Source organism: Microchirus variegatus, assembly GCF_963457635.1.
Source record: "Microchirus variegatus genome assembly, chromosome: 8".
Lineage (NCBI taxonomy): Eukaryota > Metazoa > Chordata > Actinopteri > Pleuronectiformes > Soleidae > Microchirus > Microchirus variegatus.
This window is the reverse complement of record NC_139809.1, coordinates 17,100,227-17,163,057: the sequence shown is the minus strand read 5'-3', so window position 1 is coordinate 17,163,057 and position 62,831 is coordinate 17,100,227. Positions and strand designations below refer to the sequence as shown.

The window sequence follows — 62,831 nt, the reverse complement described above, 5'->3', positions numbered from 1 at the left end:
TACACTGGTACGCCGGTTATTTGTAGCGCTGCTCTTTTTGTTTAATAAACAGACCGCTCCAGTTCCACAGTTGGCACGCTAACCGCCCTAAAGGAGCTAATGCAGCTAACGGAGCTAACTGGAAAACCGTGCCTGGACTCTGGTGCCGCGGCACCTAATCATGAGGCCATGTGCGTCTTTTTCCGATCAGTCGTCATGGAAACACATCACACGTTAATGTGCGTCAACGTTGATGCCATTAGCGCCGTGAACTGCCATTAACGCATTAACATGCCCAGCACTACTTAAAAGGCTACATGGGTTCAGGTCATGAATGTTATGTGACACATTTTATTTGTCCTTTCTGTCCCGCATTTTTCCTTTCATCCCAACCTGTCTAGGCAGATGGGCGCACATCTTTGAGTCTGGTTGTGTCAGAGATTTCTTCTTCTGTTAAAGGGGAGTTTTGTTTGGTTTCTCTGCTCTCGCTGATGTCGTCCACGTACACGGCCTTGAGATAGCGTGTTGAATTGAACATTTTTGTTGTCGCTGTGCCTCGCCTCGTCCTCTGCTGCACTCGGCTGGAGCTAACGGCTAAGCTCGAGCTTCTCCCGTGACCGGCTGAAGCCTTTCCAAGGTCACGCTCACTCTATAATCCTATCAGACATCCAGTGGAGCTGCAGGAGCAAAAACTGCAAGAATCTGTGTGAGCGGCTTAATTGGTGACTTTGTTATTGTTGTTGCTGTAAAGTGCATGTTATGGTCAGAGCGGTGTGTAACCCCTGGTTACCTCGTATAGCAGCGAGGAAGGTCACGACGACTTTCAGCGACTTTCGTGAGGAAACACGTCGACCTCTGCAGTTTATTTTCAGTTTGAGCTGCAAACATTCCTCCACGCTGGAATGTGACCTCTCCTTTGTATGATTTCAGATTCTTGCAGCGAGCTCTGTTTGTCCTCATCGCTGCTGCTGTTACTTACAGTCAACAAAAGGCTGAGGAAAGTGAAATGTGAAATATTTGAAATGGGTTTTTTTTGTGTCTCAGTCCTCTGTGGATGGTGTTTTTGTCAGGTGTGATTCAAAGTAAGAAAATACTGGATTTTCTTTATGATCGACTGTTGACGTGTTAGAAATTGAGTCGTTATGAAATGTTATTAGATTTCGACGGGTAGATGTTAATTAAAATAGGTTGTTGGAACTAAAACTTAATATTTACATACGTCAAACAGGTTAGCAAAAAACTAAAAAAGAAATAAACTTTTGGATGAGAAAAATAACGTTTTTGCAAAGAAAAATGTGTCCTTTGTAAAAATGGACAATTGCCGGTTTTTGAAAAATGTCAAATATCGGCCCGATTTATCGGCCCACATATTTATCGGTCTACCTCCTAAATGTTATATGAAATGTTGAACAGTTTCAAAAATGTCTGTGTATTTTAAATCATAAGAAATATAAAAAATCTACTCGTTTAATAGCTTTAATAAAAAGGTTTTACGACTGATCTCTCCTCTAAAAACTCTATTTGGTATTAGTTTATGAGACATCTGATAAACTGCGTTAAAATTACGTAAAAAAAAAAATATATATATATAATTTTTAAACTTAATATTAAATACATGAAACGGGTAATCAAAAAAACAAAAAAATTAACTTTTTATGAAAAAGTCAAGTTTTAGTGACATCATGTTTTTGGAACAACTGGCTGATTCATGAATAAGTGAATGCTAGTTATTCAAAAATGGCAAATATCAATTTATCGGTCTACCTCCAAATGTAACACGAAACATTGGTAAATATCGATGAATTTTTATGGTCAAAGCAGTTTTAATGAAAAGTTTGAGATTGATGTGTTTGGCTCAATATGTTTAAACGACATAAAACACAAAGAAATATAACTTTTAAACTTCATTTATCCAACTTTTGGATAAAGATGTAAAGTAGTGACTTGGCAACATTTATCAAAGTTTAATGACACAAAAATGTCTCATTTCTATATTAATCCGCCAATGTCAAATATCGGCCTGATTTATCGGCCCAACCAATTTATCGGTCTACCTCTAAATGTGATATGAATGTTGACCAATTTCAAAAATGTTCAGTGTATTTTAACACTAAGAAATATGTAAATCTCTTCATTTAGCAGCTTTAATATAAAGGCTGATCTCTAAAAACACTGTTTGCTGTTTCTTCCAGAACCAGGTGATCATGGAGACTCAGTCGTCATAAATCACAGTCTAGCTCGACAGAAGAAAAGTGTCAACAGAAACCGGAAGTCGTCATTGGAGGAGGAGGAGGAGGAGGAGGACACCAGGACACTGGTCACCACCGGTGCAGATGGGTGAGACGGAGGATGAGCGGACGGCTCAGGCCAGCCAGCTCTTTGAGAACTTTGTCAAGACGTCCACCTGCAAAGGAACGCTGCAGGCCTTCAGCATCCTCTGCAGGCAGCTGGAGCTGGACCCGCTGGACTACAGCAACTTCTACAGCTCGCTGAAGGCGGCGGTCAGCTCGTGGAAGGTCAAGGCTCTGTGGACCAAACTGGACAAGAGGGCCCAGCACAAGGCCTACAGCCAGAATAAAGCCTGCCAGGGCACCAGGGTAAGAGGGCGAGGAGATTAACAATTTTTGGTTTGGTTTTGGTGTTTTTCTACTAAACGGTTCTAGCACGACTCGGCTCTACACTACTCGGTTTGGTTTTGGGGACGTAATTTACCTCCTCAACATGACATGGTTTTAAACGCGACACAAACCCAAGCTAGTGATTGGCAAAGTAGTTGTGATTCGACTCACGATCGCCGCCATTGTTGCCTTTGATTCTTCTGTCGGACGTCGGGCTCATGACTCTTCCAGTGACGACACTCTCTGACCGATCAGTGGCCGGCAGTGTCGCTTGGAAACCTCGCCAGAGCAAGTGCCAAAAAACAGTACCAGGTTCTACCCCTAATGGAGTCAAGGTTGTGATACAAACATTTAAAGGAAAAACTGCCTTCCGTGTGCTGAACCTGTTGGGGGAAGACATTTTCTCTGAATCTGGGTTCAAAAAGGGCAGAACAACCTTTCTGGCAATGGGAATGTTGTTGTTAATGCTGTCAATCCCAGTTTTACCTGCTAACTTTAGTTTGAAAGAACTCTTTTGAGAGCATTAATAATAGGATTTAGCACAGTTGATATGAATCGCTCTATTTAGTGTAGCTCATAATGTGGACACACTTTTGGTGAAAGTGGGTTAACGCTGTGAGTGCGGTGGCGGTGGAATGTCGTGCATATCTGAGGGCAAAAGATAAGACGTCCAGAGGGGAACGAGGCCGTGGAGTCGCGGGAGGATTAACGCACAGATGGGGCTAGACCGAGCGTCGGCCAAAAATAACAACTCAACTATGATCCCAAGAATGTTTGTTTTTTGCAGAAACGTCTGTTCTTAAAGAGGATGTAGTAGTTAAGTGGGTCAGTGCTCTGATTTCTGTGTCCCCTATTTTGTCCTCCTCAAACCAGAGCTCCAGAGTTCAGCATCAGCTGCTGTAAGTTCTCTTAACATTGCTTTTAACGTCTTTGTCCCTGCCCAGTGTCTGATCATCGGCAGTGGACCGTGTGGTCTGCGGACGGCCATCGAGCTGGCGCTGCTGGGCTGCAAGGTGGTGGTGATCGAGAAGCGGGACACCTTCTCCCGGAACAACGTTCTCCACCTGTGGCCCTACACCATCCACGACCTCAGGGGCCTCGGAGCCAAGAAGTTCTACGGGAAGTTCTGCGCCGGCTCCATCGACCACATCAGTGAGTGTTTGCACTTTTTCCCCTCACCGGGTCTGTGGTACATGTTTCCTCTGGCACTAACACAGGTCCGGGTTTAGTAACTCAAGAGTGTCGTGTAATAATATCCCCTTTAAAGAGGGAGCTTTGCTGACTGTACTTTCCAAGACTTGCACAGTCAGACCTTCGAAGGAGTTGTACGATGTAAAAGAACTAAAACAAAACTACACGATATGGACAAAAGCATTCAGACGCCTGACCATTAAACCAGCAGGGACTGTAATGATGTTGAGGTCAGGGTTCTGTCAAGTTCTTCCTCACCAAACTCAAAGTCTAACCATGTCTTGTATCGTCACACAGTCATGTTGAAATGAAAAGGGCCTTTATGGGCTGAAATATGTGCCACCAGAAACTGAATTTGAATCATTTATATTTGAATTTGAATCGCTAAACTTGAATGATTGCATTGAAAAACTGAATCTGAATAGTATAATTTGAAATTGTATTGTTTAAAGGTGCATTATGTAATAAATCTAAAGCAACTGGCCATAAAATCCTCCTAATATGTCACAGAGACTCAGGAATAATGTTCATATAACAAACTGAACTCACCAACAACAACAGTACAGACAAAATATTCGCATTAAAAAATATCTTTTGCAGAATGAAAATCATGTTTATGTTTTGAAATCATGTTTTGGCATGTGGCGCCACCTACCGCCGTCTACCAATCATTGCAGTCAGTAGAGTCTCAGCTGCTGAGCAACCACGGGTTGCCAGTTACGTCAGAAAACGAAACCTAAAAGACCTCAGTATTTTGAATTTGAATGTAGTAACTGTTTTTGGCCACATTCTTACATACGGCACCTTTAATTTGAATTAATGCATTGAAAAACTGAATATGAATAGTATCATTTGAAATGGAATTTTTCAAATTCAACACTCCATATCTCTTCGCATTCAGTTCTCACCATTCAAATTCAGTTCTCAAAATACAGATTCAAATTACTGTGACAGACATCCGGGTAGTTCAGGGATGAAGGAAGAACAATCATAGGCCTTCCTCAAACTGTTGGACGCATAGCATTGTCCAAAAATTGTCTTGGCATGCTGAAGTGTTAAGATTGTCCTTCATTGGAGATAAGAGTCCAAGAGCCCAAAGCCTGATTGCAACCCTGGAATTCAATATTCAGCAGGTGTAGCCAAATACTTTTGTCCATGCTTTTGTCCGCTCCAGGTATCCGTCAACTCCAGCTGATGCTGTTGAAAGTGAGCCTGATTCTGGGAGTGGAGATTCACGTCAACGTGGAGTTTGTCAAACTTCTGGAGCCTCCAGCCGAGCAGACGGATGACAGTGAGTCTGTGTGTGTGTGTGTGTGTGTGCTACAGTATTATCTCTATGCGAACGGCTCACATATTTCAGCTATATTTGGAACCCTCTTTGCTCTCCACATATGTTCAAGTGATCAGAAATGTTCCCACAAGCAGCAGAGAATTTATAGAATAACTGACTATTGATAGTCTGCTCAGAGTCAGGATTTTTTATTTTTGAGGCTCCAAAAATATGGATCCCAAATATGTTAAAGGGGACTCATAGACTGTGTGTTTAGAGTTTTGTGTGTTCAGTGTCACCACACGACAACATCTGAACTATCCCTTTAAAATAAAGTACGGACTGTAAGGACTCAACATATCGCAGCTACTTTGTGGCAGTTGAGAAAATCTCAATGCGGTTGAAAGACAGGAAGTGGCTTCCTGATCGAATCAGTGATGATATGCGACCGCTTCCTTTGCTCCAAGAACTTCACTTCCACTCACACGCTTTCTCTTTTTTCTTTTTTGAGTATGTACATGTGTTATTGGTAATGATATGGCTCGGTGTTGTCCCGCAGGCCCTGGATGGCGAGCAGAGGTGCAGCCGTCCACGCATCCCGTCTCAGACTTTGACCTTGACGTTGTGATCGGAGCTGACGGACGCAAAACCACGTTAGAAGGTGAGAGAGAGAAAAAATGGCTCCAGTGGGAGGCTGTGGTTGTTTATACGATTCCACAGAAAGTTTTTACTGACCCACATTTTTTAGACACTTGCACTCAAAGTTTATTTTTACTGGAAAAGAGGTGAGGTGTCACTGGGTGAAGCGTTTCAACTGGAAGCTTGAATGGTTTGGATTTGCAAAGTGTCTGAGAGTGTGCTGGTATTTTTATTTTTTTTATTTTTTTTAGCTATTTGACCAGATTTAAAGGGATAGTTCAGGATTTTTAGGGAGTAGATATTAACGATGGGATTTGTAGTAAAAATGCTATTCCAAGATTTGGTAGTATTATTTATTCGTTATTCAAATTGTCTAAACTCAAGCGCATTGTTTGACAGGAAGTTGCCGTCTCAAGTCTTGTCCTTCAAGTCTCTAGTCTTGATCTTCAAGTCTTGTCCTTCAAGTCTCAAGTCTTGTCTTTCAAGTCTCAAGTCTTGTCCATCAAGTCTCATGTCTTGACCATCAAGTCTCTAGCCTTGAACTCCTAGTCTCCAGTCTTGTCCTTCAAGTCTCAAGTCTTGTCTTTCAAGTCTCAAGTCTTGTCCATCAAGTCTCAAGTCTTGTCCATCAAGTCTCATGTCTTGACCATCAAGTCTCTAGCCTTGAACTCCTAGTCTCCAGTCTTTTCCTTCAAGTCTCCAGTCTTGATTTTCAAGTCTTGTCCTTCAATTCTCTAGTCTTGTCCTCAAATCTCCAGTCTTGAACTCCTAGTCTCAAGTCTTGTCCTTTAAGTCTTGATCTTCTATTCTCTAGTCTTGTCCTTCAAGTCTCCAGTCTTGATCTTCGTCTTGTCTTTCAAGTCTCCAGTCTTGATCTTCAAGTCTCCAGTCTTGATCTTCAAGTCTCCAGTCTTGATCTTCAAGTCTCCAGTCTTGATCTTCAAGTCTTGTCCTTCAAGTCTCAAATCTTTATGCTCAAGTACCTTCAATACCTTCAGGGACCAAAAAGAAGTCTCTTGTGACCACTCTGTGGGTTCCGCCCCAGTCTTTGGGAATCACTGGTGTAAAGGTTGTAATTCCGCAAGTGCTTCAAAATTATTTTCCAAGTTATGTTGCATGATTGACTTTTGCCAGAATTACCAATCTATTGAAGAGGGTTAGCTGCCGTGATGCTAATTTCCAATCCTAATCTGATCTCCTGATTTGCCACAGTTTCCTTAGGTTAATGGGTTGTTTTTTTTCACTTCTTGTCAGGTTTCAGTCGTAAAGAGTTCAGAGGGAAGTTGGCCATCGCCATCACGGCCAACTTTATCAACAGAAACACTACAGCAGAGGCCAGAGTGGAAGAAATCAGTGGTGTGGCCTTCATCTTCAATCAGAAGTTCTTTCTGGAACTCAAGGAGGAGACCGGTGAGAAGACGACAACGGTTTATGACTTCTCTGTCTATTCACGCGTTATTCAAATGTGCTAATCATACTTTCAGGGATCGACTTGGAGAACATAGTTTACTACCGAGACAACACTCACTACTTTGTGATGACGGCAAAGAAGCAGAGTCTGCTGGACAAAGGCGTCATCATTAACGTGAGTTACATTTCCTGCAGTTGGAATTCAAACAACACTGTGTGTACGAGACAGACAACACTGTGTGTCCATGTCCACCAGGTCAGTGAGTGATGGGACTTTACGCTGGATGATAATGAATCAGCGCTTTAATTAGATGCTTGTGCTCTCTCACCTCTGTTCCATGTCTCCTCCCTGACACACACACACACACAGTCTGGTTTCCATGACATCAGAGAGGACATTACTTTGGGTGAATTCCAATTCCTTGCTTAACCCTCAATCTTAACCCTCACTCTCAAAAATGTGAGCTCCCTCTAGTGCAAGTGCTGTCCTGATTCTCAGAAAAATTAAGTTGAGGGGAAAGTTTAAGGGCTGTATCGCCCTCAATATTGAGATTTTCCGAGACCACCCTTGGGAGCAAGGGCTACCCAGAATGTTTTGACATAACAAAGATGGCGCAGAAAGCAGCGAAACGAGTACGCTACAAATTATCTTCTTTAAGAGAGATATTATCTTATTTATTATCTTTTATATATATATATATATATATATATATATATATATATATATGTATATATGTATATATATATGTATATATGTATATATATATGTATATATGTATATATATATGTATATATGTATATATATATGTATATATGTATATATATATGTATATATATATGTATATATGTATATATATATATATATATATGTATATATATATGTATATATATGTATATGTATATATATATGTATATATATGTATATATATATATATATATGTATATATGTATGTATATATATATATATATATATGTATATATATGTATATATATATATATATATGTATATATGTATGTATATATATATGTATATATATGTATATATATATATATATATGTATATATGTATGTATATATATATATATATATATATATATGTATGTATATATATATATATATATATATATATATATGTATATGTATATATATATATGTATATATATATATGTATATATGTATATATATATATGTATATATGTATATATATATATATATATATGTATATATATATATATATATATATATATATATGTATATATATATATGTATATATGTATATATGTATATATATATGTATATATATATATATATATGTATATATGTATATATGTATATGTATATATGTATATATGTATATATATATATATATATATGTATATATGTATATATATGTATATATATATATGTATATATGTATATATGTATATATATATGTATATATATATATATATATGTATATATGTATATATGTATATATATATATATATATATGTATATATGTATATATATATATATTATTATCTTAGTTTAGGCCCATATTATGGATTACTGACGTCATTGTTGCGTTACATTTATTTTTATTTTACGATCTTTTGTCAATAGCTGGCGCACACACTCGATCGTTTGCTATGGTTTACTTTTCAATAAGTCGTGGTGTGTGGTAACTGTCAGCTGAATATGTCCGTGGTTGTGGTATTTGTATGAGTATCATCTTATAACTAACTGACAACCTAATAACTTGACTGACAAACGGATCGTAATAAATAATCCTGACGTAAATGTGTTCTTCTTCTTCTTTTTTGGAGTTGGACGCAGCTTTTCCGTTATTCTGCCCCCCACAGTCTGAGGACGTATCTGCATTTAAGGGGTGTCCCATTTCTAAGTGACAAAATAAACCTCAACACTTGGTTTTGAGATAGGAATTGGAATTGGCCCTTAGACTTTCCTGGAGACTTACCTGGAGACTTACTTAACCCTTAACTATAACTACTACTGGCCTAACCCTCACTAAGTGACTAACCATAACCCTAACCCTAAGGTCTTAACCCTGAAAAAAGCCCTTTAAAGTCCCCACAAAGATATAAATACACTTTATGAGTGTGACGTTTTATAAATGAGGTGATTATTATTATTGTTATTATGGTATTAGACTGGGTTCAGTCACCCAGTGAAAATAAACACACACTCACACACTGTGTTCCAGCATGGACACTTGGACACTGTCTCTCACTGACTCGACAAAGTGACTGATGTAGCTTTATATTGTTGTTGTTGTCACAGTGAAATCATCTTCTATTCACCATCATGCTGCTGCTGTGTTTTTTTTCCATAGTTTATCTCACTCTGCTTCAGTGGAGTCAAAACAACATGACATAGTTATTTGGTGAGAGACTCCTGTGTTATGTTTAGACTGAGTTCATACCAGAGCCACGACGTGACGCCAGCAAACTGAACTCTGGTGATTTTCAAAAACAAGTAAAGCTGCAGTGCGTAATATTTCAATATAAACGCAGGTCTGTTCCATTCGCCGCATGGTTTAGCTCGAAATTTGTGTAACAGTTTGTGTATGAAAAGTGCTGTACATATAAAATGTAATTGTTTTTTTTGATTGATTGATTGGTTGATATGATAGGTTGGTTGATTTACTGGTTAATAAATTGGTTGGTTGGTGGGTTGGGTGATTTGGTTGATTAGTTGGTTCGTGGGGTTGTTGATTATTTCACTGGTTGGTAAACTGGCTAATAAGTTGTTTGGTTGGTTGGTTAATTTGATATTGGTTGGTTTGTTGGGTTAATTGATTTGTGGGGGGTTGGTTGATTGATTTGACTGGTTAATGAATTGGTTGATTGGTTTTACTGGTTAGTAAGTTGGTTAGTTGTTAGATTTGATAGGTTTGTTGGTTGATTTTGGGGCTTTTGGTTGATTTGACTGGCTAATTAATTGGTTGGTTGGTTTACTGTCTAATAGGTTGGTTGGTTGATTTTGGGGGTGTTGGTTGGTTGATTTGATTGTTTGGTTGACTGGCTAATTAATTTGTTGGTTGGTTCATTTGATATTGGTTGGTTGGGTTAGTTGATTTTTGGGCGGTCGGTTGATTGATTTGACTGGTTAATGGATCAGTCTATTGGTTTTACTGGTTAGTAAGATAAGATAAGATAAGAAGTCCTTTATTCGTCCCGCAGTGGGGAAATTTACAGTGTTACAGCAGCAAGACAGTAAGGATAAGGATAATAAATAATAAACATGCATTACCAAAAAGAAATAGAATCTATAAAGTACAATATATAAAGATATTAACACTGACTATAAAAATAGGTTTAAAAATAGAATGTACATTACAACCGGTCTGCAGAATATACACAGTATGCACATGGTATTTATAGTGTACGGAAACAAGGCTGAGCTATTAAATAAGGATATTAAATAAGGATAAGGATATTGCACTGATGAGAAAACTACAGTATAAAAAATTTGACAGTATGAAAAATGACAATATATTGCACTTCAAAAAAAGTTTACATTATGAAAAAATATATACAGTATATTACACCAATGAGAATTAACAGTATATTGCACATGGAGAGAGGAGTGTGTGTGTGTGTGTGTGTGTGTGTGTGTGTGTGTGTGTGTGTGTGTGTGTGTGTGTGTGTGTGTGTGTGTGTGTGTGTGTGTGTGTGTGTGTGTGTGTGTGTGTGTGTGTGTGTGTGTGTGTGTGTGTGTGTGTGTGTGTGTGTGTGTGTGTGTGTGTGTGTGTGGGGTCTACTTAGAGCAGTACTTGTTGTACAGTCTAACAGCTGCAGGGAGGAACGACCTGCGATAACGCTCCTTCAGACATTTTGGATGTTTTAGTCTGTGACTGAAGGAGCTGCCCAGTGCTGCGATGGTGTTCTGCAGGGGGTGGGAGAGGTTGTCCATCAGAGATGATAGCTTGGTAGCCATTCTCCTCTCTCCCACCACCTCCACTGGTTCCAGGGGACATCCAAGGACAGAGCTGGCTTTCTTAATCAGCCTGTCCAGCCTCTTCCTGTCTGCGGCTGTGATGCCACTGCCCCAGCAGACCACTGCGTAAAAAATGGCTGATGCCACTACTGAGTCGTAGAAGGTCTTCAGGAGTTCTCCCTGAACTCCAAAAGACCTTAGTTTCCTCAACAGGTAGAGTCTGCTCTGACCCTTCCTGTAGAGCGCAGCAGCATGATCAGACCAGTCCAGTTTATTGTTAAGGTGAACACCCAAGTATTTGTAAGATGTCACCATCTCTATGTCCTTTTCCTGGATGCACACCGGCGATGGAGGAGAGTGTCGTCTTCTGCGGAAATCCACCACCAGCTCCTTAGTTTTCCCCGCGTTGAGCTGGAGGCGGTTCCGCAGGGACCAGTCCACAAAATCCTGAACAAGTTCTCTGTACTCTCTGTCGTCATCGTCTGTGATGAGGCCGACAATGGCAGAGTCGTCAGAGAACTTCTGCAGGTGACAGGAGGGGGAGCTGTAGGAGAAGTCTGCAGTGTACAGGGTGAAGAGGAACGGAGCCAGAACTGTTCCCTGTGGGGCCCCTGTACTGCAGACAGCCATGTCCGACACACAATCCCGAGTCCTCACATACTGGGGTCGATCAGTCAAATAATCCACAATCCAGGATGTGAGGTGAGGATCAACTCCTGCATGCTCCAGCTTGTCCTTCAGAAATGCTGGCTGGATGGTGTTGAAAGCACTGGAGAAATCAAAAAACATGATCCTCACAGTGCTCCCCGACTTCTCCAGGTGAGAAAGAGCTCTGTCCTGCAGGTAGATGACAGCGTCATCCACCCCGATGCTGGGCTGGTAGGCGAACTGCAGTGGGTCCATCGCTGGTCTCACCACAGGGCGCAGATGAGACAGCACCAGACGCTCCAGGATCTTCATCAGGTGGGATGTTAGTGCCACCGGCCTGTAACTGTTAAAGTCTTTGGGGTGTGGTGTTTTTGGCACTGGTACCACACAGGACGTCTTCCATAAGTGTGGTACTCTCCCCAGTTTCAGGCTCATGTTGAAGATGGTCCCCATTATCCCACACAGCTGAACTGCACAGGATTTGAGGAGCCTGGAGCTGATGCCATCAGGACCTGCAGCCTTCTTCGCCTTGATCTTTTTGAGCTCTTTTCTCACCTGGTTAGGTGTGAAGGACAGATTGGAGCAGGGGGGTTGTGTGTTGTTGAACGAGCTTGGAGATGAAGGGAGGGGGGTGGAGGTCGGGCAGTTTACTGGTGATCCAGATGAAAGAGGTTCCAGCAGGGCTGTCGGGGGAGAGGTGGGGGCCTGATCAAACCTATTGAAGAATAAATTCAAGTCGTTAGCCTACCTCTGGTCCCCTACAGTCTGGGAGTCCAGCTTGTTTTGGCCTGAGATGGTTTTCAGGCCTCTCCAGACTCCGCTGACATCTCTCTGCTGCAGCTGCTCCTCCATCTTCTTCCTGTAGCTGTCCTTTCCCTCCCTGATCTTTCTCCTCAGCTCCCTCTGAACAGTCTTCAGCTCCTCCTTGTTTCCTGACCTAAAAACTCTCTTTTTCTCCTTAAGGAGAGCCTTTATGTCAGGGTTAATCCAGGGTTTGTTGTTAGAGAAACATCGTACTGTCCTGGTGGGTACAGTGCTCTCAACACAGAAGTTTATGTAGTCCGTAATTGTGTTTGTGAGACTGTCGATGTCCTCCCCATGTCCCTCACAAAGTTCGTCCCACACAGTAGACTCAAAACAGTCCATCAGAGCCTCATCGGTCTCCTCAGACCATACTTTCACTGTGCGGGTCACAGCTGGCTGCCTGTGTACAAGAGGTTTGTACACAGGAAGGAGATGAACCAGGTTGTGATCAGATCTTCCGAGGGGGGGGAGAGGGGTTGATTTATATGCCTCCTTGGTGTTGGCATAGAAAAGGTCCAGTATTTTATTGTCTCTGGTGTGGCAGGTGACATACTGAGTGAGTTGGTTGGTTGGTTGTTAGATTTGATTGGTTAGTTGGTTGATATTGGGGGTGTTGGTTGATTTGACTGGTTAGTTGTTTTTTTGTTGTATTTTTTTGGGTGGTCGAGGGGTTAATAAATGGTTAATAAATTGGTTATTTGATAGGTTGGTTAGTTGATTTATTTGATGGATTTATCCATCTCAACCAGTGTTGATTGATTCATGTGTGAGTGTTCCTAAACTGTCCTCCTCTTGTCTCAACACAGGACTACATAGAAACCGAGCGACTGCTCAGTTACGACAACGTCAACCAGGAGGCGCTGCTCTCTTACGCCCGTGAAGCCGCTGACTTTGGCACAAACTACCAGCTGCCGTCACTGGACTTTGCCATCAACCACTACGGACATCCAGACGTGGCCATGTTTGACTTCACCTGCATGTACGCGTCAGAGAACGCGGCGTTGGTCCGCGAGAAACATGGACACCAGCTTGTCGTCGCTCTGGTGGGGGACAGTCTACTCGAGGTAATGACACACTGGTGGGTGTTGTTGGGGTTGTGTACGTCCACCATGACAGAGGCTTAGCTTGTATTCTGATTACCTTCTTTTCTCCGCTCACAGCCCTTCTGGCCGATGGGTACGGGTTGTGCTCGGGGTTTCCTGGCAGCCTTTGACACGGCATGGATGGTGCGAGGCTGGGCACAAGGAAGAAGCCCTATGGAGATACTGGCTGAGAGGTGCGCTGGTCAAAGACCTGTTTGTTCCTTTGGAACCATTTACTCTTCGTAAACGTTGATGCTCCATTGTCTCCATCATAAGTGTGATATTTGCTTCAGTGTATCTGTATCTGTTGTTCCCTCAGGGAGAGCATTTACCGACTGCTGCCTCAGACCACCACAGAGAACATCAGCAAAAACTTTGACCAGTACACCATCGACCCTGCCACCCGCTACCCCAACCTCAACTCCAGCTGTGTTCGCCCACACCAGGTCAGTCCCAACACTCACTTACGGAATGTGTATTTACTGACGCAGTCAGATGAAATCCCTCTAAAGAGCTTGTTTTTTCTCTGCCACAGGTTCGTCACCTGTTTTTCGACGGCCAGCAGGATTCATTTAAGCTGGAAAGAGGAGGGCCCATGCATCGATCAGTCAACCTGTCCAGGAAAGGTGAGACAATGGCTAACACTCTTCAAATGTAGATCTGTGCATTTGTCCTCAAATGTCTCTCAACACATCAGTCCATCGACTCACTCGTTCATCCGTCTGTCCATCTATCCATCCATTGTCCATCCATGCACCAACCCACTTAATCGTCCATCTATTCATCCACTCAGTCGTCCATCATTCACCCACTCTATCGTCCATCCATCCACCCTTCTGAACATCTTTCCACCCACTCAATCATCCATCCATCCACTCACTCATCTGATCATCCACCCACTCGATCATCCATCCATCCACCCACTTAATGGTCCATCCACTCGCCCATCTGATCATCCACCCACTCGATCATCCATCCATCCACCCATTTAATCGTCCATCCATTCAGTTGATCATCCATCCATCCACCCACTCAATCATCCATCCATCCACCTACTCAATCATCCATCCATCCATCCATCCATCCATCCATCCATCCACCCACTCAATCGTCCATCCATTCACCCACTCTCTCCTCCATCCACTCGTCCATCTAATCATCCACCCACTCGATCATCCATCCACCCATTTAATCGTCCATTCATACAGTTGATCATCCATCCATCCATCCACTCAATCATCCATCCATTCACCCACTCGGTCGTCCATCCACTTTCCCATCTGATCATCCACCCACTTGCCCATCTGATCATCCACCCACTCAATCATCCATCCACCCACCCACGCAATGTCCATCCATTCATACAGTTGATCATTCATCCATCCATCCATCCACCCACTCAATGCCCATCCATCCACCCACTCAATCATCCATCCATCCAAAGAATGTTGTGAATCTTTTGGCTACAAAACAAAGATACTCAGTTTACTGTCATGGAGGAGCAAAGACCCCAGAACATCTTGGTTTATATTACTTCTACTTCTACTACTCCACCCAGTGAAGAGTCATTTACCAGCCACATGCTGTTGGTCCTTTAACCCTGCTGTTGCCGATCAGATCAGGCCAGCACACGTCTGTCAGTGGCATCATGTTTGATCCTCATGTGGGTGTAACGTTTTCCGGCTTCATTGTCTGTACGACGAGGCGTGTCGGGCCTGTACTGTATGGCCGTGGAAACTCCCACAGGGTTTCCTCACAAGAGAGGACAAATCATACGATTTTGTAAAGAGCAACACATTCAGTGATGTAACCCGTAAAGTAAGACTTTCCTCAAGTGTTAATGTGGCGGCGGTTGATGCGTCTAATCCCATTGGTGACTCAAGGGATGATCGGGTTACTCCTACAACACGGTGTAGATGTTTAAAGTAGAATAGAGTCCCATGTGGGGACTTTGCAGCAGCATTGACAGATATGTGATGCATCTATAGAATGTTCATTAGTAGATGTGTGTGAACAGTCTGTGGTTATAAACACAGGGGGATTCATCAGCGCAGTCTTTAACATCACCGTCTGGTGTCAAGTTTTAACTTCGTGATAGCTCAAATCTTTCTTACTCAATGCTGTTTCAAGATTCTGTATTTGTTCTGCAGAGTCCGAGGTGCGTCCCAACCGCCTGTTGACCTGGTGTCAGAAACAGACCCAAGGCTACAGAGGCGTCGACATCACCAACCTCACGTCTTCGTGGCGGAGTGGCCTAGCTCTCTGCGCTCTCATTCATCGCCAGAAGCCTGAACTCATGTAAGAACTCCTTCACACAGAAGCAACATGTGGGAAAGACGGTGGGTCTTTCAGGACCCTTGGGTGTTTGTTTTTTTGTTCCAGGTCAAACTATGTTCCTGCACAACATGTGTGTTATGTTAGCTTCTGTTAGCATGATCATAAAAGTAAGAACTTTGCCAAGTGGTACATTGTTCTTCTCTTTGTGTTCATAATCCGTTTGGACAACACAAGGTGAACTGAATGGAGCGCATGCATAGTATTTTCGGTAGGCCTTGGGTTTGTCTTGAAGGCTCTGGATGGTCTCAATCACCAGTTTCAGCTCTTCTTCAACAGAACATGATGTAAATTTTGTCAGTTATTTTCCAATTTTGAAGAAAATAGATGATAAATTACCAACATGATTGACAGCACCAGCCATGTTGCAGATCTCAAGGCTACAAATGGGAGTTCCGGTTGCCACAGACTTATCTCGCGCTCTCTTTATCAGTGATTATGAGTCTCTTAACGAGGAGGACGTGGCCGTGAACAACCAGCTGGCGTTTGACGTGGCCGAGCGAGAGTTGGGCATCCAGCCTGTGACCACAGGAAAGGAGATGGCTGCAGAGGCGGAACCAGACAAGCTGCTGATGGTCCTCTACCTGTCCAGGTTCTACGAGGCTTTCAGGAATTCACCAGTCAACAACGGTTGGTGTCCATCCTGCTTCTGTGAAGTTAGGTTATGGTTGGGGTCAGGGTGAGGGTGAGGGTTTCATAAGGACGTAGCTTCGTTTCTCACGTATGTTGAAAAATCTGCTTTCTATTATGGATCGGGTAGACTGCTAGTAATTAGAAGAAGACAACAACGAGATCCTGATGGGTTAGGTAGGTAGGAAAGACATGGAATTGCGCTCAACATGCTACAACCAGCCACCAGCTGGTCTGTGATGTAATATCTGCAACACAGGGTTAGTCCCTGATCTTCCCAACAATATCTTTTCAATGTGAAATATTAATCTGACAAGGACATGAGGGGAAAACTTTATGGAAAATAATAAGTTGAGGTATTGTAATCCTTGCGGTATTCTGTGGTACTTGTAGGCAACCAAAGAATTCTTTTAAAAAAAAGTCCAAATGGTCCTGAAATTACAGCCTGAAACAACAGTGTAAACTCTCTCCGACCTCCCAACCACACTTTGACAGAAAGAAATGATTAATATACACAGTCACCGACTGTGGCAGATGTAAAGTGAATCCAGTCATGCACAACAGCTCTGCAGTTCGCCGTCACATGCCAAGTTTCATCCCGAGCAACAAAGAAATGTGTAATAGTACACTTAACCCAAAAAGACTTTGAAAAGAAGACGGTAACTCTTCAGGGCAAACATGAAATGGCTTTAAAGTAAGTCAAAATTAACATATTAACACCGTTAAAGGCACAAGACATTCCAGGAAAGCTTGAGCTTTCGCTGCTGGTGTGAACCGAGCTGAGGTTTGGTGTGGTTTTATCCTCGTGTGTGTGTGGCACGTTACGTAACCGTGGTCAGGTTTGGCCACAGCCAGAGATGTGACTGGTATGTGTGCTATGTCCGTGGAAGCGCCGAAGCATAACTCTGCTCCGGTCACACCACCAGATCCAGATCCCGATCCCGATCCGCTGCCGGCCCACGTTTCACTTCGAGTCCTGTGAAGCTAATGTAGCGCAGATGTCCGTGTCACCCACACGGCTGTCACCACAGAGAAATCCACACCGATTAAAGCCTGAGAAATGATTTACTTCAGTCAACATGAGCAGAACGCATTTGACGGGAATTTACCTGTAGATGTTTCAGAAGCTTAAAGGGATAGTTCAGTGTGATTGTACGAGGAACTGACACATAGTGAGTGATGAGATTACCATGTGTGCATAGCCGAGCACGCTAGTCTTTGATACAGATGCGTGAAAACATAAAGTCGATGTCTGTTTAAGTCTACTATAAGATTTTAGTTGGCAAGATTATGTCCGTCACTTTTTCTCATCTATTACACAGCCGTTTCTGCTGAGAAACCAAAATTTGTTTCGTTCCGTCGTCCGTTTATTCCCCACACCAAAGTCCATAGAGAAAATCAGCGATTTTACGTCGCAGCACACAAGAGTTGTTGATGCACTGCTGCCTCCATCAATGAGTTGAAATGTGTAATTTTGTATATTCAGGGTTTAAATCCCTCATTTGGAACTTCCTTTGGGATTCAAACTCACCAAACAATGCAGCAGAACTTCAGCAGCTCCTGTGTCCCTGGGGGCTAAAATCGCTGATTTTCTCCATGGGATTTGGTGTGAGAGAATGAAAGACTTCTGTTTCTAGTCAGAAAAGGCTGTTTGCCTAGAAATGTGTATTTCTGGCTGCTTTTCATTGTGTCAGTATGTCATAAAAAAAAAAACATTGACAATCTCTTTTATTATTGTAAATGTGTTAAATCTAACTCGCTGCTTTGAGAGGCTTAGATTTTGAGGAGTCCTTTATCTTTATGTAGGTATAGTTTTCTAAAATATGAAGATGTGAAACCATTTTGTAAACATAATGCATATGATTTGTTTTAGGTACAAGAGAACCAGATGAAAACACTGAAGAATATTCATCTAAACCTAACCATAAATCGCTGAACCAGCCTGCGCCCAGGAAGAGGATTCCGCGGGTAAAGTCATTTTTCATTTTCTACGTTATATTGTTTTTGGTTTCTTTTTGACTGTGTCCAATTTTTGCCCTTTCTCGAGTGCCATACATATCATTTGCATAGTCATTCCCACACTTAAAAATAGTCTTGTGGCCCATTGTAATTTATGAAAACCCTCTACAGCCCACCAAAAACCTTAAATTATTTATGATTATTTCATAAAAGTCTGTGGGTCTCCAATTGTATAACAATTAGAACTTAACCTTTGGAAGAAGCCAACTGTACCGCAGCTAACTGTACCGCAGCTAACTAACTATACTACAGCTAAATAACCAACCATACAACAGCGAGCTAACTATACTACAGCTAATTAACTGTACCACAGCTAACTATACAACAGCTAGCTAACTATACTACAGCTAGCTAACTATACCACAGCTAACTAACAGTACCACAGCAAACTATACAACAGCTAGCTAACTATACTACAGCTAGCTAACTATACCACAGCTAAATAACTGTACCACAGCTAACAAACCGTACCACAGCAAACTAACTATACAACAACTAGCTAACTATACCACAGCTAACAAACCATACCACAGCTAACTAACTGTACCACAGCAAACTATACCACAGCTAACTAACTGTACCACAGCTAACTAACTATATAACAGCTAGCTAACTATACTACAGCTAACTAACTGTACCACAGCTAACTAACTATATAACAGCTAGCTAAATATACTACAGCTAACTAACTGTACCACAGCTAACTGTACAACAGCTAGCTAACTATACTACAGCTAACTAACTGTACTGTACTGTGGTATGGTTAGCTAGCTGTTACTGTTGGTTTCTTCCGTTTGAAATGTATGTCAGGCATTTGCATAATTACACTGTAAAATGTTACATTAATTACAGTTTAAGTGAATATTACTTAATATATAAATTACTTAATAAGCCTTATATAAGGTAAGTAAATAAACATTGTTTTTCTTATATATCCAATTGTTGAGTTTAAGATTTTTTACTTTGACTAGGTTTTTGTAAACTTACAAATATCAAGGTTATTTAACTAGTGGTTTAAATTCGATGTTACCTGAATGCAACATTCACCACTGCACTCATTTACCGTGGACTCTTTGAAATCTTGATTAAATTAAGTTAAACCAACATTTAAAGAAAAACAAAATCAATGCACTGTTTGTAAAATACATGTTTATCTGAACGGTGATAACGGAGATGCCTCGATCACATCTGCTCGTTTGAACAGTGTTGGATCGTTTACGCGCCATAGTCACAGTATCTCACAGTAGCTTGAGTGATTTTTAAAATCAAGCGTCAAGGAAGGTTGTGGTGACGTGAAAACATTCTCTGTCGCAGGAAGACAAAGTGGCGGACGACGACTCTAACAAGAGACGGCGAAAAGGCAACCACTACCTCACAGAGGTAAAACGTACAGTACTCCTTCTTCCTGTAGGAAATCATGATTCATGATTCATGATTTAAATTCATAAAAGAAATAGGAAAATTGTTCTGCTTTGCATGTATTAGGAGCTTAAATCCTAAAGCCAGTGAACACAATAATTATATTATATCAGTGCCAATAAATAATCTGCATTGTTACGTTTGCCTTGTATGAGTGAGGAAAACCTCCACCAAATCCCATCGAGAAAATCAGCGTTTTTAGCTCATGGGGGACACAGGAGCTGCTGGTCCACTGCTGCCACGTGTGGTCACTATGTGTCACTAAAGTAACTCCAAATCACAGATTTCAAACCCAGAAGTCACAAAATAGTACATTTGAACTTCGTGATTTAGGCAGCAGAGGATCAACAACTGTGTACTGTGGTGTTAAAATCGCTGATTTTCTCTGTGGAGTTTGGTGCAGAGGAGTGAGCGACATGGAAAATGTGTTTGTTTTAATCTTTTTTGGACGCTTAAGTTTAATTAATCGCCGTTTTATCTCTTCCTCTCTCTCTCACTCCCTGTACATAACTCCATGTGTGTTCCTGTTGTGGCGTCAGTTGTCCTGTCACAGTGCGCTCCCTGCTGGCGAGGACGGGGAGCTGCGGGAGAACAAGGTCCGCTCCATGACAACGCAGCTGCTCGCCAAATTCGAGGAGAACTCGTTGACGGCGAACACGCACAGCAAGGTGAGGTTTTCTGAATTTTTCTGATGCTTTGCCTTAAACTTTTACCTTTCTTTTTACGTTTTCATACTGTATATTTCCTTTCCTTCTTTTACCTCTTTACTTCCTCCTCTCCGTCTGACAAGGACCCTCGCGATCCATCCTCTCCTCCTCCTTTGTCTCCTTCTACCTCGCCACTTCCTCTCTCAGATGAGGAGGAGGAGGAGGAGGATGAGGAAGACGAGGAAGACGAGGAGGAGACGGACAACCCTCGTTTTGCGAAACCCAAGTCTTCTCCTCTTCCTCCTCCTTTGACTCCTGCCCGCCCCAAGTGGCAGGTATGATCCCATCACTTTATTTAAAGCTGCCGTGCGTCATTTTTTTTACGATTTCCTTGTTTTTATTGTTGTTATTCTGCCACTGTTTGGACTTCATGAACAGAAACGGTGTAAAATCATTTATTTTCTGCGCCCATTGCATGAAAACTGGCTTTGTCAGGCTATGCTATCAGACCGCACTGAGGGAGCGTTTGTGTGTATACAGCAGCAGAACGGGTGGGCGGGGACACAACACTCATTTTTGGTTGTTGTTTTTTAAACTATTAGCGTTTGCTGTTGCTAGTTGTTTGTCGTCTTCTTCTTCTGATGAGATCGTATATGGGGAAAGTTCTTTTTCCGTGTTTGAATGTCACAGTGTTTATATTTTTATGTTTTAACGTCATGCACTGCAGCTTTAAAACAAACGTTAAATTCTCCCTCTCGTCTCCTCTTGGTCTCTTCCTCCAGCCGTCCGTCTACCTTCGCCTCCTGGAGAATCAACAAACCTCCTTGACCTTCACTTCTCCTAAACCCTCTCTTTCCCCAGCGACCTCCTACAGGCGTTCTCCTTCCCCCTCCTGCACTAGCCCTCCGCGCTCGCCCAGCCCTAACCTTTCCTACCGTTATTACCCAGAATGCACCTCTCTCGACCTCTCGAACGGTCACTTTTCTACGTCTGCTCTGTCGATCGACGATCTCCCCGTTGACCGTTTGTTACAGCAGGTGAAATTCTCTCCCTCTCTCTCTCTCTGAACATCTCGACAACATTTTGTTCTTCTGACCTGAGTCTCATCATTGACCTCTGACCTCCTACAGAGTCAAACCCAGAAACCTTCTGCTAGAGATTTTTCCAGGAAGAGCATAAAGGAGAGAGCCGACCTCCTCTCCTCCATGTTTCCTGGGTCCATCAAACCTTCAACTCTTTCTTCTTCTTCTTCTCATTCTCAGGTTGTGTATTGCACCCGTTTTGGCTGCTTTACCTAAGTGTGGGCTGATGTTTGTGCAGATTAACAAGTAATTTTTGGCTTTCACCATTCCTCTGCTCTTTGTAGGTGGAAGTATCTACCTTCTGCCTTCTTTCTCCATCACCTCCTCCTCTTGAGAGCTCCTCCATCTTCCCTGAAGTCCACCCAGTCCCTGACCCCACAGCCACTGCAGGCTTCACCTCTCTGTCCACTCCCTCATACCCTTCAGGACATAGGGACAAGATCCAGAAAGAATCCCCCACTCAATCAACTTACACTGACTCTCTTAGTATTTGCGCCTCCTCCACATCCCACAACACAACATCCGCTCCTCTTTCTAAAGAGAGCGAGGTGAAAGCACCTCCCGTTCTCGGCACCGTCAGTGAAAACGGACACGGTAGCTCATCGTTACGGCGCGAGACCAAACGCGACGGCTCTCTTGGAGCTGATCGCAGAAAAGCAGAGCGGGAAAAGGTCCACAAAACCGCCCCGAAGACGTTCGATGATAATGACGGGAAATTAAGGGAAGACGATCACATGAAGGTAACGGTTTCTTTAGCCGATCTGAAGATCTCGGTAGCTTCAAATTTACAAAATATAAAAAAAAAAAGCCTGACTGGATTAAAAAGTATTCTTGTAAATGCACCATTCACAATTTTCTGATCTGATATGGCCACAAAATGAAAATGACCATCTGAAAACGGCGTTAAATGTCAGATTTAAAATAGTTGATGTGGAATTTTGGATGACCACAAAACACTCAAACAGCATAAACTTTAAATGAGTTTTACTTTACATGTGTTGTCTGATGAATTACCCCAGTTTTACATCATAAAATAGTGATTTTCCCTTGTTCACACTGGTCAAAAAACCTGTTTAAATGGGTTTTTAACTTGTGGGACTGTGTTTGACGCACTACGAAATTAATTAATGAAATTACCGTTTGTTTTATTTTTACCTGGATGCTCTGCATTTTCTGCACAACGCTACAACGCACAGTCCTCTTTTGGTCTTTAGCATATCCGCTAGCATTATTGTTTTTAACGATCCTTCACTATTTGAAACTGGGGAAATGCTCAATATCATTTATTTAATCAATCGTATAAATTAAATTATCGAATTAAACAAACGGAAGTAAAAGATGCTTAACTTTAAGGTGCATTATGTAACAAATCTAAAGCAACTGGCCATAAAATCCTCCTTATATGTCACAGAGACTCAGGAATAATGTTCATATAACAAACTGAACTCACCAACAACAACAGTACAGACAAAATATTTGCATTAAAAAAAATATTTTGCAGACTGCGAATCATGTTTATGTTTTGAAATCACGCTTTGGCATGTGGCGCCACCTATCGCCGTCTACCAATCATTGCAGTCAGTAGAGTCTCAGCTGCCGAGCAACCACGGGTTGCCAATTACGTCAGAAAACGAAACTTAAAAGACCTCAGTATTTTGAATTTGAATTTAGTAACCGTTTTTGGCCACATTCTTACATATGGCACCTTTAATCAACCGTATCTACTAAATTATCGATTTAAACAAACAGAATTAAAAGATGGGTAACTTTATAGGGGGTTAACGTTTTTTTTCTCTGGCTTGTCCATAACATGTTAATTATCCTTTTAGGGGCTTTGCTGGAGTTCACATATCCAGGGTATACTGGCTAATTTAAAAAATGTTACATTAAGAAAAATTTAAGTCTCATTAAAAATACATCATACTAACTATTAAACTATTAAACCTATTTCCGACACTAAGATATTTGAATTAAGAGCGTTTTGATGAGAATTTGTCGGACTTGTGTGTCGGTGTACTCACCACAGGCTGTAGATGAATTGTGCATCATAACAAACCATGTTTATTGTGGTGTTTATACTCAGTCTAACGGGATCTGCGTTCTTGAAAACACCAGAAGAATGACTCCGAAGTCACTGGTTCGTTCAGAGAGTTGTCCCACTGGAGCTCCTAGATATGTTAAAGAGGTACTAGTTTAAAAAAACAACAACCTCAAATTCTACAATATACATTTTTTCTTCCTCCTTTCCCCCTTGTTTCTAAATCTTCTATTTCCTTTTCCTTCTTTGTCTGTTTCCACCTGTGTTCGTTCGACGTTAATGTTAGCGTACAGTCGGAAAAGTGTCGTCAACCATAGGTGCTAAAGCTCAGTTACTGGCCATCCTCTATGAGACTGACCACAGGCCCGATAGTACTCCGGTAAGATGCCTGTGCACGGTGTAGAAATCTAACACTGACCTCACCCTCTTCTCGTTGTTGTTGTTGTTTTTAGCTTCAGTTTCAGTCGAGGATCCTTTTGAAAATGGAAGCATGACAGAGATGCTACATGTACTGGGAGCATGACTCAGCTTGTAAGCAGTTTAATCTTCAGAGAATGTGATATTTGTACATGCTAGGTTGATACAGAGACAAGTTGGTAGTTTGGTAATTGGCCAGTTAGCTATCTAGCTACATAGATAGAGTAGGTAGCCAGACTAACAGATAGGTAGGTAGACAAACAGGTTGGTAGTTAGCTAGCTACATAGATACAGTAGATAGGCAGACAGACAGTTAAACAGTGAGATGAGAAGGCTGGTAGTTTGCTAGTTAGTTAGCCATCTAGCTACATAGATACAGTAGGTAGCCAGATAGATAGGTAGACAAACCTGTTGGTAGTCAGCTAGCCATCCATCTACATAGATAGAGTAGGAAGCCAGAAAAACAGATAGATGGGTAGACAAACAGGTTGGTAGTTAGCCAGTTGGCTACATAGATACAGTAGATAGGCAGACAAACCGATAAACAGGGAGATGAGAAGGCTGGTAGTTTGCTAATTAGTGAGCTATCTAGCGACAGAAATACAGTAGGTAGCCAGAGAAACGGATAGAACAGGTTGGTAGTTGGCTAGTTAGCTATCTAGCTACATAGATACAGTAGATAGGCAGAAAGACAGATAAACAGGGAGATGAGAAGGCTGGTAGTTTGCTTGTTAGTTAGCTATCTAGCTACATAGATAGAGTAGGTAGCTAGACAAACAGATAGATAGGTTAGACAAACAGGTTGGTAGTTAGCTAGTTAGCTATCTAGCTACACAGATACAGTAGATGGGCAGACAGACAGATAAACAGGGAGATGAGAAGGCTGGTAGTTTGCTAGTTAGCTATCTAGCTACATAGAGATGGGCAGACTGAAATACAGAAGGGTTGGTAGTTTGCTAGTTAGCTAGCCATCCATCTACATAGATAGAGTAGATGAGCCAAGCACAAAAATGGTGTCTGTTATGTCTTAAAAAGAAAATAATGAATGTTTGTCCAACACTTCTTACGACGGGTGAAGCTGCTTTTTAACAGATTAACAACTCACCACTGACTCTGCATTTCCCGGAAATGCACAACCCTTATGAAAAATATAACGTTGTCTCATGTCATCTTATTTTGTTTTATTTTTGTCTCACTCTGTCAGTGTGTGGTACGTAAGGACTTCTCTGCCGGGCTTGGCGGCAGCGACATCTGCCACTTTTGCACCAAACGGGTTTACGTGATGGAGCGACTGAGCACTGAGGGCTACTTCTTCCACCGCGAGTGTTTCCGCTGTGACGTCTGCAACTGCACCCTCCGTCTGGGAGGACACACCTTCGACTCTCAGGAGGGTGCGTTTGATTTATCCGTTCTTCTTACAAAGCATAGAAAGATATAAATATTTCCTATCAACGTGAATAATTGCGATAAACGATATTGTTGTGATTCGAATGATCGGTTTAACTGTAAATTTTGTGTGTTGATGAGTCTGTGGAAGTTTTTCGTTTTAACTAGTGCTGGGCATGTTAACGCATCAACGACGACCGGTAAAAAACACGTGACGTCATGTTTACGTGACTCCCGATTGTTAGAATGAGTCTGTAAAGTAACGCTAAACTTTAAAAACAGAGGCACACATACGCAGTACACAGGTACGCTGGTTATTTGTAACGCTGCTCTTTTCGTTTAACAAACGGACCACTCCTGTTTGACTGTAGGCACGCTAACAGCACTAAAGGAGCTAATGCAGCTAACAGAGCTAAGGTGCCTGGACTCTGGTGTCGCGGCACATAAACATGACGTCAGGCGCGTCTTTTTCCAGTCAGTCGTCATGGAAACACGTCATGCGTTAACCTAGTGCCCAGCACTAGTTTTAACCTGAATTAGCTCATAGTTTGTCTGATTCGTTTTCTTTACAGCTAAGTTCTACTGTAAGGTGCATTACGCCCAGCGTCAGAACAGTTTCCGCCCAGGCAGGTTCAGAGGGAAAATGGTGAGCAAAACTGCCATTATATGTTAAAGTTTTCTTCACAAAAATGTATATAAAATATTTATACATGTATGTCCTTCTTGTCTTTATGTCCATAGGGTGACCAAATCCACGGCACACCCTTGTCGCTGGACAGTGGGAGCTTCTCGGCGACAGGCGGCGTCCAGACCCACGCTCCAGGTACCCTGGTTTCCTTGCTTAGGCGAGGCCTGAGCTGGCCGAGGCATGCTAGCCGGGCTGTGTGTGTGTTGCCTGGTCAGCTATTGGAGGGTGTGTGTGGTTCGTTGGCTGCCGCGAGCTCCCACGTCCGGAGCCGCTCTCGTGACTACGTGTTCCTGTATGAGCTGCTGAGCCTGGGCTGCCCTCTGCTCTGCATGATGCACGAGGTGCTGGGGCAGATCTACCAGGAGAACCAGCCGGTCCAACAGCAGCTCATATAGGCACAGGGATTAACGTGGAGGGCGGGGCCAGTTTACATTTACAGTTTGTTCTCTGGTTCATAGATGATCATATTTTTGACACTTAAACTTGTTTAACTTACAGCTTATACACACAGCTATACGGCAAAAAGCCTTCTATCATATAATCCCTCTGACTTTATTGTGTATTCACAAAGTATTTAGTACATAGGGGTGGTTATAGTATGAGGTACTGACACACTTAGTTTGTGTGTGTGAGAACCAGCCTGAGAAACTGAAAAAAAACCCAGATCTTAGCGTGTAAAAAGCGCGTAAAGAAACCTCGACTAACTTAAAGGTATGAATAAAACTCTGCAGCTCTTGTCTGTTCCAGATAATTGGCTCAGAATATTTGTTGACTGTCGCGTTGAACCGTCTCGAATCACGTGGGTCTGTTCCAGTGCTGCTGATAATGCGCATGAAAGGTCAATAGTGAAGACGGTGTTTGTAAACTTTGCCGTTTCAACTTCATGAAATCTCACCCAATTGTTGGACTCGGCGATCGGTTGGTCTAGTCTGGCTCAGAAGAGCCTGGAACACGCCCACTGATCCTAACCTCGGATACCATCTTCACTGCGTTGGTTTCACCAAACTAAAATGACGTCGGAATTACGACGTTGCACTCAGTACGTTTACATGCACAGTTTAATCGAGCCAAGACCATAGTCCGACTAAGACGGGACAACGCGATATGCTAGTGCGTATTGAATCAGTGACCTTTACGTCAAAGAAAAGCAAACGCTGTGCATGTTAATCTTGGTACAAATTGCCGTGTTGTCCTAAGAAAGACGCGGCCGGACTCCAGTCCGTCTAAGCATATATTCATACAGGAGTAATCGGACTATGGATCGCATTATCCAGGTATGTTAGTCCGACTAAGACTAGCTCAATTGTCGTCAGACATTATTTAAACCTAATTACTGCCTTAGTCCGACTGCAACCGGACTTTGACCAAGCATGTAAACGCACTGAGTGACTCTGCATATTTGCCTGCTGCACTTGAACTCAATCCCACAGAGACGTGCAATGGAAATGCCAAAACAGTGTTAACGGAACTTCAGAAGCGTATCTAGAAGTTTATTTTTGATTTTTCTTTTTATTACAAAACTAGATCTTTACTCTTGAAGGTGATATGTAAGTTCAACAACAACGACCTTTGTCACAAATTTCAAGTCTTAACGTAGGTTGCCATATTTTCCAAAACACATAAAACGCTGTCTGTTTCATTTTGATGCGACATGGCGACAGTAACGGACCGTAAAAACATTATATGTACGCTAAATATCCACTGAAAAAGTGTACGATAGAACCCAATTTGGGAGAAAAGTTTCCTCATTTTGTTTTCCCTCTGGTTGAGACGAATGTGGGTAGCGCAACGGACAAAAAAACATGTGGTATTTGAATTTCTCCCTTAACATCGCAATCATTTTGTCTTAATATAGTACATTTCTTACTAGTGCTTGGCGCGTTAACGCGATAGCAGTGGTTAGCGGCGTCAACGTTAATGCATGGTGCGTTTCCATGACGACTGACCGGAAAAAGACGTGTGTGACGTCTTGTTTACGGGACTGCCGATTGTTAAAATTAGTCTCTAAAGTAACGCTAAACTTTAAAAACAGAGGCACACATACGCAGTACACAGGTACGCTAGTTATTTGTAGCGCTGCTCTTTTCATTTAATAAACAGACCGCTCCAGTTTGACTGTAGGCGCGCTAACGGCGCTAAGGAGCTAATGCAGTTAATGGAGCTAACTGGTAAGCGGTGCCTGGACTCCGGTGTCGCGGCACGTAAACATGACGTCACGCGCATCATCACACACCCAGCACTATTTCTTACATATATCACCTTTAAGACATAAATTGAGTCGTCCTTCTACTTTATCCTTATTTTTTTATCATCATTTTGTGCTAAAGAATTTCATAAAAAGTTCAGGTTTCCGTATCAATGGTTCGAATTTTCGGATTTGAGTTGCAAAGTCAAACTGAAATTCATTTTTAGCCAAAAAATGTGCCGACACAAGACTGAATATTCTCGACTCGCTGAATGTTTTTCACTTTGTTGTTGTTTTTTTTATTCGATTTGTTGCATTTTTGTTGTTGGTGTTTTGTGGCTCTTTTTGTTGTTGTTGTTTTGTTTTTTTTGTCTGACTCCAGAGGTGAATTGATCTCTCGCTGGTTTAATTGTGTAAGTTTTGGGAACATTTCAGGAGAACGCACAGACATTTTCTTTGCCTCTTTTCGACACTATTCCAACGTTTGTCTTGTACTTTTTTCAGCTTTTCCTCTTTTCCGACACCGCCTCAACACTCATCTCATTTCCCATCGTTTCTCAGATTAATCTCCTCCTCCTTTGTTCACTTCATTTTGTTCAGTCTGTTTCAAGTTTCCAGTGCTGCACCCTCTGATTGGCTGATTCCCGCCAGCAGGGAAGGTGACGATTGGCCGCCTTCAGTCATTTAAAAAACAAACATTGTTTTGTTGCTTTTACATTGGCTGCCTCTGTAGTTCAGTTACCACTCTCACTTCTTCGCCTAATCCAGATTAACCACTCACAGACCAGCATGAGTCCAGGGTATGGCATGCAGTAAATGCGAACGTTTGATGTGTTGCATGGTGTAAACTAAACCTAAATAGGTGTAAACTTACTTGAATGTCACATTAATATGGCCACCCATTCTTTTTGTGGGATTTTTTCTTTCTATAAAATTATTGCATGACCATCATTAAATATATTTTTTCTCACAAGCAAATTCAAAACTCATCTATTTATTTTTGCAATAGTGGGAAAAAAAACCCGACCAAACCATTCCAACAGGTCACCTGGAAGAGGAATGAGGAAATTTACATAACCCCCTGGTGGCTGTTTGATATTTGTTTTTACTTCATAGTTGGCTTCACCAAGCAAACCTGAAGACTATCAAATTATCTAAGATCGCAGAAAAACGCCAATATCGCATTTTCTTAGTTGTGGGTGTCATGGTTGTCGCAGAACACGAAATGACAAAATTTAGACGCTAATTTTGCCATCATTTTCAATTCATTTTATATATTCTAACGCAAACCTGAACAACGCTACGATGCACAATCCTCTTTCGGTCATTAGCATAGCATTATTGCTTTAGCGAGCCTTCACTTTTTGAAACCCAGGCAATGCTCAATATCTTTTATTTAATCAATCGTATCAACAAAATTAACGAATGGAAATAACATTTACGTTACGTCTGGCGTGTCCATAACGTGTTAATTATCTTTTTAGTGGCTTCGCGTGAGTTCACATATCCAGGTTCCAGATTGGATTATTATTATTATTTTATTTTTTTTAACATTGTGGAAAAAAGTCAATTAGATCGCAGAAAAACGCCAACATCGCATTATCTCCATATTGAAGTTCATATTTGTTAAAATTTACATCACATAAATTACTGAGAAGTAGAAGCTAATATTTATTCAAATAAGCTAAACAGCTAGCGGAGTTGCCCCCTGGTGGCTATTTGATATATTATTACTTCCCGAGTTGGCCTCACCAAGCAAACCTCAAGATAACTTTTTTTTTACATACTGTGCATTCTAAGATCTGATTTTTGTTGAAAAAACTTGCAAATCATGTATTTTCTTATCAGATTGTGGAAAAAAACAGATCCAACATCGCATTTTCTTAATTTCGGAGTTTGTCGCGAATCACCACGTGAGATGGTTGATGACCAAATTGACATCATGTCAATCAAGTAAGAAGTAGATTTTCCCTAAATTTTCATTCAATCAAACCCATTTTTTCAGTCAGTGTAGTCGCCCCCTTGTGGCTATTTAATATATTCTTACTTTCTAGGGCAAACCCAAAGATTACGTCCAATATTCATGTACGTTCTACTATCTGATCTTTGTGGATTTATCTTTAGATTTAATTGCCGACCATCCAAACGTCGCGTTAGCCCAATATCAGACGTCGAATTTGTCGCGGGTCCCCGCGAAAAGTGGGTCGATATCAAGCGAGGCTAACGTCTGTGTCCTCGTGTCTGTGGTCCGTCTGTGGTTCCCTCTGTTACAGAAGGACGTCCTTCCACACCAGAACCTTTCTCCAGATCTCTCTCATGTTCCTCGTAGACTTTACTCGGAGATCGGCAGCCGATCGTGTAGCTACTTCTCGCACATTATTTTTTGTTGTTGTTGCCTTTATTGTTTATCTGTTTTTGTCTGGACACAGGCCAGGCCAGGCCAGCCGTGGCTTATTTGTTTTCTATTTTGACAACCACTGTAAAAGTTGCTTAATTTATGATTATTTATGAGCTGTAAATACATCACAAGAACAATAAATCAAATTTGATTTCATACGTAAATTTGCTTCGTCCTTTGTTGCCCAATGAAGTGAGTCGCAAAGTGAGTGGTTAATCTGATTAGGGACGTGGCACAAATTATGTTAAATGTCGCACTGTTTCCACATCTTTGTTTTAACGATGTAAAATTAACAACTTCCATCAAAAATCATCTTCCCACCTCTGTGTTAATTTGATATAACATCAAACTCCTAATGTACGTAGGACATTTTCACAGTCGGAGCTTTTATTAACCCGCGCTGTAATGGTGTCAGGCGGCACACGGCGGTGGGTTAGGCTTATAAAATGTAAAATAATCTAATGTTTTTCAGCTAAAGTGACTGAAGGTAAAAAAAAACTGAACACAAGTGAAGTGAACGTCCTGTCAAATCTTCTCTGTCCTTTCCTCTGGGTTTGGTTTTCTTCTGCTTCAGACACCGACTGGGTTTCCATGGACACCGATAATCCCCATTAGTGGCTTTAATCTGATGAAGACTTTATTCCCATTGATGATGTTTGCAAGGGTCGTTGATAGAATCTTCTTTCCATATATCTTTTTCTATCCTCTTTTACGTCCCCCAGCTGTGGAAACTCCAATCGCAATTGCTGTGTGTCTTAATCTGATTAATATTCAGATTAAGTATTCTGGTTAACATGGACACATAATCCGATTAGTGATTTTATTCTGATTTAGATATAATTCAGATTACGATGCCAATCGCACATGATAATCTGATTACATCGTACACAGATCTTCATGTGACTAAGATTAAAACTATACTGTGTGTCTTAATCTGATTAATATTCAGATTAAGTCGTCTGGTTAACATGGACACATAATCGGATTAATGATTTTATTCTGATTACGATATAATTCAGATTACAATGCCAATCGCACATGATAATCTGATTAAATCATATACAGATCTTCATGATGTGACCCAGATTAGAATATACTGTGTCTTAATACAAAATAATTTATTTATCAGATTAACATCAGAATGTTGCCATTACCTTCCGTCTTTACATGGACACCAGTAATCTGACTATTTACGTCATTCTGAATAAAACATCGTTCAGATTACGATGTTTGCCTGAGTTGTTAGTCAGATTATGTCAACAAGAAAAGGGACAGACTATTACTATGTCTACTGCTCTGGAAAACACCATATTAATCTATAACCTGCGGTGTCTTAATCGGACTGCTTTATTAATCTGGTTTATATCAGATTATTGCCGTCCATTTAAACAAAGTCGCTCAACTGAAATGAGCCAAAGTGACGACGTCAGTCCCGTGAGTTTTAATCTGTGGATGTGTAAAGAAAAACAAAGGTTTGATGCAGATTTTGGAGGATTTTCGTGATTCTGTGAGTAATTCTCTGTTCTGTCACATTTGTATTTATTTTTAATGTCTGTGGTTGTTCTGCTCATGGAAATATTGTGTTATTTTTGAGAATAAAAGTTTCTAATCTTGGGTTTTAGGTATTGCACAATCTCGCAAACAACCTCCGGGACCAAACTCCATAGAGAAAATCAGCGTTTTTAGCTCGACGGCACACAGGAGCTGCTGGTCTACTGCCACTATGTTTGTAACGGTTTGTTAATTAGGGAAATCTGTGCAAAGATTTCAAATGCTGAATTTAAAAAAACAACTTATTTTTCACTGACGGATGAAAGCAGCAGTGGATGAAACGACTCCTGTGTGCCAAGATGTAAAATCGCTGATTTTCCCAATGGACTTTGGTGCGGGAGAGCGAGCGGCTTACACAGTCTTAGATTTTTATGCTGATTGTAATTTTTTTTCAACTAAACTTTTGGTTTAAGTGCCAGCAGAGCACAATCGGCTAAGTTTCTCATAGAACCACAACAAAAAAATCTGAAATATATCTTTAAAACGTTAAGATTTGTGTATATTTGTTTGGTTTCCTTTGATGATAATGTACTGTATATGTAGTATATTAGCTGTATCCATGTACATCCATGGAAGACAGTTTGCATGGAGTAATATTTTTTTATGAAGAATAATCATCGGTTATTGCTGTAGTTGCAGATTAATAACAACACGCTGCTGTTATTCCTAGGTGCGGCTCCACGTTTGCTTCCACAGCAGCTCGATAAAAGTCAGAAAAGAGTTCCTGAAGACGTGGAGATGCACGCGGAGGCTGTGGGTGGTGACGACAACACAACAACGACAACAGGCAGCACCAAAGGTCAGTGTGGCTCCTCCTCCTTTGAATTTTTTTAATTATGTTATCTGAAGGTTAAAGTCTGTTCTATCTAAAAAAAAATAAAAAATAAAAAAACATTTATTTTTTAAATTTTAATTTTAATGTTAAAATCTAAATTCTAATCAAATTATGTTCCCAATCTAAATTTTCGAAATTTTTCTACATACATCTACATTTTAAAATCTAAACGTTACAATCTGTTCTAAATTTTTAATTAAAAAAAAAATTGTATCAATGTATCAACATTTTTAAATCCATTTTTTTTCTAGTCTATCTAGTTGTTATACATTATGTTTAAATTCAAAATCTTAAAATCTGCTTTATAATCTGATTAATAATCTGTTAATCTAAATATATTAGAATATTGGAAAATATAAAATTTCCACAATGAGGTTTAGACATTTGCAAATATTGCTGTCAATTTGATTTGAAATTGACGTAAAAAATGAACTTGGGCCTTTTTTTTTAATTTTGGTATTGTTTGGAGTTAAATGTCAGCGTGAGTTACTAACAGCGCCCCCATGTGTCTCATCTCTGTAGATCACTGTGACGTCAAAACCAATCACCGGTGGAGGAAGAAGATTCGAGCGAGTGAGTGTTTACGATTTAAAAAATATATATATTATATATATCAAATGTTTGTTTATCTTGAAACATAAGTTGCAGGGTTGATTTGTCAATATTTGTAAAATTAAAAAAACGTATTTTAAACTTTTGAGTCTGAAGTGAGACTCAAAAATGCATGATGTAAACTATGTTGTAATGCTATATCTCTAACACCAGAGGTCAGTGTTGTTCTCTTGAAAGCATATTGAAACAGGTTAATGTTTCTTTTTTTCTTTTGTCTTATTTATTGTTTGTTGTTTTGATTGTTGTTGTTTTTACAGTGTAGTTTTGTTCAATAACACAGGCTAACCGTTTTATATCGAAATATCTTCGAAATTAAATGTTAAAATGTTGCATCTAAATGTGAAAATAGACATTATTTATGATTTTCTAACTTTAACCCTACATGTTATATCTTTGTTTTTACAGTGTAGTTTGTTAAATAACACGGGTTAACTTCGATGAATTGACAATAAAAAAAAAATTGGGGGGGAGTTTTTTGTCAAACTTTTCTCAAATTCAATCTGAATAATATTTTCTTTCGGGCTATCACTTAGACTTTCTGTCCATATTTTAACGGTTAAGTTTTGTGCTCTAAATGCTATATTATGATAAAAAATCATAGATTTTTTTGATCTAACGTGGTTTGTGTTGTGTCTGTATCTGCAGCCTTCCCTCTGATGTTCATCAAACCCTTCCACAGAAGTCGTCCTCTGGACAGAGACGGACCAGAGACCGTACCTGAAGCCGTCTTTGAGGAGATCACGGCAGCAGAGATGGAAGCTGTAAATCAAATATAGATATTTCTAGTGCCTGCTAAGCAATGCAAATCAAGCATCTATTGTTATTGTTAGCATTTCTTCTTCGTCTTGAGAAAAATCCCACATGTCCGATATCAAAACGTGCGGTTTGATCGGGAATGGTGTGTTATGACTTTTTGGAGCGTTTCGAGGAACCATGGCAACAAAAATCGCGAAGAATTTCCACATATCAATGGGAAACGGTTTTAATCCAGCCCACTTTGGAGCCTCACGGTGCCGTCATACTTTAACGTAGAGACCTCGTTGAAACTTTAAACGGGTCACAAGACTCGAGACTCTCCTAATCACAAAAATCTCTTATTAAACTCTTCTCCTGCTTACAATTTCCAACGTACGCAGACAATTTTTACATCAAAACGTTGCTATGGTTGTCGTCTAACTATGTGTGTTATTTTCATTCATATGACTTGTAGTTTTTCTAAAAATCACCTAAAAGCGCAGCGAGTTCTGGTCAAACCTCCCATTGACCCTCATGTTAAAACTCAGTTAAAAACGAAGACGAGGGCGATTTAAAAACTGTAATTTCTCTGCTAATTCACACCCGTTTTTCACAAATTTAAACGTGGGAGTTCCTGAAAGCCCCTGACGCTCACAAACTGTATCCGTGTCATCAACCGTTCTTGAAATACGACAACTTTAAAACGCTTCGTTTTCTCCGTTTTTCACCATTTTGGACAGTTAGACGCAGGTGTTTGGAAGGGGGCAGAGCGAGGAGGGGGAGAGGCTTGTACATAAGTCAGTTTCTCGCTCTTTTTTAAGTTTTAAAGGTGGATTCCACAAAAATACTACTTTGTCAAAATGCTGCAAGTTTTAAAGGTTCAATCCAACCAAAATGAACTTTCACTGATTGATTCTGTTTTTATTCTCTCACTCGATGGATTCAAGACGTCAGCAGATTCTCAGCTTTGCACGGAGACGAGTGAAAAGAGAGAAGAAACCCCGGCGGTGGCGTCGCCTCCAAAGACGCGTCTGAAGATTTCTCTGGCTCAGAAGGAGAAGCTGTTAAACTGGGACGTCGCATCAGAGGACACTGAGCGGACGATGCGACAGCAGAAAAACCAGGTGGAGTTTTTCAACCATTTTTATCAACGCTGTCGTTTCTGTGGAGGAGGGGCAGAATAACACGTGTTTTATTTTCTCTCTACTGCGCTCTGATGTTTTATCAGGGATCGGCAGAGACAAACACAGATAAGCCTCACGCAGACTCCAGCCAAACTCCGGCCTCTTCTCGTTCGGCGTTCCAGGTCATCGCCAACGCCTTCAGGAGAACATTTAGCGTGACCAGTGCGTCCAGCGGCGCCAACAATGCAGTCAGAATGTAAACAACGCCCCCTTTAAATACAGCACATTATACATAAATCTAATCTATTAAGTTTAATCTATTAAACTTGGTCTTTTGCCTTCACCAGTAGACCCAAACGCGACGTCCTCCACAGACAGAGACCCATGTCAGAGGGAGCGTTCAGCCTCACCTCCCTCTTCAGTGCCGCGCCTCCGCACAGAGACGAGGAGGCGCGCGAGGAGCGATGGGCGTCCGTAGGGGGCGACGCGTGGGGGGCCGGCCGGGACCTGCCCTCACTGCTGCAGCAGGTGTCGCTGAAGAACCGCAGGGACTCCGGAGGCGTGTTCAGCGATGACATGGGCTCGCTGCCGCGCAGGAGGCTCGACCTGTTCTCCTCCCTGAGGCTGAGCAAGAGGGAGGCGTCGGAGAGCAAGGGGAAGGAGCAAGACGCCCAGAAGGAAATCACCACCATTCTCACCAACCTCAGGAACAAAGGTGAGAGCGCTGTGACCGCAGGGAGGTATTGGAAAACCACGGTTGGGTCATAGAAGAGTGTGCGTCTCAGGCTTCATGTTCTTGCCCTTGATGTGCAAAATAGCGGCTACATTCAAAATGACTAACTTCCCGTTGGGTGAAGTTCATTTTCGTACGTGTTTAGGTTTGGTTTCTTGTGTCTCGTAGGAAGTTTCAAGCCGATCGGTCAATGTGTGGCCAAGTTATCTGGCACTTTCTGCTTCATGGCTAATTGCCGTAGCCACGCCCCTTTGAATCTGCTCAGACAAGTTCGTTTGCGTGAAGTGGCCTCAAAATGGACGCCAAATTCAAAATGGCTGACTTCCCGTTGGGTGAAGTACATCTTCGTAGACGTTTTTAAGTTCGGTTCCTTGTGTCTCGTTGGAAATTTCAAGCTGAACGGTCAATGTGCGGTCAAGTTGTCGGGCACTTTCTGCTTCATGGCTAATTGCCGTGGCCACGCCCTTTAAATCTGCAAACCTTTTTGATAGCTTTTCATCTTTCATGTGTCGACTACAAATTGACCTTTTTTTACATTGTTACGATTAACTTGGCTCAGACGAGTTTGTTTGTTTGTTTGCGTGAACGTGAAGTGGCCCTAAAACGGACGCCAAATTTAAAATGGCTGACTTCCCGTTGGGTGAAGTACATCTCTGTAGATATGTTTAGGTATGGTTTGTTGTGTCTCGTTGGAAATTTCAAGCCGATCGGTCAATGTGCGGTCAAGTTATCGCCCCAAAATGGACACCAAATTCAAAATGCCAGACTTCCTGTTGCGTTGACGCCATGGTCCCAATGGACTTTTTGGTTCGTCTTGGGCTGTGTCACGTTTCTACCTAGTTTCGTGAAATTTGGTGCAACTTAGTTTCGCCCTTGTCCTACTGGGTTTTCACCTTTTTGAGGGGGGCCCTACAGAGCCATTTTGCATCACTTGTTACCCTTATTTTGCTATAGCTATTTTTCAGCAGTTCGGATGTCCGTGCCAATTTTCAGCCATTTTCACCAAAGTTAAGTGCCTCAAAAATGCGATCTTTTAAACAAAAATTACAGGAATTCCAATAGCTTACCTAAATAATAATAACAAAAGGTGGTTACGGTTGTGGCTGCAGTTGAACTTTCTTCCTGATGCTAGGAAATAAAGTATATTGATTAGCCACTAGGGGGCTCAACTTTATTGCATAAAGATGTCAATTTTGTCCCATTAAACGTGGCACTTACACTACCATTCAAAAGTTTGGGGTCATCTTTACCATTTTTTGGGGAGTTACACTTTTATTCATCAAAAGAGTTGCAAAATGAATAGAAAATATAGTCAAGATCTTGACAAGATTAGAAATAATTACTTTTAGAACCAGCAATACTATTTTCAGCTGTGCTAACATCATTGCACAAGGGTTTCCAAGGGTTTTCTAATCATCCAATAGCCTTCTAACACGATTAGCAAACACAAATGTACCATTAGAACACTGGAAATGGACGTTTTCAGCTAGAATAGTCATTTACCACAATAACAATGTATAGAATGTATTTCTGATTCATTTAATGTTATATTAATCGAAAAAAAAAGTGTTTTTTCTTCAAAAATAAGGACATTTCTAAGTGAGCCCAAACTTCTGAACGGTACCACCAGTAAGCCGCCAGCAGATCACTAATGCTTATCAGCAGTTTTTCTTCTTTAAAGGGCCCATATTGTGCAAAATCAAAGGCTGCCTTTCTGTGGTGTTTCCACGTTCTCTCCTCATTATTGATCCACACACGTCACTTGCAGCCACATTAACACTGGTGCATTCAAGGTATTTTTCTAGCATAGGAATTTACATACATGCCGCGCGGCGCATTAATCGTTTTTCTTCGATTCTTATGTTTTTATGATCGCGAGAAGCCAAAATCATGGTCACTCTATGCATTACAGTGAAACGCAGTAACAACGGGTAAACGGACATTACTATGGGGTATATGGAGCGGGGGTTGGGACGACGATGCATGACAATAGGTGATAAGTGGTGACAGTATGGCTGTGGATAGTAAGTTAGATCGACACTCCCCTGGAAGCAGTGGGTGTGTGTGTTTACCTGGGTCTCATTCACATGTAAATGACCAGGCACAAAACCGAGCATTCTGAAAAAGGCTGTTTTGGCAGAGTTATTGAACTGCTATTGTGCTTCATCCTTATGATATTTTGACTAAAGCATGACACAGACATGTTCATTAGGGCATCAGGAACTAGTATAACTTGGGGTAATAGGGTATAATATGGGCTCTTTAAACTTGTGTGTAACGTGTTGTTAACTTTCCCCTCTCAGCCTCCAGTCAACAAAATCTGGACTCGTCCAGCGACGACGAACATGAAAACCTGCCGTCTGCTCAGAAGGTTTGTACGTAAAGTAGCGTTGTGAATCGCAGCACGAGTGCGCGTGGTGAGTGAATGACTGAATTAATATATCGTCTCTTCTCGTCCCAGCTGTGTCCAGAGAGACAGAAGAGGAAGCAGGAGAAGACGGTGGCCCAGCAGACCAAAAGAGACCAGCTGAAGAGACTCCACAGAGCTCAGGTACAACACCACACCAGTGTTGTTTTTGACAACCATCTTAGATTTAGTCCTAGTCTTTTGGACGAAAATGCTTATTAGTCACATTTTAGTCACTTCTATATGTGATAGTTTTAGTCGAAGAAAACTCAAAAGGGTTTTAGTCTAGTTTTAGTCGAAAAAGTATAGTATAGTATAGTATAGTCTTTTAACAAATTTATTTTGGTCAATAAGTATTGGAAATTGTTGTTGGGCAGTGACCACACCGTCACTGAATGTAAACATGGCTAAACATGCTGCTAAAGAAAAATGCACATAATGAATTGACGTTAGCGTAACAAAAGCTAACTTTAGCCATTACGACTAACTACCGTGTCCAGTTATTGTCATGTCCTGCTTTCTTTCTGCCTCTAAATAATCCATCTGTTTGTTGTTTGCCAACATCTTAGCATAAAGATCGCTAGCTTAAAATGCTGCTAGTTGCTATATTCAGTTATATAGGAAATAAGCATTGGACAATCATGACCAAATAAAATGCTCCCTGTTTGCAAATATCACACACATATACCATGGATGTATAATATGAACTGGATAGAGCACCGCCCCTCCGCTTCCGTTCATTCCTATGAAGCTGCTCACCCAGCGCATATGCCAAAAAAGTTTTGGACTTCCGCGTTTATTTCCGGGTTATGGGGCCCATAGAGCATGCGCAGTAGTGTCCCTACCATCATTCCTCTCGGCTATGTGAACGAGCCGTCCGCGTTATCGACTTGCTCGGCGCGTACATGAACAGCGAAAGGCATGATGGGAGTACGCTAATGACGTGAGCTAGCGGATTTCATGAATACAGGCGTCACGTTAACTTCGGCTTTTAACCATGGATTTGTAAATAAATGCAAAACCAACGATATCGAAGTGAATATAGTGAAGCTGAAAAGTACAATGACGGAGTTAAAGATTAAAACGATCAATAAACATGGTTTATTTGGGTTAGGACTGTGACTATTACTTTATATGTGTTACAGGAATCATGTTGTTTTTGTCTGATTTCCCTTATATAATTGTATAATTATTATTACGAACAATAACAACGTGTTAAAGTAGGTTTTTAACTCCCGATTATTTCACTCAACACGTTTATATTCAACTATAATTTGCGTAATCGTCACATTTAACAATAACTTTATGAACCGATAGTGACGATAAGACAAACATCCTCCCCGGGAATCAGTGGTGAAGTAACCGCAGATCTCAGTGCATCGCACCGTCACAGCTCCACAGTCCACACCGTCATCAGTGTCACGATGTCCGGGACTGAACACAGTGATAAAGTGCAGCATGTCAGTCTGCTCTCCTCAATGAACCCACACAACAGCTCGTTAATATATCGATAATACGTTTGAAAATAAATGTTAATGAGCGCCGAATAAACAACTAAAACCTGCTTTGTCATAATATTTTAAAAATGTAAACAAAACCCCCTCATTGTCTTCATTTATTCACATTTCTCATGAAGTTTTCATATCGTACGGTTCACTGACAGCAGCGCCGTTCCCGAGACGCCACATGACCGCGCTTGGCTGTGCTCGTACACAGCTGTGACGTTACTCTGAGAAATAAGATTTGTCTGGGCTTTTTATGGCCTTTAGGAATGTTTTTTAAACATGAAACTCCATATATTAAAAAAATATAATGTAAAGATTTATAAAAGCCCGTGTCCATGTCTCGAGGTGTCCTGTGGACACTTTTACACGCGTCTCTTTTACTATTGCGGTCAATGGGAAAATTGCTTTTTGGGCTCCATGGGATTTTTTGTTGCAGTACCCACAGTGGCCACCATGCAAAAATTGTCTTCAAGGCAGAGGGGGCGGTGCTCTATCCAGTTCATATTATACATTCATGACATATACACACATATATACCCCTTCCTGTTAAAATGCTTTGGCTGAAGTACAGCCACCCTCACCCTAACAGCCACCCCCACCCTAACTAGAAAATTGACACACACAATAAGCAGAAATGTCATGCATTTTAAACGTCTGACAAGACCACTAACATTTTCGTCCATTCTCGTCTCGTCACTGAAAACTCGAAAACAACACTGCACCACACCAAAGTCCAGAGAGAATATCGCCGTTTTAAGCTCACGGGGAGCTGGTCTACTGCTGCCTCGTGTGGCCACTTTGTGTCACTGAGGTGAATCTGAACTCAGGTTTTTTCGAATGCCGATGTCACAAAGTAAGTCATTGGAAGTCACTGATGGAGGCAGCAGTGGATCAATGATGTGATGTTAAAACGATCGAACGCGACACAGAAAAGGAATCCAGGGGAATCCTTTTGTTCCCTTGCTGTTGATTTAAAAAGAATATTATATATATATATTTATGACCACTGTCACATCTGCGTCATTGTGCAGGTGATTCAGAGACAACTGGAGGAGGTGGGGGAGAAGCAGAGAGACGTGGAGGAGAGAGGAGTGACGATCGAGAAGGTCATCAGGGGGGAAACCGGTACGTGGACGTCACACACACTCGGAGAGAGTGAGAGAGAGAGAGCCACCCGTCGCCATGACACCTGCGGCCCGACTTCATTCATTCATTCATTCATTCATTCATTCATCCTCTTCTTTTCTCTCCTTTTATTGCACTGCTGTGGCCGTGTTTCTCAGGCCCATTTAGAGAGAGGGGAAAGCAGTGCATTGTGATCCTGATCTGGTTAAAAGCTCTTCATATGCAGTTTAATGGCTCTGCACTCACAACACACACACACACACACACACACACACACACACACACACACACACACACACACACACACACACACACACAGCCACTTATAGTTTCCTCTTTTTTTTTTTACAGTACAGGCCTTTGTTTGTTGTCAGGCTGACACAGAACAGATGCCCTTCTCTCTCTCTCTCTCTCTCTCTCTCTCTCTGTGTGTTACATAATTGACACGAAACTGAAATGCTTTGTCCATTTTTCTTCATGCTGCCTCCTTCTCCTTTCATTCACCCTTCCTTCCTTCCCTCCTTCCCTTCCCCAGAGTCCTCAGAGTCCTCGCCCCTGGACGACAGCGATGAGGCCCACCTCTATCAGTCCTGGTTCAAACTCGTCCTGGAGAAGAACCGACTGGCGCGATACGAGTCCGAACTCATGATCTTGTGAGTACCGTGGCGTACCTTGCTTGTAATTCACGCTGCTCACCACTAGAGGTCGGTCTAACTTCTCCCCCCCCCCCGTTCAAACACCCAACAGCGCTCAAGAGCTTGAACTGGAGGACGCGCAGAGTCGACTGCAGCAGGAGCTGCGGCGCAGGATGGCGAGAGACGGTAAGAGACGAACAGCGGAGACTCAAGTACCAAACTCCATAGAGAAAATCAGCCATTTTAGCTCAGGGGGGAAACACAGGAGCTGCTGGATTACCGCCGCCTCGTTTGGTGTAGATTAATCTGAGAGAAGGTTTTCAAACTCTGAAGATGCACAGTGACGTAGTTCAAGTTACTGAAAGAGGCAGCAGTGGCTCAACAAAACCCCTGTGACCAATGTGTGCTGTGACGTAAAATCGCTGATTTTCTCTATGGGATTTGGTGCAGGTGTCCACGTCTGACACCAGGCTTTAGTTTCCAGGCAGAAATAGCTGTGTAAAGGTGAGATATTGTCGACTTTGTGTTAGTTTAGTCTCTTTTCTTTTCTTTAAAGGGAGGTGAGGTCTTTATATGAGTCTATGCTATCCTTTTTGCCGTTTTCTGTGTAAAAAATGTGGTATTTATGTTATTTTTGTCCTTGTTTTCACTAAAAGCGAGTGTGATTCATCCCAAATGTTCCCTTTAATAACCTCATCCTGGGTTTCCTCCCACAGTTCAAAAACATGCAGAGGTAAAAAATGGACACTTGTCATCTGGGACATACATAAATTAACTTTATCCTACTTTTTTTTATTATTTGAAACTCCAGACACAAAGAAAATCGCCTCGGAGCTCCAGCAGGAGCAGGAGATCCTGTCGGAGATCATGAGGACGGTGGGGAAACGAGACACACTGGTCTCTCTGCTGGAGGAGCAGAGGCTGAAGGAGAGGGACGAGGACCGGGACCTGGAGAGTCTGGTCCTGTCCAAGGGCTACGAGCTCAACTGGGCCCAGGCCGCAGACGACAGCTGGGGGGCGGAGGACGCGGCGGTGTGAGCGGGAGACGGACAATTTATTTTTAAAGCAAAACAGGACGTTGTTTTTTTTATCGGTAATAAATGTCCCTCGCGTTCATCAACGCTGTCTTTACATGTGGAAGGACATGTGTCCAACACTGAAGCCATCATTTCTATCCTCTCTTTTCACATGGTTGTTGAGCAGTACATTCACTAGAGGGCAGTGGTGTAAGAAGTCGTAGAAATGAACCTCCTCAAAGTGTTGAAGTGCTAAATTTCTGCGACACGGAATTCCATATTCCATCGCTATACGCTACACGATACCGATAATGTGGCGATACGCCGATTGCGAGACAATATTGTGGATGGAGCATCTCTTAACGTAGCTAAGGTAGCGCCACCGTGAGGATTCATGAAGTAAACATTTGCCCTGGCGTATCAGTTATCGTATTGCGTGACAAAGTACGACGACAACATATCACCAAATCAAGTTTTTGACCCAACCCTGGATTATAATCTGAGGTGGATGGCAACGTCGGCACTTTTGCAACGTCGACAATTGCGTGAACGAAAATCGACTAGCCGTAAGAAAAACTAGCAAAAGTGGCTGTCTTGTTCTCCATTAAATGTTTTCCTCGTGTCCTCTGATCATCTCACTGCAACTTCAGCCTACACTGCCCCCTCATGGTCTCTATGGGTACTGCATCTACGTTACATCGGTTTCCACGTTTAAAATGTACAGTGTTTAAGAATTTAACATCAGGAAACGCGTGCGAAAGTGCGGCTACAAACTGTCATGGATATTTGACAGGAAGTAGCCGCACTTTGCACATTCTGCTCGTGACAGGAAGTGCGGCTACACTCCTTGGCGGTAACTACGCTAGACTCCACGTACCAGAAAGGACCAGAACACTTTTTCGCAAAACAACTCTTGGCTGCCACCAAGATCTTAAAGTACAAAAATTAAAAAATTTAAATTATTTATTTTTAATTTTAATTATTTATAAACATACATTACATTTATTTTCCGCCAATAAAACCTCGTAAATATTACACTGGACCTTTAAAGGTCATGTGACCTCCACGTGCAGCCGGCCTGAAAACCTGCACTGTCGTGTAAAAAAACCCCAAAAGAAAACGGGCCTCATAAACCAAACCGGACTTAAGAAAAACTGGTGTGTCAGCGTTTTTTACCCTCACTGGATTTATTTGTGTTTGTGTGTAACTCACAGTTTTGTCACTTTGTAGCCGTTTTGTGTGTCTTTATATATTTGATTTCACTTTGTTCTTGAACAAATAAGAGTTCAGTTGTATTTACACGTGGACACTAAGGAAATGTGGATTTATCAGCTTTTTTACACACACGTGTCTGGTGTCTGTGACGTCACAGAGTCCTGCTTTTCTGCTGTGTCATGGTAAGAAATATGATGACTCACAGGTTTCTTTGCTCTTTTTGTCTTGTTTTATTTTATTTTTTAAATTTAAGTCGGTGTGGATTTGCTGCTTTAACGACTGTGTTCTGCTGTGATTGTGTTTACAAGAGTCTTAATCCTGCTGAAAAAGGAAATGTAATATTTTGATGACAAATTTATATTTACATGATTTAAAAGAAATGTGATGTTGGTTTTATGCTGCTTCAGATGGTTTGAATTTTATGAAAAAAGAAATCTTTAATAAACATTTATTTAACACTTTATAACACTTAAAATGCCTGCTGGTTTTTTTTTTCCTCCTTTCCAACAAATGAGCCTCAGTCACTCAGCTTTTATTTTGAAAATTTGTAATGGAAATAATAGACAATAGATAATTATTTGTTTTGGATATTTACAGTGATCAATGCAATGTTGAAAATGTGTGGATTTATTTTTACATCAAATTTGACAAATCTTGCAATACTTATTTATTATTATAAAGTATATAACTAATATTTGAAAAAGTAAGTTAATTAAATGTATAAAATAAATGTTAAATGTGTGTGCATATATATATGTATATGTATACATATATGTATTTATATAAATGTGTATATGTATATATATATATACACATACACATAAATATGTATATGTGTATATATATACACATATGTATGTTTATATTGTGACGGCCCTGAGTGGGCGGTGTTGTGTCTCTCTGGTGTTCTCTCTCTCTCACCATTTCCGGCCTGGCACTCTGCAGCTCTTACCTTTTTGTCTTAGTTTCGCATACAGCACACACACACATCCATGCACCCACACTTACAGCTGATTCCACTGATTACAGACATAGGATATATTTTGTTAAAGATTATTGCTTTTGGTTAAAATAAATATTCATTTAACCACATCTCTCTTGAACAAGACTGTTTTTGTCAAGTCATCTGAGCCAGTCTTGACAATATATATACATATGTATATATATACATATGTGTTAAATAATAATAAAAAAGTAGATCGAAAAAATAAAAATAAATGGACAATATAAAAATAAAACTATGTATGTATTATAATGTATTATAATAAGTAAAAACTACACCAAACCACATACAGGACAGCTATAATTGCTTAAAAACTAAATATAAAATACCATTTGACAGGAATTTACAAATCAATTAACCAAAAAAAGGAAAAAGAAATATCTAAGAAGAAGAAATTAATAAAATAATTTCAAATATACAAGGAAAAAAACTTGCATAAATTGTAAAAAAGCAAAAGTTAAAATGTATAAATTGTGTTTTCATTCAACTTTTTTAAAGGTGAATTACAGGAGAATAAAAGTAGAGTAAATAAACAGAGAATAACTACATTTAAAACCTAATATCTTTGAGTAAATTCGGATTTTATTTTGATTTTCACTCGTCTCACTGGTGAGGGGGCGTGGTCACTTCGGGAGAAATGTCTGGAATTCCGTTTCCGGTTTAGGGGAGTGGACTGTGATTTTCCTCACTCTCTCCTTTTTCTTTTTTTCTTTTTTAACTTTTCCTTCGGTGTCGTTTTATCTCTCTCTGTGGACACTTTTTCTCCTGGATTAACCGGATTAAATCCCGACCGTGTGGACACATGGCCTCCTCGCCGCAGAAGTCTCCGTCCTCCCCGAAGTCCCCGACGCCCAAATCCCCGTCCTCCAGGAAGAAGGACGACTCTTTCCTGGGAAAACTTGGCGGAACTTTGGCGAGACGGAAAAAGGCGAAAGAAGGTGACGAAAAAAAACGATAACAACAAACAAACACGTTTATAAACAACAAAGTAAACGGAACGTAAAGTATGACGTTTCCACTCAGTTCTTGGAGATAAAAAAAATTAAAACTTTTCAGTTAAACGTCACGTAGCGTAGTTATCAAAACTTTTCCACAACATTTTCAAAGTAATTCTAGATTAAATTAAGATTAACGCTCAACTACAGTGTTCGCGTGTGTCAGTGTCCATGTAAGGTATGAAATCCGCTCAATCCTCAGAGGAATGACGAGTAAACACACACTGACCCAACATCACCACACTGCTCCTCCTCCTTCAACACACACATACTGTAACTCTGTTTCACCACAGTAATCCGATTACAGACCACCAGACTACATCAATAATGTCTGACTATCAAACTTCTGATCTTAATCGGGCCAGACATCAGATGCTGTGTTTACATGCATTACAGTAGTGGACTACAATAATCTGATTATTGACCAGGTTGGAACAGTAGTCAGATTAAGATACTATCATGTAGACACACAGAAACTGTGTCTGGATCAAACTTTTTACCTTAATCTGTTCAGATATCAGAGGCTGTGTTTACATGCATTACAGTAGTGGACTACAGTAATGTGATTAGTAATCTGATTATTGGCCAGGTTGGAACAGTAGTCAGATTAAGATACTATCATGCGGACACACAGCCACTAATGTCTGAATCAAACTTTTGACCTTAATCTGTTCAGATATCAGATGCCACGTTTACATGGATTGCAGTAGTGGACTACAGTAATCTGATTATTGACCAGGTTAAAACAGTAGTCAGATTAAGATACTGTCATGTGGACACATACTAATGTCTGAATCAAATGTCTGACCTTAATATGGTCAGATATCAGAGGCTCTGTTTACATGGATTACAGTAGTGGACTACAGTAATCTGATTATTGACCAGGTTAAAACGGTCATCAGATTAAGATACTGTATTATTCAAACTTTTGACCTGACTCTGGTCATATATCAGATGCCACGCTTACATGGTTTACAGTAGCGGACTACAATAATCTGATTATTGACCAGGTTAAAACAGTAGTCAGATTAAGATACTGTCATGTAGACAAACAGACACTAATGTCTAAATCAAACTTTTGACCTTAATCTGGTCAGACATCAGAGGCTGTGTTTACATGCATTACAGTGGTGAACTACAGTAATCTGTTTATCAACCAGGTTTAAACAGTAGTCCGAATAGGACTGAATCATAATAAAATAGAGTCACTGACTAATGATCAGAATAGGATCAGCGACAATAGTGTACATGAGTGTCCACGTAAGTCTTAGTCTTAGATTTATTCTCCATGACGGTTTTGATCAGACTACTGTTTTAATCTGGTCAATAATCAGATTACTGGAGTCGATGGAAAACGCAAACCACTAAACTGCTAACCAGAATAAAATCAGTTGTCCATGACAGGATTGTCTTAAATCTGGTCAGACTACAGCTTTAATCTGGTTGATAATCAGATTACTGTGAACAATTATTGTAGTCCGTGTAGATACAGTCACTGACTAATAATCTGAATAGGATCAGCATTTAGATTTTGACAATAGTCTTATTCAAATTACTGCTTTAGACTGGTTGATAATCAGATTACTTAAGTAATTATTCATTATTGTAGTGTACCACAGTGAATTTTATTCATACTGTTTTCAATCTGATCAGTAATCAGATTAGTGACGACTACTAACCAGACTGAGATCAGTGTTGTGTATGATTTAGACATACAGTAAGTCTCTATGACAGTTTTGTTCAGACCACTGTTTTAATCTGGTCAATAATCAGATTACTGGAGTTGATGGAAAACGCTAACCGCTATACTGCTAACCAGAATAAAATCAGTTGTTGGATTTTTGACACCAGTGTCAATGACGGGATTCTTTTAACCTGATCAGTAATCAGATTACTGCAGTCCACATAAACATCGACAACATTATTCAGATTACTGCTGTAACCTTGTTGATAATCAGATTACTGTAATCTGTTATTGTAGTCCTTGTAGATACAGTCACTGACTAATAATCTGAATAGGATCAGCATTTAGATTTTGACAATACTGTACATGTGTCCACATGACAGTCTTATTCAGATATCTGCTTTAAACTGGTTGATAATCAGATTACTGTAATCCATTATTGTAGTGTACAATAGTGAATTATATTCATACTGTTTTTAATCTGATCATCAATCATATTAGTGTAGACTACTAACCAGATTGGGATTAATCAGTGTTGTGTATGGATTTAGACATACAATAAATCTCCAACTGTTTTAATCTGGTCAATAATCAGATTACTGCAGTCCACATAAACAGTCATTGACACTATTCAGACTACTGCTGTAACCCTGTTGATAATCAGATTACTGTAATCCATTATTGTAGTCCTTGTAGATACAGTCACTGACTAATAATCTGAATACGAGAAGCATTTAGATCTTACTCTTTTTTGCTTGTTGATAATTAGATTACTGTAATACATTATTGTAGTGTACAATAGTGAATTTTATTCGTACTGTTTTTAATCTGATCAGTAATCAGATTTGTGTAGACTACTAACCAGATTGAGATTAATCAGTGATGTGTATGGATTTAGGTTTTGTTCAGACTACGGTTTTAATCTGGTCAATAATGAGATTAATGGAGTCACAGTCACAGGAAACACAGTCACTCACTGCTAACCAGAATAAAATCAGTCGTTGGATTTAGTCACCAGTGTCCATGACAGGATTGTCTTAACCTGGTCAGTAATCAGATTACTGCAGTTCACATAATCAGATTACAGCTCTAATTCCTTCATCATATTTCAGCTGTTTTTTATGACAAAAAATACTCAGAATGCCTGTTTTTTTTCTCCATTTTTTAATGCAGCTTGTGAACGTTAGCACCAAAGGTCGGATTTTATCGCGGGACGAGACAAAAGGTTACGCCGAGTCGTCGGATGATTGCGTTGTTGTCATTCAGGACACTGTTGCTGCACAGCTGAGGCTAACTCTAACCACCCCCCACCCTGTCCATCTTTACGTCGTCTTTGTCCGCGCAATCACATCATATCCATCGCTGGCGTCACACAAACACACACACACACACACTGAGGAGAGTGTGTGTGTATGTTGATTAAATTTAAGTCCCTGTGACGTCCGTGACCGTCACATATGCCCAAGTAATGACAGAATTAGAGCGAGGGAGAAAAAAAGACGAGGGAAAAGGTGATGACAAGCACGTGTGTATATATTTATACATATATAAATATATTTATTATATTAAAACAGAGGACATACGGTCGTATAATTTGCATGAGAGCGAGGGTTAGATGCCGCTGTGAGCTCAGGGGCTCAGAGTTGAGCTGGTCCCAGTGACCAGGAGAGGATCCTGGAGACCGGGGCGACGTAGACGGGACAGACATGGGCTGTGGAGCGCTCTGTCCTCCAGGTAGGAAGGACACACAGCAGCAGCAGCATTAGCATCAGGATGTTATTTTCCTTCTCTGTCTGAGAGAGCGAGTGAAGCACAAACGTGGACGGACGGACGGCGTGTTGTCGTTTTTATAACGCTAGCTGGCAGCAGTGAGGAGGAGGAAGGGGGAGGGAAGGAGGGAGGGAGCACACTGAGGACACTTGTGATTCTGATTCAGTTTTATATCGACGGCACAAACCAAATCCTCGACTCAATCGTTCAATGCTCGATCGTTCTTTCCTCTATTTAAGATACCTATCATAGATAGGTCTGCCATTTGTTCAACTTAGTCTAGTTTTAGGGTGAATTCCAATTCCTTGCTTAACCCTCAATCTCAAAAATGTGCGCTCCCTCTAGTGCAAGTGCTGTCCTGATTCTCAGAAAAATTAAGTTGAGGGCCAAGTTAAAGGCCTGTATCGCCCTCAATATTGAGATTTTCCGAGACCACCCTTGGAAGCAAGGGCTACCCAGAATGCATTGCATGTTTTGACATAACAAAGATGGCGCCGAAAGCAGCGAAACGAGTACGCTACAAATTAAGTATTTTCTTTGTTAATAGAGATATAAAAATTATGAAAACCATTGTATTATCTTAGTTTAGGCCCATATTATGGATTACTTACGTCGTTGTTGCGTAACATTTATTTTTATTTTAAGATCTTTTGCAGTTGCGGACAAGCGATCGTTTGCTATGGTTTACTTTTCAATAAGTCGTGGTGTGTGGTAACTGTCAGCTGAATATGTCCGTGGTTGTGGTATTTGTATGAGTATCATCTTATAACTAACTGACAACCTGATAACTTGACTGACAAATGGATTGTAATAAATAATCGTCGTGACGCGAATGTGTTCTTCTTCTTTTTTGGAGTTGACAGACTGGACGCAGTTTTCGCGTTATTCTGCCCCCTACAGTCTGAAGACGTATCTGCATTTAAGGGGTGTCCCATTACTAAGTGACAAAATAACCCTGAACACTTGGTTTTGAGGGCCAGTTAAGATTAAGGGTTGAGCTTGAGGGTTAAGATAGGAATTGGAATTGGCCCTTTGTCTCAGATCATTGGTTTCGAGCCCTGTGCACAGCACGGTTTAGGTTGGTTTTCCACTACAAAATAGTACATACTCAAAGTGGGCGGAGTCAACGCAGCACGGCTGCGTGAAACTGCCGTGACTTTCGTTTTTCAACAAACGAGTGACCGGTGACTTGTAAAGCAGTTGTTTTCTGTATAAATTAATCATTAGAATCAATTCATTAAAACGATTCTTTCAGTACTTCTTCCATGACCGGAGCTCAGACTAAATACACCAGACTCCTCTGTTAAATATTGCGATTTTTCCCCTGGTAACCCATGTTTTTTAGGATCGTTACATTTTTTTACTGATCTACAGTTCGGCATTGTTCGGCTTTGATTCGGATGCCGCTTCCTGTGACTACACTCTCTGACCAATCAGTGGCCTGCAGTCTGGCGACGCCACGCATAGTATCGCCAGAGCGGGTACTGAAAAATTAGCTAGTGGAAACGCAACTTAAGTTGATTTGCTACGAGCCGGTGGAAAAACGCCAAAAAACCAACAATGCCGCGGTCCAAATGGTCCCATTTTGTTGCGGGAAATGCTAACCATTTATCGGGAGTTCATGCAGTTGATCGTTGATGATTGGTTGCTATGGTGGTACTATTCCCCAATTTATCGTACAGCTCTACACAGCTTTCATTCCCGCTACAACTCTCGAACTCACAAATCGTAATCGATTAATCTGTAGATTATTGTGTCTATTAATCGATTGGTTCATAAAATGTCTGAAAATATATAAAAAAAAAGTTGATCAGTGTTTGTCAAACCTGAAAATTACGATGTTCTTAAATGTCTTTGTTTTGTCCACAAACCAAAAGGATTCAGTTTGAATGATTTCTTTGTTCTGTGGCGCAAAGAAACCAAGGAAATTATTAAATTCAAGTTAATCGTTTATCAAAATAGTCGATTAATAATCGATTCATTGATTCAGCTCTGATACACACGGCTACATATTGTTCTTATGTTCTTAAATAGCAAAAGTAATACTTGCGCTAATGTAAGCTGATGCTAATTGGTGTGTTTTTACGTTAAAGCAGCTTCAACATACACACACACACACACACGAGACAATACATCATTTACCAACTATATTTCATGTCCCGTTAATTCCCTTTCCCACTGTTGAAAATTCCAGGAATTTTGCCAACACCGTACATGGTTTTATTATAGAATAAAGGGAAAAAGTGAGGAGGTGTGGTTCAAATAAAACTTTACGTGTCGACAGGAACATCGGTGATGTCAGTCAATTTACAGCATGACAAGCGGAAGGTGTGTGTGTGTGTGCGTGCGTGCGTGTGTGTGTGTGTGTGTGTGCAGACATGCTGCACTTGGAGTGGATGGTGTTGATTAAGAGGATGTTGTTCCAGTGAAGGCAGAGAAATGTACAGGATGTTCACTCCATGAACTCGACAGACAGACACACACACACGTGTACACACACAGACATGCACACACACACACACACACACACACACACACACACACACACACACACACACACACACACACACACACACACACACACACACACACACACACACACACACACACACACACACCAGCAGCAGCAGCCTCCTCAGGTATCTGACACACTCGGCTGTTTGACACGCTGGGCTTCTCTCAGACCTGCTGAGAACCAGGAAGTGACACCAGTTGGTCATGTGATGTCAAGCGGCTGCTGATGATGATGATGAAGATGAAGATGATGATGGTGGTGGTGGTTATTTTTATGTTCAGATCACTGTCAGTCTGTTGCAGCTGATCTGTCTCCTGGCTTCATTTGACCACATTATTACTTCGATATTTAAGTCTCTTTACCAATGATTTAATTGTAAGCGGCTTCTCAATTCATAAATATTTGTTTTTGATGACAAAACGCTTATGTCTGAATGTGTCCGATGTCTCTTTCTCGCAGTGTCCGAGCTTCAGGAAGAAGGAATTAACGCCATCAACCTTCCTCTCAGCCCCTCCCACTATGAGCTGGACCCCGAGGACACACTGCTGGGTAAACGCTGACACTCACTCACTCATGGTCAAACATGTAGTGAATTTAAAAGACTATATATTTACTGTATTTTAATGACGAGCGCTAACAGAGCTCGGTAATCTGGACTTTCACACTCGTGAGCGACACTCAGACTTGTCTAGTTGAGTCTAGGATCATTGTTTTTATGTCATTAAGGTTTTTATTATATTTTTGTTGTGCGATTATGACCATGAAACGGAAAAAATGGGGGACAGAGGAGAGGTTTAGTATCAAGTTATAGGTTTAGATAGAACTACACAGCAGAATTTGTTGATAAAAAAATATACTTATAAAACTTTAATTATAGTATAATAATAATAATAATGGTGATGAAATTGGATCTGGATCCTGCAACCCGCAGAATGAGGACACAGAGAGAAAGAGTTAGGAAAGGAAAAGACATCAGTTATTTATCCTTTGATTAACAGACAATTTGAGATCCATTCACTCATCTTCTACGACTCTATCCCCCACATGAGGGTTGCTGGTGCCAATCCCAGAAAGGTCCTTGTTCCAACCGGATCGCGAACCCGGGTCTTCTTGCTGCCAGTTTGAGATGTGTGATTCTCTGAATAAAAACGTGGAATGAGCTGAATAAATCGTCGTTTAACGTGTTTCTGTTCCGTCCGTTAGAGGAGAATGAAGTTCGCACGATGGTGGACCCCAACTCCAAGAGCGACCGCAAACTCCAGGAGCTCATGAAGGTGACGTTTTCCTGTGGTCAGAGTTAGATTGTCAGTCAAAGTGATTGCACATTTAACTTTAACACATGTTGTTGTTGTTGTTGTTGTTGTTGTTGTTGTTGTTGCGATCAGGTGCTGATCGACTGGATCAACGACGTCCTGGTGGGGGAGAGGATTATCGTGAAGGATCTGGCCGAAGATATGTACGACGGGCAGGTTCTGCAGAAGCTGTTTGGTGAGGAACTGAACGACAAACTGGCAAAACTGACAAAAGTGGGAAGGTGTTTGTCGAGTTTACGGGTTTGTGTGTTCGTTTCTGTGCTCCAGAAAAGCTGGAAGGTGAGAAACTGAACGTGGCCGAGGTGACGCAGTCGGAGATCGCCCAGAAGCAGAAGCTGCAGACGGTGTTGGAGAGGATCAACGACTCGCTCAAACTCTCCACCAGGAGCATCCGCTGGAACGTGGACTGTAAGGAACGCACAACCCGTCATCACGAAACTAGCTTGTTAGTGCGCGAGCTGCAAAATCCAAAACCCTGGTTTGGCTAATCGTGAAGTAGATGGCTGCTTTGGCCTCGACTTTGAACAAATTGGTTTTAAGCTTTTCTTTGACAAATTAACAAATAACAGCACTGAAATCAATCCTAAAGAAAGATGTGTCTGGAGTTTTGCCGACCGGATCCGGGCTTTAATAAACAAACATGGTGCGAGCCTGGACAACGGCTTTAACGAGTCGTCGGCCTTCAGACGCTCTTAAAGGTTTGTCCGTGAAGAACTCTTTGTGGCAGGTACGACGGACGCCTAAGAGAGAGAGTGCTGTGGTGAATAAAGTGGAATGTAATTGATTTTTCTTTTGTTTGTCGTCTACTTTCATGCAGCGTCTTTGGAGCCTTCAGCACACGAGCGAGATCTTTAATTCACCGTCACCTCGAGGCTCCATCAAAGGCCTGCGTTAGAGACTCTTAATTGATTGTGATTGATCTGTTCAATCTCATTTTTACGAGTGAGCGAACACAGACGTGATGGACCAAAGCTTTACTTTGGGGAGTTTCGCCACTTATAAGTTTTCAATCCAAATTCCTGAGAGGATTTAAGAGGGAAAATCTGGCAAATGTGAAATCTGGACGTGTTTTTGATCATCAATTAATCGGTTTAAGTCTTTGTTTTAAGCCGTTTCTTTGCTTTGTGAGAGTGAAATAAGACATTTAAGAGGATCGTCAATACAATCTCCAGCTTCTCTCCAGCTTCATGCCGTTCTTTTCTCTTCTCCAGCCGTTCATGCCAAGAGCATCGTCGCCATCCTGCACCTGCTGGTGGCGCTGTCCCAGCACTTCAGAGCACCGATCAGATTGCCCGACCACGTCTCCATTCAAGTTGTGGTCGTTCAGGTGAGTGCAATGTTGTCTTTGTGTTGGTTTCGTGAACAGAAACTAGCTGTGACGACGTATTTAAAAACCTTAATGTTGTTGACACACATTTAGAGTAAAAAGTAAAAATTTTCTTAATTTGTCTTTCAGAAAAGAGAGGGCATCCTTCAGTCCAGACAGATTCAAGAGGAAATCACTGGTAACACAGAGTAAGTACTCAATTAATAATCATAATAATAATATATATATACAACTAAAAGTATCTTGGATATTATCCAAGATACTTAGTTGTTTTGAAAAAAGTCAGCTCACTGTCAAAGTGCATCAGGGCAAATGGATCATTTCCTGAATTTCAAAAATTCATTAAAATTATTCCTTAAGAGATTTGCGACATATTTTCGACACATCCTTGTTCAGGGCGATGCCGACTATTGTGATGGTAAATTTCAAGTCATTCCGAGATACTTTTTGTTTTTTGAAAAAAGTCACCTCACTGTCAGTGCATGAAGGCAATTGGATAATTTCCTGAATTCCAAAAATTAATTAAAATCATTCCTTAAGAGGTTTGCGAATATTTTCGATGCATCCTTGTTCAGGGCGATGCCGACTATTATGATGATAAAATTCAAGTCATTCTGAGATACTTTTTGTTTTTTTGAAGAAAGTCAGCTCACTGTCAAAGTGCATCAGGGCAAATGGATTATTTCCTGAATTTCAGAAATTCGTTAAAATTATTCCTAATGAGGTTTGCAAATATTTTCGATGCATCCTTGTTCAGGGCTATGCCGACTATTATGATGGAAAGTCAGCTCACTCTCCAAGTGCATCAAGGCGAATGGATCATTTCCAAGATCCATCAGTGTGGCTGTAAACATTTGCTTTGTGCCTAATGTGTTTGCATCGTGTTTGTATTATGTTAGCCCTACGCTAATGCTAATCAAGTATTGCTAAAATCAAGGATGCACACCATTGGGCCATGCTCAACCCATATCCAAAATGTTAGTGCAACCTGACTAACGGTCAGCGAGATATGCCTGTCACAGACAGACAGACGCAACTTTCTTTATAGATGTATGTATGTATGTATGTATGTATATATAATTAATAATTAATGTAAAATTCTTTTCCTCAACCATTCTAAATCAATAAAAACAAACAAACAAAAATCCCTCGGGCATCAGTTAAATTTACTCCACTCTTAAGTCATTAAGAATCAAAATGTCCCCTTCCAACAAACTACTATAAAAACTCATATTTTTTCTAAATATTGCCTTTTATATGTTGTTATTTTTCAGATTTAAAATGTACCGCCCTCTTAAGTCATCATCTGCTGTGTTCCAATAGCTGACGTGATGGCAGCTTCAAAACTCTTTGTATTGTGACTGTGAGGCTGTCCTGCAGCCTGACAGCAGAAACCAGGGAGATAACAGCGGGCCAACACACACACACACACACACACATACATAAACACAAGTACATACAAACACAAATCTAATTATTTGCATGATGGGACACGGCTATTCTTCTGAGGACACTGCATCGACAGCTTAAACAAAGTCCCTAACCTTACCCTTAAGGTTCTGCCTCATTAGGACCAGGTTCTTAGTCTCTGTGAGGACTACGCCGGTCCTGACGAGGTCAGTGTTTGTGATAGAAAGAGTCCTAAAGAGGGAACAAATACAAGAACACACACACACGTGGTCACAGTGGAAATGCGGTTATTACCGCACCGACAGGAACTCTGCCCAGACTCGTCTGCCTCTGCCATCCTGGATTACACCATGATCGTGCGTGTGTGTGTGTGTGTGTGTGTGTGTGTGTGTGTGTGTGTGTTGATTCTTGCTGGCCTGCCCGCTGCGATATCACTTCCTCGGGGACACGTGCAAAAAAAAAAGCCAAACCACCTGAGCCCGTCCAACAACAGTGTGGACACTGTAATAATGGAGGACAGTGTCGTGTTGACATTGTTACATTATGTCTCAGTATGTGCTCATTGTGTAGCCGTGCCGCTGCTGATTTGAATACACAACGTGCGATTGTGTGTGTGTGTGTTAATCAAATTATATGATGCCCACATTGTGCTGTTATTGTGTGTTTTTGTTTTAATCCGTTCATTCACTACATTCCTCTGTGATTGACCTGGAAACTCTCCACCCATTATTCTCCTTCTGTAAAAATTCAAGTGTGAAATTGTCAATAAATGTCCTCTGATGCCATTTTTCCCCCCTCTCTCCTCTTTTCCAAAGGGCGTTCTCTGGGAGACATGGTATGTTCCTTTTTCTTTGTCCTTTTTTGCAGAAATATTTATATATTTTAGCTATTTATTTGGTATGTCACTATGTTCAAATTTTGAAATCTTCCAGCCATATTTATGTGTATCTTCTGACCAAACAATGGTTTTTCCCAACCAACAGGCTCTGCCTCTTTAAAGCTGTAGTATTACATAATGGACTGACATTTTCCTGTAGACCACTTTTATCCTGCATTTCAAGCAGGGTGTTTACTTTTAGCTGGATTTATTGAAAAAGAAAAAGCAGTTTTCTAAACACAAGTACCCAGAACTGTTTTCAAATAACTAACATTTTCCTGTAGACCACTGTCCACTTGCATCTCAAGCCGGGGTGTGTACTTTTAGAATCATTTAAAAATAAATAAACAAATACATTAAGCATTTTTTCAAACAAAATTACCTGGAACTGTTTCCAAAGAGCTAACATTTTCCTGTAGACCACTGTTCTCCTGCGTTTTAAGTTGGGTGTTTACTTTTAGCTGGATTTATTGAAAAAGAAAAAGCAGTTTTCTAAACAGAAGTACCCAGAACTGTTTTCAAATAACTAACATTTTCCTGTAGACCACTGTCCACTTGCATCTCAAGCCGGGGCGTGTACTTTTAGAATAGTTTAAAAATAAAATTAACAAATAAATTAAGTAGTTTTTCAAACAAAAGTACCTGGAACTGTTTCCAAACACTTTCCTGTAGACCACTTGCGTTACAAGCAGTTCATGTACGTAAAACATTTTTTAAGTACTATTTCAAGCAACATTAACTCCAACAAAACACATGCTGCAGTTTAACACAGGTCATTTTGTTGTCTTTTTCTTGTTTACGAATCATTTATTTATTTTTCTGTATTGTCCACAGAGCGCGACGCCTTCGACACGCTGTTTGACCACGCTCCAGATAAACTCAACGTCGTCAAAAAGGTAGCAGGGGAGGGTTTTTATTTGAGGACACAAATGTTTCTGGGTCATTTCTTCCAAACCTTATCACAAAATGTAAACAAATTGTACAAATTATCCAAGTGAGAATACAGCAGGAAATGTTTAATGTGTGAATGGGTGAGGGTTTTTGGTTTCTGCTCACTCCAGGCCCCCCCCCCCCCAAAAAAGAAGATTCTTAAACCTTTTACTTGTATGTGTGTGAAATACTGATACTGATACTGTGTGTACATTTACTGTTTGGTTTCAATGGAACTATTTTTATATATTTTCTCAGACATTGATCACATTTGTGAACAAACACCTAAACAAGCTGAACCTCGAGGTGACGGAATTGGACACACAGGTAACACACACATACACACACACACACTGGATTCCATGACTTCACAGGACACTGTAAAGACCTACAACCATGACCTCGGCCTAACTTTAAAAACATGTCTTCACCTTATACCTTATAATGCAATATTGTACATTATGGGACATAATTTTTGTCCCATAATGTGTGAACAGATTTAGGTTTCCTTAAGGATAAATACAGCTTAAGTATTGGTCATAAGCCCCTCCCCCTCCGAGTTATTGTTCCTCTAAAAGATTTGTTTCGTAATTTCAAGTCGTTCTCATCACACTGGTGCGTCTTCATGTCCTCGTGTTTCCGATTATTTATGTTTTGACGAGTTAAAAACGTGTAAAATATCCTTATTTTATAGCTTCTTTGTGATTGGTCATCAGCATTTGGCTCCACCCACCTGTATACAAGATAATTTGGGAGATTAAAAAGGAGCCGCTTCTTTATTTACAGCCATAACTCCTGTAAAATCAAACCGTACACTGACTATTCACTGCTATTCATTGACGTTTGCAGTCATTGTTACGAGCGGTGTTGTGGACTGTCCACTGTCTCTCTCTGCCGTTTCTGTGCAGAACAATGAGCGAGTAAAGTTGAGCAAGAGAGAGAGCGCAAATGACGACGTGACGTCTGGGAAATTAAAATTCCAAGATCCCAAAAAAGACAATCAGTTGTCCAGATCTGCAAATCAATAAAAGTGGACGCCATCCTGGACGAAGAAGTTGCCCTCCCATCCTAACCTGTGTCAGCACATTTAGGCCTTGAATTTGAGGGATATTGGTCCTGGAAAGTCCTTGGATTTGTTATGTGGGAACCCTGATTACTGCAAAACATGGTGTTTGAAATAAATTGTCCGAGTATTGACAGTTTTTGTCGGTGTCAGTTTGCAGACGGTGTTTACCTGGTGCTGCTGATGGGGCTGCTGGAAGGATACTTTGTGCCTCTCTACAACTTCTTCCTCACACCTGAAAATTTTGACCAAAAGGTAAAAAATTTGATTATTTTTCCGTTAGCGAGATGACCGGAGACTAGGTTGTTAATTTCTGTCCATATTCAGTCAGAAAACCAGTTGTTTTTTTCCTGCTGCGTTCAAAGGTCGTTCTGACTGTTTTGCTCCGTTAATGAAAGAGCAGCAGAGTTTAAAGTCATTTAATTAAAACGAAGCATTCCGCCGCTGAACGGAGGCGCTCGTAGAAAATGAGCTTGAACACAAAACACCCCTGAACATGCCGGAGGATTCTCTTTTCTTTGCTTCTTGATTTGATTAAGAAATACAAATGTAATCAAAAATGACCGTGAGATTAAATCGGTGACTTTTGACAAACCAGCGTTTCAATCAAACCTTCTTTTCCCTTTTCTTTCTTTACTTCTGGTCGGTTTCTTATTAACCCTGAGCCCCCCCCCCCCCCAAAGTCTTTAACTATAGCGTTACTCATCCAGACGAACAAAAGCAGCAGTAGCTGTGATTGGCACATGGTGGCAGTTGTTGAAACGTCTGAACGTTATTTTTTAGCAGTAGATTCCACTTTTGAAGCTTTTCATGAGCTCTTCTTGGTGTTTTATACGCTATTATATCCAACTATATGCTAGCTTGAAAGTTTGTTTTTATCCATTTCTGTTTTAATGACCACTCGCGACCTACTGTGATACCTTCATAGCCACCAGGGGGCTGTCGCAGAGCCACCACTTTGGGAATTGTAGATATAGAATCTTACCTATTATTAGATCAGTGCCACAGGGGCACGGTATGGTATATTGTCGTGGGAATAAAACTCCTTATACATTCTTAGAAATAAGGGTTCCAAAAGGGTTCTTCTACAAGGGCTGAGGTTCTACCTGGAACCATTTGCTTCTGAAAAACCCTTTACCAAAGAAAGGGTTTTTCAAGGGTTCTTGGTAACACTAATGGTTCCAGTAAGAACCATTTTGATCCAGAGAACCCTTTAAAACCCCTTTCCTGAATAAAGGGTTTTAAAGGGGTTCTTGGTGGAACCTTTTTTATAAAGGTTCTACCTGAAGCCAAAAAGGGTTCTCCTATGAGGACAAGCCAAAGAATGGTTCTACTTATGTGATGTTGAGCCAAAGTTGTCATTCATTTTATGTTTTACTTGGCAAAAATTATGCAGAAGTCACAAAATAGACCGTTTTTCTTTATTTTTGCAGCACATTTCCCAATTTCAATCCAATTAAAAATATTTTGAGTGCTTTTTTGCTCTGCTGTTTTTATATAGTTGGTAAAAAACAACAAAGGAAAACAATCATTTCATGAGATTTGCCAAAAAGTTGTGATGAAAAAACTCACTTTACATGGTCTAAGGGTAAAACAAACCACAACAAATTGAACCTGCTGCATCTAATTGCCGAATATTCACACAAACGCTAATTTATTTATAATTTATTTTCAAACCCGGTTCACTGCAGCGCTGCAGAAAGAGAAATAAAAAGATAACGTGGAGAAGTATTTAATGACACTCTTTCTCCACCGTGAGACTCTAACGTGTTATTGTCAGTGAATAAAGAGAGAAAACTAAAGGCTTTTCTTTACAAAAAAAACCTTTTCATTGGTTTTCATTTCTTTTCTTTTCATTTGAAGTTGGTAATTGGTGGCTTCATTATATTTATATTTGCTATATATATGTATTATATATTTTCTTTGGACACATTTACGTGACTCATCCTGTCCTTGAACCAGCTTTAAAGGGAAAAATCCAGAGTTACAGACATTCTGGGTCTGTTTTGAGACAATAACGAGGTCATATTTCGTGTCAGTTTTGCGATTTTGACTGAAATCGGCATCGGTAAACGAGGATTTGCATATTCCAATAGGTGTTGGAATCTTTCGGTGCCTCACGATCACGTTCACGGCCCACAATTTCGCGTTGGATTTTCTGTAGTTTTAAGAATATCTATTTCTAAAGGTTTCAAGACGCTCTACAGTTTGATAAATGCCACTCGTTTCCCCTCGGGAACCACCGTCTCTACTCCCCTCGCAGTATTATGGTATGGTATTCTGAGCAGGCGATCTGTGGAGACACCTCGGTAGTCTTTTGTTTGGCGTCTTTGGCCAGCAGCTCCTGCCAAGCTGCAAAGCAGAACAGGGCATCAGTGTTACAATATACACACTACACAAAAACTACACACACACACATAATGCTGAGAGTCCTGGCTCAGGAGAACAGGCATCAGCCTCACAGCATCTGTAATCTCATACTGAACAGGGAAACACTGAAGTGGCTTAGGGGCTCAGCGAGTGTCTGTGTGTGTGTGAGACATGTATTTTGGCGCTTTTCCACTATACAGTTCCAGCACGGCGCGACTCCACTCGGTTTGGTAGGGTTTTTCCGTTACTATAGTACCTCCTCATCGTGGGCGGAGTCGTCAGAGCACGGCTGCGTGAAACTGCCTCGACGTCGTCTTATGCTGTCGATTGAGCCTCGTCTATCAAGTCTCAAGCTGTGTATATCGGTCTATCACGCTGCGTCTATCGAGGCGTGTCTAGTCTATCGCGCTGCGTCTATCGGTCTATCACACTACGTCTATTGGTCTATCACGCTAGGTCTATTGATCTATCACGCTGCGTCTATCGCGCTGCGTCTATCGGTTTATCATGTTGCGTCTATCGCGCTGCGTCTATCAGTCTATCGCGCTGCCCCTATCAATCTATCGCGCTGCGTCTATCAGTCTATCGCACTGCGTCTGTCGGTCTATCACGCTGCATCTATCAAGCCGTGTCGAGTCTATCGGTCTATCGCGATGCGTCTATCGGTCTATCGCGCTGCGTCTATCGGTCTATAGCGCTGCGTCTATCGGTCTATCACGCTGCGTCTATCAAGCCGTGTCGAGTCTATCGGTCTATCGCGATGCGTCTATCGGTCTATCATGCTGCGTCTATCAAGCCATGTCTAGTCTATCGGCCTATCGCGCTGCGTCTATAGGTCTATTGCACTGCGTCTGTTGAGCCAGGTCGAGTCTATCGCACTGCTTTGCAGCGTCTATCGATCTATCACGCTGCATCTTTCAGTCTATCACGCGGCGTCTATCGAACGGGGTCCAGTCTATTGGTCTATCACGCTGCGTCTACCGAGCCATGTCTAGCCGAATAGCTGCATCTATTGGTCTGTCACGATTTGTTTATCGAGCCACATCTATCGGAACGGCTTCCACAACTCCAGCTCCATAGAAAGTGATACGATATAAAAACGTTGTATCAAGAGTAGAATTGACGTGCTGCTCAGTCCTCTCCCCTTTCCAGGCTCTGGCTGCCCCTGCCATGAACCCCCTTTGTCTCCCTGGAGCTCCACTTTGTCACTCCACTGCCCCAGGGAGCTCCAGGGGGCTCAGTCCACTCCTCTACCCGA

The 62,831-nt window shown here is 41.1% G+C and overlaps 2 protein-coding genes across 4 annotated transcripts in view; both read left to right on the top strand.

Annotated features, from left to right (window-relative positions):
- Positions 1 to 2,245: 2,245 nt before the first annotated feature.
- mical2b (microtubule associated monooxygenase, calponin and LIM domain containing 2b) lies at positions 2,246 to 44,650 on the top strand. 3 transcript variants are annotated; one of them, XM_083893386.1, is made up of 36 exons: positions 2,246 to 2,576; positions 3,542 to 3,749; positions 4,963 to 5,079; positions 5,618 to 5,719; positions 6,952 to 7,107; positions 7,182 to 7,282; positions 13,305 to 13,562; positions 13,659 to 13,774; positions 13,900 to 14,026; positions 14,116 to 14,206; positions 15,731 to 15,878; positions 16,348 to 16,544; positions 18,418 to 18,512; positions 19,878 to 19,943; positions 20,522 to 20,650; positions 20,773 to 20,964; positions 21,412 to 21,666; positions 21,760 to 21,891; positions 21,996 to 22,451; positions 23,795 to 23,896; positions 24,036 to 24,128; positions 25,371 to 25,557; positions 26,125 to 26,198; positions 26,294 to 26,375; positions 33,045 to 33,173; positions 33,732 to 33,782; positions 34,467 to 34,582; positions 35,504 to 35,680; positions 35,785 to 35,936; positions 36,031 to 36,395; positions 38,717 to 38,784; positions 38,875 to 38,964; positions 41,357 to 41,450; positions 41,986 to 42,103; positions 42,198 to 42,271; positions 42,897 to 44,650. In XM_083893386.1, exons 1-36 carry the CDS (start codon positions 2,313 to 2,315, stop codon positions 43,121 to 43,123), a joined length of 5,409 nt encoding a protein of 1,802 aa, XP_083749512.1. In that variant the 5' UTR covers positions 2,246 to 2,312; the 3' UTR covers positions 43,124 to 44,650. The 3 variants fall into 3 exon arrangements, with proteins under 3 accessions (XP_083749512.1, XP_083749511.1, XP_083749513.1); XM_083893385.1 differs by having other exon boundaries at positions 36,028 to 36,395; XM_083893387.1 differs by lacking the exons at positions 33,045 to 33,173; positions 33,732 to 33,782; positions 34,467 to 34,582; ... (7 more) ...; positions 42,198 to 42,271; positions 42,897 to 44,650 and adding an exon at positions 30,699 to 30,939.
- Positions 44,651 to 45,988: 1,338 nt separating this feature from the next.
- The window catches only part of parvaa (parvin, alpha a), a 19,111-nt gene continuing 2,268 nt past the window's right edge, over positions 45,989 to 62,831 (top strand). Inside the window, exons 1-11 of the mRNA XM_083893196.1 lie at positions 45,989 to 46,257; positions 52,743 to 52,832; positions 53,487 to 53,557; positions 53,669 to 53,771; positions 53,864 to 54,004; positions 54,808 to 54,923; positions 55,053 to 55,111; positions 57,149 to 57,168; positions 58,045 to 58,106; positions 58,399 to 58,467; positions 59,357 to 59,458. Coding sequence (XP_083749322.1) covers positions 46,122 to 46,257; positions 52,743 to 52,832; positions 53,487 to 53,557; positions 53,669 to 53,771; positions 53,864 to 54,004; positions 54,808 to 54,923; positions 55,053 to 55,111; positions 57,149 to 57,168; positions 58,045 to 58,106; positions 58,399 to 58,467; positions 59,357 to 59,458 — 969 coding nt within the window. The 5' untranslated portion in view covers positions 45,989 to 46,121. The remainder of the gene's footprint in view (positions 46,258 to 52,742; positions 52,833 to 53,486; positions 53,558 to 53,668; positions 53,772 to 53,863; positions 54,005 to 54,807; positions 54,924 to 55,052; positions 55,112 to 57,148; positions 57,169 to 58,044; positions 58,107 to 58,398; positions 58,468 to 59,356; positions 59,459 to 62,831) is intronic.

Coding starts and splice junctions, on each gene's coding strand:
- mical2b (XM_083893385.1), top strand. CDS start 2,313: ATGGGTGAGACGGAGGATGAGCGGACGGCTCAGGCCAGCCAGCTCTTT. Junction 13,563..13,658: donor TGGGGGACAGTCTACTCGAG/GTAATGACACAC, acceptor CTCCGCTCACAG/CCCTTCTGGCCGATGGGTAC. Junction 20,965..21,411: donor CTGCCCGCCCCAAGTGGCAG/GTATGATCCCAT, acceptor CTCTTCCTCCAG/CCGTCCGTCTACCTTCGCCT.